This window comes from Heterocephalus glaber, unplaced genomic scaffold, assembly GCF_053883595.1.
Source record: "Heterocephalus glaber isolate CG9 unplaced genomic scaffold, H.glaber_assembly_v1.0 deba00001690, whole genome shotgun sequence".
Classification (NCBI taxonomy): domain Eukaryota; kingdom Metazoa; phylum Chordata; class Mammalia; order Rodentia; family Bathyergidae; genus Heterocephalus; species Heterocephalus glaber.
The window spans coordinates 1955872-2027960 of record NW_028258415.1 but is presented as its reverse complement, the minus strand read 5'-3'; the positions used below and the strand labels follow the sequence as shown (position 1 = coordinate 2027960).

The window sequence follows — 72089 nt, the reverse complement described above, 5'->3', positions numbered from 1 at the left end:
AAGGCCTTCCTTCAGACAGTCCTCTACTCTGCCATCCCTCCTGTGGTCAACTCCAACAGCACTGGGGCCTGTCACTGATGCCATTGGACTTCCTTCATTTTCTGAGTACTGTTTTGTTTGTTCTCATAGCAATAAAACTCCCTTTTCTAAGAATGGTAACGAAATTTGCTTCCTTCATCCTCCCTCTTTATCTTACTCATGGTCTCCTTGACTGTGCATAGGCTCCCTCTTGTAAGCACCTCCCCTGTACTGCACACTCCTTCCTGTCTGGGCAGAATGCATGCCCTCCTTGCCTCAGAAGACTCTCAGTTCCTCACCTTCCGCAGATCAGGCCAGGCCCTCCTCAATGAGATCCTGGGCCCCTTCCCATTCATACACTGACCTCCCCACACATAATGGAGGCCCAGATTCTTGTTCCAGACCATATAAAATCTGAAATATTGAAAAGAAGACACACACAACCACATATAAAACAACCAGTGGAAAAAATGAAAACAAAATGGAGAATCTGCATACATAGAAAACAGAAGATTTAAAGTAGCTAGAAATAAAATATGTAATTATATGGTTAAGGAGGAATGGTTTCCACTGGGAAGGAAGAAAAAATGCCTATTTTTGAAGTATATGGAAATAGGTTTTAAGCCTCATACTTCCATTTATTTTCTTTTACAAACTTATTTAGATATCATTATAAAGACCAAAAAATTATATATACAGATTACCTATACACACATTATTTGTGTGTTCTTATGTGTATATACATAGGTGCATATGTATATTTTAACTAAATAAATGTGCAAAAAAGACTAGAAAATTTAGAGGAATGGTACCATTGTGGAGCAAATGAAAGAGATTAGAAAAGTGACCCAGAAAAGTGGTCAAAGGTATATTATAGAGTCTTAAAGTAGATATCCAAATATATAAGAATATATACAAGGCATGATAAAAAATACAGTGAATGTTTAATTTTTTTATCATAATAAAAGACAGATGCCCATTAATTCCTCTCCATGTATTCCCCCTCACTTTGAACAGACTTGAAATTCTTGCTATTTTAAGAAGCAGCGAAAGTGTCTTTAGTTGTGATGTTGTGGGTGCTTCCATGTGCTGAATGGATTCAAAAATATTTCTGTTTCTTGTTGCTAGATTCAGTGAACAAGGTGGATAAAGACACACCATAATGCTTTTATAAGTCTGCCTTTCTACTGGATAGCACCCATCAGTAGCATTTATTGTATTTTTATTCACCATATACTTTTATATACCTTATACCACACCTCTCAAATAGCCTCATATATCACACAGATATATGTCTGAATACACACACATATATACACACATCCATACACATACATCTATATGTGTTTCTGGGTGGCATTTTGATTTAATAATAAATATATTCTTCCTCTCTTGGATGACTCTTACTCTACTAAGATTTACTTTCAGTACTCAGCACAGGTATACCTTGAACAGTTCCCTAAAAGGTAAGAGGGAGAAAAACCATGATATAAACCCTTGGAGAGAATGTTAGGATAAGATCCTCTCAATGTAACTGCCAGTTGGTTACTATGGACAAAATGCTTGTGTTTATCCAAATCTGTATCTTGAAATCTTCCCCCCCAAGGTGACACTGGAGAGAGGATGGCCTCTGAGGGATGATGAGATCAAGTAGAGTGAGAATCTATGAATGGTATTATTAGTACTAAAAATGGGGCTGAACAGGCCAGAGTTCTCCAGTGTGTGATGACTCAGCTACAAAATGCAATCTGTGAAGTAGAAAGTGAGTCTTACTGCATAGGAGTCTTTCAGTCCTTTGGTCACAGACCTCCTAGGGTCCAGCAGTGACTTCTGTTGGCAAGTCGCTCAATTCATGGTATGTGTTTCAACAGCCCCAAAGAACTAAGACAATGCCAAAGGAAAAGAGTATTATGTTAGAAAGCATATGGTATTTTTTTCCTCTTGGTATGGTTAATTTAAGTTTTAATATTCTTACAAAGAAGAACAGTCTATGACTTTCTCAGGAACTAGGGAATGATATCTGTTTGCTGTCCACAAGTACTATTTTTAGATAGAATGTCAGTATTCTTTAGCTTCTGTAAAAATATCATAAATGTAGAGCTAAATAATATGAGATAATGACTTTTTATTTCTGATGTTAGAAGTTTGACGCTTGTGCCACCACATTAAAATCAAGGTCCAGCAAGTCTGTTGTTTTCTAGAGTTCTGGAGAAGAATGAACTTCCTTACAGTTTCGAGCTCCTAGAGCCTTCCTACATTCTTTGGTATTTGTATCCCTTTCTCTATTTGTAAAGCCAAAAACATAGCATTTCTCTATCAGCATAACATCTGTGATCATGATTTCTCTGTATCTATGAATACACTTGGGAAAGTTCCCCACATTAAAAGACCTGTATGTTTAGATTGGGCTCACTTCTGTAATCGAATATGAATTCTCCATTTATAAGTTCTTAAGTCAATCAAATTTGAAGTCTCATTTATCATATATGATAACACATTTTCATGTCCCAGGGAATGAGATGTAATTAGATTTCTATTTCTGGGAGTTTGTTATTTGATATCTTCCATTAGGTAAAATTGTTTAATCTCAAACAAGTATATATATGTGTATTATACTTAGAATTTAACATACCAGCAATTCATATAGAATTTCCCTCTGTACATCACACAATTCTAGATTATATATATATAAAGTAATAAATATGTTATTATACCTATGTTCAATACTGTTTAAAATATTCACATATAAATTTTAAGTTATTTGCAATTATTGTATATTGTGTATTATCCCATTTAGTATTTATTTTCACAATAATTTCAGTTAAAAGTAAAAAGAAAATATATGTGTGTAAAGCACATGCTCTGTGTAAGCCATACACATTATTTAAATTTTAAATAGAATTTGTATGTCCTGGTGCTTTCTACATCCTAAAGAGGAATATACACAGACTTATTTCTTCAGGCTCAGGAGTCAAAGCATGGAATCAAATCTAAACAAAGGTGGATGAAAAATATACCTTCTTCCCAGAATATGACCAAAATATTGTGAAACTTGGTATTATATTTGTTAAATCAAATGTTCTTGGTCATTTTCATATAATTTTTTAACACTGGAGATTCCAGCAGGATACCAAAATAGATGGATGACTCAATAGATATGACTCAATAGATATCTTAAGTGACTATTTATTTTTCAGTCTAGGGACAGATTTATTTGCCATTCCCCAACTTGCTGAGGTGGCAAACTGATTACCCAGTAGCTGTTGAATTGATGAATGGAGCAAAAATCGTCTTTGTGGTATACATTTAACCAATGTAAGTGATCAGTGTAAGACTTTTACAACACAGTCTCTGGGTGTAAGTGACATGATGATTTGATTTTTTCCTTCTTGCTGATATATATTTCAATTGCTGTTCCTCAGATTATTTTTTCTTGGTAGAACCAGGTATTGTAAAATCTCTACCCCACAATGGGCTTTGTGGAAATTTCCTCCTCTAATCTTTTTCTGGAATATTTATGGTTAATTTCTAGAGTATTTTGAATGGGAAAGACAACAAGGGGTGTAAGAATATCAGTGCAGGGAAGAGGACAAAGCAAAATATTACACATACACATGAATTAGTAACAGAGATGATAAAAAATAAAGTGAGAAATTAAGAGCAATTTCCAGACTCATCTTTATAAATAGCCTGTAAGAGTTGACCATGTGGAAGCAGATATGGATACCCAGAGCTGGAAATACTGGCAGGTCTGCCCGTTTTGGGAATAAATCCTGGCAGTCACTATTTTTACATAGAAACTTCTTCCCAATGAGGCCTATCAGAGTTGTCTTAGAGATGACTTCATAAGCCATTTTTGGAATGATGAAATAATGAGTAGAAAGTCATTCGTACTGCTTCTGTGGTTCAGCATCCATAGGACAAAGGGAAGCAGCAGTTTCTATTCAAATGCTGAGATAGGAAACAAACTTTGGGAATGAGGTTATGGTATTTTGTTCATTAACTACATAGATTTTAAATACTGTCTAACTTTCCCCCTCAATCCACTTTGGAGGCTACTTGGCATACAAAAAAACTGTGACTTGGCTGCTGACAGGCAGATATGTGTACGCCCTACCCGAGGTTGTGAGTAATGCAGAACATGCCGAATCAGCCCGTGCCCTGTCAACAATACATGGGACCCCCCCCCCTCCGCTCCTCTGTACAGCCACCTAGTTCCACACTAAAAAGACACAGAGGACACTCAACCACCAGACCATAGTACTGAGTCCTGCTGCTATCAGCCCAGAGTTAGGGGCTTCTGAGCTACCATACCACTGCTCCTGGTCCAGAGGAAGGGGCTTCCGGGCCACCATCCCTCCCAGCACTCCTGACCCAGTGGTAGGGGCTTCTAAGCTACCATCCCACTGCTCCTAGAGTAGAGTAAGGGGCTTCCAGGCCACCATCCTTCCCTCTTATCCCAGCTTACAGGAAAGGACTTTTGGTCCACCAGCCCTACCGCTGCCCCAGGCCCCTGTCTCACCTCACCCAGCTCAGAGGAGGTAACCCATGCAGGTGCCAACAGCCCCACCAACCCAGGTGAAATGAGAAAACACGTAAATAAGTCTAAAAACTAGACTTCCAGATCACCTACAGCAACCCCAAAGGGAAATGAGATGGAACACTCTGATACTTAACCACCAGGACCCACTGAACTGGCAATGAAAGGGGATCTGAAAAAATGAAATCAGAAATAATTTCTCAGATAACAGAAGAAATTGTGCCCCTAGTGCAAGACATGATTAATAAATCTAGACAGGAGCTGAGGAACATGATGGAATCCCAACATAAGAAACACATGGAATCCATAAAACAGATGAAAATAGATTTCCAGGATATGAAAAACTCCATTGAAAGTCTACAGAGCAGAATGAGCCAATGTGAGGACAGAATTTCAGATATAGAAGATAAGAATGCCATTAGTGACCAGGAAAAGAAAAATTGCTTCAAAATTATAAGGGAACAGGAGAAATCAATCCAGCAGCTGTTAGATGATCCAAAGAAAAATAACATAAGACTGATTGGAGTCAATGAAAAAACAGGAGAGAGTGGAGGTGACATAAAAAAATCTTCTCACAGAAATACTGGCAGAAAACTTCCCAAGCAGGGGAAAAGTGCTTGACAAACAGATAAGTGAGGCATACAGGACTCCAAATAGCCTTAATCAAAAAAAAATCTACACACAGGCATATAATTGCTAAGATTCCAGAAACTGAACAGAAGAACAAAGTTCTACAAGCAGTTAGAGAAAAGAAACAAATCACATACAAAGGAAAACCCATCAGAATCACAGCAGACTTCTCAACACAAACCACCAAGGCAAGAAGACCTTGGAGGGACATATTTCAAGCCCTAAAAGAAAACAGCCTCCAATACATATTGATTTAACCTGCAAAACTATGTTTCAAAATGGATGGAGAAATAAGATACTTTCATGACAAAGAGCACCTTTGGAACTTCAGGAATATCAAACCAGCACTCCAAAAAATTTTACACAGTATCCTAGGAACAGACATTGAGGATCACAACCCCAGGAAGCAAAGCAGAATGCACCCATCTGGCATGACAAGAAATTAAATGTAAAAGGGGAGAACCCAACAAAAAGAAAAAGTCATGGCAATGACAAGTCAATATGTTTCAGTTATAACCATCAATGTTAATGTTCTCAAGTCACAATCAGAAGATATAAACTGGCAGAATAGGTCAAGAAGCAAAATCCAACAATATGCTGCATACAAGAAACACACTTAATTCAAAAGGAAACTCATAGACTGAAAGTTGAAGGGTGGAAAACAATACTCCATGTGACAGGAACCTGAAAAAAAGCCGGCGTAGCTATCTGCTTGAAGATCAAGTAGATTTCAAACCAACACTGATTAAGAGAGATGAAGAAGGACACTACATCCTTGTAAAGGAAAGAATCCAAGAGGAAGAGATGACAATCATAAATAACTATGCATCAAACACTAGTGCACTCAACTATATAAAACAAATACTAACGGACATGAAAAGTCATATATGTACTAATACAATTATAGTAGGGGACCTCAACACCCCCCTGTAACAAATAGATAGATCAACTAGACTAAAAATAAGTAATGAAATACTAGAAATCAATCAAACTCTTGAATAAATGAACTTAACAGTTGTTTACAGAGTCTTCCACCCCACAAAATCAGAATACACATTCTTCTCAGCTGCACATGGGAAATTCTCCAAAATAGACCACATACTCACACATAGAACATGTTTAAGTAAGTGCAAAGGAATTGAAGTTATCCCCTGTATATTATTAGACCATAGTGCAATGAAATTAGAGATCCATAGCAAAAGAAACTCAAAAAATTTCATAAACATGTGGAAATTGAACAACACACTTCTGAAAAACCAAGGGGTCACAGAGGAAATTAAGAAGAAATCAGACTGTTCCTTCAATTAAATGACAATGACAATACAACATATCAGAATCTATGGGATACAATGAAGCAGTCTAACCAGGGAAATTCACAGCAGTGTATACGCATATTAGGAAAACAGAAGAAGCCCAATTAAACAACCTGATGCTGCACCTCAAGCTTCAAGAAAAAGAAGAGCAGGACAACCCCAAAGCTCATACAAGGGAGGAAATTATGAAGATCAGAGGAGAAATCAATGCAATGGAGACTAAGAGGATGATACAAAAAAATCAATGAAGCCAAGAGTTGGTTCTTTGAAAGAATCAAAAAAATTGACAAACCTTTAGCCAACCTTGTCAGAAAAAGGAAAGAAAAGGCCCAAATCCATGCAATTAGGAATGAAAAGGGTGAAATTACAACAGACCCAGCAGAAATCCAGAGGATCATCAATACCTACTTCCAGAATCTATATGCCAGTAAGATGGACAACACAGAAGAAATGGACAGATTCCTAGATACATATGAATTACCAAAGTTGAACAAAGAAGACCTAAAAATTCTGAGCTCAGTATCAACCAATGAAATTGAAAATGTAATTAAAAACTTATCAATTAAGAAAAGCCTGGGCCCTGATGGCTTCACTGCTGAATTCTACAAGACATTTAGGAGCAACTGCTGCCACTACTGTTTAAAATCTTCAGTGAAATTGAAGGGAAGCAATACTCCCAAATTCATTCCTGGAGGGAAGCATCACCTTGATCCCCAAAGCAGAGAAAGACCCAACCGAAAAGGAGAACTATAGGCCAATCTCACTAATGAACATAGATGCAAAAATCCTAAATAAGATAATGGCAAACAGAATGCAGATCATCAAGAAGATCATACACCCTGATCAAGTGGGATTCATCCCAGGGATGAAGGGATGGTTCAAAATATGCAAATCAATCAATGTAATACACTATATCAATAGAGCCAAGGATAAAAAACATATGATTATCTCCATGAACGCAGAAAAAGCATTTGACAAAATCCAACATGCATTTATGATAAAAACCCTACAAAAAATTGGAATAGATGGTCTCTACATCAAACTGATAGAAGCCATCCATGAAAAAACAAAGGCAATATCATCCTAAATGGTCACAAACTGAAATCCTTCACCCTAAAATCAGGAACAAGACAAGGATGTCCACTATCACCTCTCTTGTTCAATATAGTCCTGGAAACATTAGCCATGGCAATTAGACAAGAGAAAGAAATAAAAGGAATAAAGATAGGAAATGAAGAAGTCAAATTGTCATTATTTGCAGATGACATGATACTCTATATAGAAGACCCCAAAATGTCCACCAAAAGTCTTCTACACTTAATAACCAAATTCAGTCAAGTAGCTGCTTGCAATGTCAGCACACAAAAATCAGTAGTTTTCCTCCACAAGAATGGCAGACTCTCTGAGAGAGAACTAGGGCAAATAATTCCTTTCACAATAGCATCCAAAAAACTGAAATACCTGGGAATCAACCTAATGAAAGAAATCAAAGGCCTCTTCTCGAAAACTATGGCACTCTGAAAAGAGAGATTGAAGATGATATCAGAAAATGGAAAGACATCCCCTGCTCCTGGGTAGGAAGGATTAATATAGTGAAAATGGCCATACTTCCAAAACTGCTATATAGATTTAATGCAATTCCAATTGAGATCCCAGCAGCATACTTCATGGACCTTGAGAAAACAATCCAAAAATTCATTTGGAAAAAGAAAAGACCCAGAATAGCAAAAGCAATTCTAGTTAACAGAGACATGGCAGGAGGCAGCACAATCCCCAACCTGCAACTATATTGCAAAGCTACTGTGATAAAAACAGCACTGTACTGGCAAAGAAACAGACCTCAGGACCAGTGGAACAGATTAGAAGATGCAGAAACAACACCAGACACACTCAGCCATCTCATCTTTGACATAGGAGCCGAACATCCTCACTGGAGGAAAGATAGCCTCTTTAATAAATGGTGCTGGAAAAATTGGGCTTCAACTTGCCAAAGATTAAAACTAGACCTGTATCTCTCACCATGCACTAAACTAAATTCAAAATGGATAAAAAAATCTAAATATTAAAATAGAAACTCTGAACCAGTTGGAACCGAGTTTAGGTGGAACACTTGAGGACATTGGTGCAGGAAAATATTTTATGAACAAAACCTCAGTTACCCGTGAACTAGCACAAACAACCAACAAGTGGGATCTCTTCTTATTAAAAGGCTTCTGCACAGCAAGAGACCACCAGCAGTGTGAAGAGACAACCCACAATGTGGGAAAAAGTATTCACCTGCTCTTCCTCAGACAAAGGTCTACTATTTCGAATCTATAATGAACTTAAAAAGATCACAACTCCCAAATTTAAAGACTCAATTCACAATGGGCATCTGAAATGAACAGACATTTCTCAGACAAAGAAGTAGAAATGGCAAATAAATACATTAAAAAATGTTCAACATCACTGGTCATTTGAGAGATGCAAGTGAAAACAACACTGAGATTCCACCGCACTCCAGAAAGAATAGCTGCTATCATGAAATCCAGCAATAACAAGTGCTGGCAGGGCTGTGGAGAAACAGGAACCCTGCTCTACTGCTGGTTGGGGTGTAGACTGGTGCAAGCACTGTGGAAATCAGTACAGAGATGCCTCAAAAACTAGGACTGGAAGTCCCATTTGACCCTGCTATTCCCCTGCTGTGGATCTTCCCCAAAGAATTAAAAGAATCATACCACAATGATATATGTGTGCCCATGTTCATAGCAGCACAGTTTGTGATAGCTAAAACTTGGAAACAGCCCAAATGCCCATCAACTGGAGACTGGATAAAGAAAATGTGGTTTTTTTCATGAAATGGAGTACTACTCAGCCATAAAAAATGAGAAATTAGAGGGATTTACAGCTAAGTGGGTGCACATTGAGGCGATACTCTTTGGTGAAATAAATAGGACACACATGTATAAATACCGAATAATTTCTCTTGTGTGAGAAACTGAAAGTGTAAATAAGGACTAAAATGTGTATTAGGTAATGTGAAATAGGAAGAAAAGGGGCAAAGGGGAAGGAAGTGGTAGGGCTAGGAGAAAGGATAGAAGGGAATGGCATTAATATGAGAAAATGGAAAAATAGGAACAAAATCTTTGTAAATAGTGAGGAATGAAGGGGTTGAAGGGAGGTCTGGGCAAGGATGAAATATAAGAATCAAGTGAGACTATGTAAAGGTGCAAATTTACAATTATGAATGTCATTATATTATATACCTAAAATGTACCAATGATTAGAATGAATAATCAATAATGCAAAATAGGAAGAAAAGGTCCAAAGTGGTAGGAGTAGTGGGAGGTGCAGGGGAAAGGAAAGAAGGTAAAACAAAAATGATGAGAAATGGAAAAAGCGGAAATGAATTCTTTGTAATCAGGAAGGGTGGAGGGAGTGAAGGGAGGGCTAGGAATGGGGAAAAAATAAGAACCAAGATGCATTATGTAAAGGTACAATTCCCAATGAGAAATGTAATTGTGTTGTATACATAGAATGTACCAATAACGAATTTAATAAAATGCAAAAAAACCCCTGTGACTTAAAAGCTTAATAGATTTAATATACAGATACCATGAACTTTGTTTTTTCTTTAAATATGGTGAAAAAACATAAAACAATCAGAGAAACAAATTCTACCACAGAAGTTAGAAGGTAGAGTATATAAATGAAAAATCATGAGTTTATAAAGGCAGAGAGGTATGTATCAGTCTGTACTCAGTTACTTACAGGATATATGGTGTAAAACAAATTACTTTCTGTCTCATTTTCCTAATATAGAAAGTAGAATAGTAATATCTGCTTATTATACTTATTATTTGAATCAATTGAGATTATGTACCAATTCATAATAAGACATTTTGTAACTATGCAACTATTATTATTTTACAATGAAAAAATTACTTCTATAAACATTACTTGAATGTTCAAAATTTTATGAAATTCCACTCCTCTAGAAACAATATAATATCATTATAATTATCTTGACACATCTGAAATTTAAACAACAAATTTTCCAATACTGAGAAAACTTTCTCTAATTTGACCTCAGTGACCATCTTGATCTCTTGTGTCATATTCTCACAGCATGACAGGCATTAGAACACACCATTCACCAATTAACTTAATGAAGAAAGAAAATAGTATACTACTGTTGAATAACTATTGCAATGAATTAGAAGTTGCCAGACTGTATAGGATTGGATATAGATCCTGAAGACTTTATATTGGTTGTGTATCTGTAAAGCAAAATATTTTAATGGTGTTTATTTAAGGCTTAACTGTTTTTGATAGTATAATCCAAATGAACATCTGCTTCCCCCAGCAATAAGCTTCTGACTCAGAGCTTAAATTAACTTTGGAGAACTGTTTTATTTTCTGTTTTCCTCACTTGACTGCAATTTTCTTCCCACCACAAGTCATTTTGTCCTGATGTACAGGTACAATATGCTCTATAGATAATATAAGATAGGGATGAAATACACAGAACTGAAGCAAATGGTGTATGAAGATCATGTGTTGTCTGTAGGCAGTGAGTTGGCAGCAGTTCTGTGTGCTGTACTGTGGTCTTGACAGGCATCGTAGTCCCCGGTGGCAAAGCCAACATCCTTTGGCAGGAGCTGCAAGAGTAGCTCTGGGTGATTAAATCTCAGTCTTTCTGTCAGGAAATTATCTATGATACCTTTTATGACAATTAGGTTAGTTCTCATTACAAATCTCTTTACTTTTCTATAGATAGGCATTATCAATTAACAGTGCTTTTAGAACATATTTTACTGTCAAACCTTTTGCCTTTTTACTGTAAATGACAGTGAGGATCATATGCTCATTAAGAGGAAGATAAGGCACAAAAAATATTTCACTGGGAACTCTGACCATTTTAAGGGTCTTTTAAGTCTAAATTGATATGCTCATTTTGTTTATAATCAAGAGAATGAATTTTTCTCTTCCTTTGTTTGATGTTATTTTATTGGTACATTTTAGGTATACAATATAATGACATTCATCATTGGAAATTTGCACCTTTACATAATCTCTCTTGGTTCTTATTTTCCCCCCTTCCCCTGCCCTCCCTTCAACCCCTCAATCCCTCCCTATTTACAAAGATTTGTTTCCATTTTTTCATTTTCTCATATTAATCCCATTCCCTTCTTTCCTTTCCCATACTCCTCTCACTTTTCCTTCCCCTTTGCCCCTTTTCTCCCTATTTCACATTATCTATTATACCTTTTAGTCCTTATTTACACTTTCAGTTTCTCACACTAGAGAAACTATTCAGTATTTACATGTGTATCCTAGTTATTTCACTTAAGAGTATCACCTCAATGTCCATCCATTTAGCAATAAATGTCTAATTTCTCATTTTTATGGCTGAGTAGTACTCCATTTTATTAAAAACCCACATTTTTTTTTATCCAGTCTCCAGTTGATGGGCATTTGGGCTGCTTCAAAGTTTTAGCTATTACAGACTGTGCTGCTATGAACATGGGTGCACATATATCACTGTGGTATGATTCTTTTAATTCTTTGGGAAAGATCCCCAGCAGGGGAACAACTAGGTCGAATGGGAATTCCAGTCCTAGTTCTCTGAGGTATCTTCATAGTGATTTCCACAGTGGTTGCACCAGTCTACACCCCCACCAGCAGTAGATCAGGGTTCCTCTTTCCCCACAGCCCCACCAGCATTTGTTATTGGTTGATTTCTTGACAGCAGCTATTCTTTCTGGGGTGAGATAGAATCTCAGCATTGCTTTCCTTTTCATCTCTCAAATGACCAGTAATGTTGAACATTTTTTCATATGTTTATTTGCCATTTCTACTTCTTTGTTTGAGAAATATCTGTTCATTTCAGATGCCCATTTTTGGATTGGGTCTTTAAATTTGGGAATTCTGATCTTTTAAAATTCTTTATAGATCCAAGTTAGTAGACCTTTGTCTGAGGAACAGCAGGTGAAAAATTTTTTCCCACATTGTGAGCTGTCTCTTCACACTGCTGGTTGTTTCTCTTGCTGTGCAGAAGCTTTTTAATAAGAAGAGATTTCACTTGTTGATTGTTTGTGCTAGCTCACGGGCAACTGAGGTTTTGTTCATAAAATCTTTTCCTACACCAATATCTTCAAGAGTTCTACCTAACCTCTGTTCCAGCCAGTTCAATGTTTCTAGTTTAATATTTAGACCTTTAATCCATTTCGATTTTAGTTTAATGCATGGTGAGAGATATAGGTCCAGTTTTAGTCTTTGGGAAGTTGAAACCCAATTTCTCCAGCACCCTTTATTAAAGATGCTATCTTTCCTTCAGTGAGGATGTTTGGCTCCTTTGTCAAAGATGAGATGGCTGAGTGTGTCCGGCGTTGTTTCTTCATCTTCTAAACTGTTCCACTGGTCTTCAGGTCTGTTTGTTGGCCAGTATCATGCTGCTTTTATCATAGTAGCTTTGTAGTATAGTTTCAAGTTGGGGATTGTGCTGCCTCCTGCCATGTCTCTGTTAACTAGAATTGCTTTTGCTATTCTGGGTCTCTTCTTGTTCCAAATGAATTTTTGGATTGTTTTCTCAAGGTCCATGAAGTATGCTACCTTAATTTCAATTGGGATTGTTTTGAATCAATATAGCAGTTTTGGAAGTATGGCCATTTTCACTATGTTGATCCTTCCTACCCAGTAGCAAGGGATGTCTGTCCATTTTCTGATATCATCTTCAATCTCTCTTTTCAGAGTGCCATAGTTTTCAGAGAAGAGGACTTTGATTCCTTTCATTAGGTTGATTCCTATGTATTTCTGTTTTTTGGATGCTATTATGAAAGGAATTGTTTGCCCTATTTCTCTCTCAGTAAGTCTGTTCTTCGTGTAGAGGAAAGATATTGATTTTTTGTGTGTGTTGACCTTGTATCCAGCTGTTCTGCTGAATTTGGTTATTAAGTGTAGAAGACTTTTGGTGGACATTTTGGGGTCTTCTATATAGAGTATCATGTCATCTGCAAATAATGACAATTTTACTTCTTCATTTCTTATCTTTATTCCTTTTATTTCTTTCTCTTGTCTAATTGCCATGGCTAATGTTTCCAAAACTATATTGAACAGGAGTGGTGATAGTGGACATCCTTGTCTTGTTCCTGATTTGAGTGTGAAGGGTTTCACTTTTTAACCATTTAGTATGATATTTGCTGTTGGTTTTTCTTTGATAGCTTTCATCAGATTGAGGTAGAGAACTTCTCTTCCAATTTTTTGTAGGGTTTTATCGTAAATGGGTGCTGGATTTTGTCAAATGCTTTTTCTGCATCAATGGAGATAATCATATGTTTTTTATCCTTGGCTCTATTGATATAGTGTATTACATTGATTGATTTTCGTATATTGAACCATCCCTGCATCTCTGGGATGAATCCCACTTGATCAGGGTGTATGATCTTGATGATCTTCTGCATTCTGTTTCCCATTATTGTATAAATGATTTTTGCATCTATGTTCATTAGTGAGATTGGCCTATAAGTCTCTTTCTCAGTTAGGTCTTTCTCTGCTTTGGGGATCAAGATGATGCTTGCTTCCAGGAATAAATTCAGGAGTATTGCTTCCATTTCTATTTCCTTGAAGAGTTTAAACAGCAGTGGCAGTAGTTCCTCTCTAAATGTCTTCTAGAATTCAGCAGTGAAGCCACCAGGACCTGGGCTTTTCTTAGTTGGTAATTTTTTTTTTACATTTTCAATTTCATTGGTTGATATTGGGTTGTTTAGAACTTTTAGGTCTTCTTTGTTCAACTTTGGCAATTCATATGTATCGAGGAATCTGTCCATTTCTTCTGTGTTTTGCATCTTATTGGCATATAGGTTCTTGAAGTAGGCATTGATGATCCTATGGATTTCTGCTAGGTCCATTGTAATTTCATTCTTTTCATTCCTAATTGCATAGATTTGGGCCATTTTGTTCCTTTTTCACTTAAGGATGGCTAAGGGTTTGTTGATTCTTTTGAAGAACCAACTCTTTGCTTCATTGATTTTTTGCATTGTTCTCTTAGCCTCCATTGCACTGATTTCTGCTCTGAAGTTTATATTTTCCTCTCTTGTATGAGCTTTGGGTTTGTTCTGCTTTTCTTTTCCTAGAACCTTGAGGTACAGCATCAGTTTATTTATTTTGGCTTGCTCTGTTTTCCTAATAGGTGTATTCACTGCTATGAATTTCTCTCATAAGACTATTTCCATTGTTTCCATAGATTCCAATACATTATAATGTCACTATCATTTAATTGAAGGAACTGTCTGATTTCTTCTTTAATTTCCTCTGTATCATATTGGTTACTCAGAAGTGTGTTGTTCAATTTCCATGTGTTTATGAAATTTTTGAAGTGCCTTTTGCTATTGATCTCCAATTTCATCACACTATGGTCTGATAATATACAGGGGATAACATCAGTTCCTTTGCACTTACCAAAATATGTTCTTTGAGTGAGTACATTGTCTATTTTGGAGAATGACCCTTGTACAGCTGAAAAGAATGGGTATTCTGATTTTAGGGGATGAAACAGTCTGTAAACATCTGTTAAGTTCATTTTTTCAAGAGTTTGATTCATTTCTAGTATTTTATTCCTTGTTTTTTGTCTAGTTGATCTATTTATTTGTGACAGTGGAGTATTGAGGACCCCACTACTATTTTATTAGTGCTTATCTGATTTTTAATGTCTGTTAGTATTTGTTTTATATAGTTGGGTGCACTAGTGTTTGGTGCATAGATATTTATGACTGTCATCTCTTCCTCTTGGATTGTTCCCTTTACAAGGATGTTGTGTCCTTCTTTGCCTCTTTTAATCAGTTTTGGTTTGAAATCCACTTGGTCTGCAAAGAGGATAGGTACTCCTGCTTTTTGGGGGTTCCTGTCACATGGAGTATTGTTTTCCACCCTTTAACTTTTAGTCTATGAGTTTCTCTTTCTTACATACAGCACATTGTTGGATCTTGCTTCTTGACCCATTCTGCCAGTCTATTTCTTCTGATTGGTGAATTGAGACCATTGACATTGATGGTTATAATTGATACATATTGACATATCATTGTCATTAGTTTTTTTTTGGTTGGATTGTCCCCCTTTGCTTTTAATTTCTTTTCATTCCTGGTAGATTCATTTTGCTGGGCTTTCTGGGGTTGTGAGCCTCATTGTCCTTTCCTAGGATTTTGTCTAAAATTTTTTGGAGTGCTTGTTTGGTATTCATGAAGTTCCTAAGGTGCTCTTTGTCATGAAAATATCTTATTTTTCCATCACTTTCAAAAGATAATTTTTCAGGGTACATCATTCTGGGCTGGAGGCTGTTTTCCTTTAGGGCTTGCAATACTTCACTCCAAGGTCTTCTTGCTTTGAGTGTCTGTACTAAGAAGTCTGCTTTGATTCTCATGGGCTTTCCTTTGTATGTGATTTGTTTCTTTTCTCTAACTGCTTGTAGAACTTTGTTCTTCTGTTACGTTTCTCAAATCTTAACAATTATATGCTTATGTGGACAATTTTTTTTTTTGGATCAAAGCTAGTTGGAGTCCTATATGCCTCATTTATTCATATGTCAAGTTCTTTTCCCCTGCTTGGGATGTTTTCTGCCATCACTTCTGGGAATGTTTTTTTTTATGTAATCTGCATGCTCTCCTGTTTCTTCAATGACTCTGATCAGCCTTATGTTATTCTTCTTTGCATCGTCTCACAGCTGCTGTATTGATTTCTCATGGTCCCTTACAATTTTAAGGCAATTTTTCTTTTCCTGATCACTAATTGGAATCTTATCTTCCATATCTGAAAGTCATTCTTTGCATTAGCTCATTCTGCTGACTAGACTTTCAGTGGAGTTTTAATCTCCTGGAAATCTCTTTGCATCGGTTTTGTGGATTCCATTTGTTTCCTGTGTTGGGATTCCATCATGTTCCTCAGCTCCTCTGCTTTTTTTTTTAATGTGTGTCCTCTCTGGATTTATTAGTCATGTTTTGCACTATGGAAACAATCTCTGCTGTTATGTGAAAAATTATTTCCGATTTTATTTTTTCCAGATCCAATTTTGTTGCTAATTCGGGAGTACAGATGGTTGCATATCAGAGTGTTCCATTTCATTTTTCTTTGGGGTAGCTGTAGGTGATCTGGAAGTCTGGTTCTGAGGCTTGTTTACATGTCTTCTCATTTGCACGGGGTGGGGGAGGAGGGGAAGGGAAATGGCGCTGCTGGCACCCATGCAGCTCACCTCCTCTGTGTTGGGAGAGCTGGTAGGTTGGTCCAGAAGCCTCCCACTCTGCACTGGGAGCTGTAGCACATTGACCCGGAAGCCTCAAGATAATGAATTTTTGTTTCTCCATTGGATATAAGTTTGTTTTGAGCACTTAGAACATGTTATACCCTTACCTTCTGGATGCCACTTTTTTCTGAAAAGTCAGTTGGAAATATTATTGGGTTCTCTTGTACAATTGAGACTTTCATCTCTTTTTGTTTTAAAAACTTTACATTTCTCTTTGAACATTTAAAAAAATGTATACCTGGAGTGTAGGTTTCTTTTCTTTTTTTTAATTAAATTCTTTTATTGGTACCTTGTAGCTATACAACACAATTACATTTCTCATTGGGAATTGTACCTTTACATAATGCATCTTGGTTCTTATTGTTTCCCCATTCCTAGCCCTCCCTTCACACCCTCCACCCTTCCCTATTTACAAAGACTTTACTTCCATTTTTTCCATTTCTCGTCATTTTTCCTTTCCCTTCTTTCCTTTGGTCTGCCCCTCCTACTACCCTTACCACTTTGGACATTTTCTTCTTATTTTGCATTATCAATTATTCATTCTAATCATTGGTACATTTTAAGTATACAATATAATGACATTCATCATTGGAAATTTGCACCTTTACATAGTCTCTCTTGGTTCTTATTTATCACCCTTGCCCAGCCCTCCCTTCAACCCCTCCATTCCTCCCTATTGACAAAGATTTTGTTCCTATTTTTCCATTTTCTCATATTAATCCCATTGCCTTCTATCCTTTCCTCTAGGCCTCACACTTCCTTCCCCTTTGCCCCTTTTCTTCCTATTTCACATTATCTATTATATATTTTAGTTCATATTTACACTTTCAGTTTCTCACACCAGAGAAACTATTTGGAATTTATTCATGTGTGTCCTATTTATTTCACTTGAGTATTGCCACAATGTGCATCGACTTAGCTATAAATGTCTCTAATTTCTCATTTTTTATGGCTGAGTAGTACTCCATTTTATAAAAAAAAATTTTTCATTATCCAGTCTCCAGTTGATGCCCATTTAGGCTGTTTCCAAGTTTTAGGTCTCACAAACTGTGCTACTATGAACATGGGTGCACATATATCATTGTGGTATGATACTTTTAATTCTTTGGGGAAGATCCCCAGCAGTGGAATAGCGGGGTCAAATGAGACTTGCAGTCTTAGTTCTTTGAGGTATCTCCATACTGATTTCTACAGTGCTTGCACCAGTCTACTCTCCCACCAGCAGTGGAGCAGGGTTCCTCTTTCCCCACAGCCCCGCCAGCATTTGTTAATGTATGATTTCATGACAGCAGCCATTCTTCCTGGAGTGAAGTGGAATCTCAGCATTGTTTTCATTTGCATCTCTCAAATGACCAGTGATGTTGAACATTTTTTCATGTATTTATTTGCTATTTCTAATTCTTTGTCTGAGAAATGTCTGTTCATTTCAGATGCCCATTTTTGGATTGGGTCTTTAACTTTGGGAGGTCTGATCTTTTTAAGTTCTTTATAGATTCGAGATAGTAGACCTTTGTCTGAGGAAGAGCAGGTGAAGATTTTTCCCACATTGTGGGTTGTCTCTTCACACTGCTGGTGGTTTCTCTTGCTATGCAGAAGCCTTTCAATAAGAGGAGATCCCACTTGTTGGTTGTTTGTGCTAGTCCACGGGCAACTGAAGTTTTGTTCATAAAATCTTTTCCTACACTGATATCTTCAAGGGTTCTACCTAACCACTGTTCCAACTGGTTCAGAGGGTATTTTTTTAATATTTAGATCTTTAATCCATTTTGATTTTAGTTTAGTGCATGGTGAGAGACACAGGTCTAGTTTTAATCTTTGGCAAGTTGAAGCCCAATTTTTCCAGCACCATTTATTAAAGAGGCTATCTTTCCTCCAGTGAGGGTGTTTGGCTCCTTTATCAAAAATAAGAAGGCTGAGTGTGTCTGGTGTTGCTTCTGCATCTTCTAATCTGTTCTACTGGTCCTCAAGTCTGTTTCATTGCCAGTACCATGCTGTTTTTATCACAGTAGCTTTGTAGTATAGTTGCAGGTTGGTGATTGTGATACCCGCTGCCATGTCTCTGTTACCTAGAATTGCTTTTGCTATTCTGGGTCTCTTGTTGTTCCAAATGAATGTTTGGATTGTTTTCTCAAGGTCTATGAAGTATACTGCTGGGATCTCAATTGGAATTGCATTAAATCTATATCACAGTTTTGGAAATATTGCCATTTTCACTATATTAATCCTTCCTACCCAGGAGCAGGGGATGTCTGCCCATTTTCTGTTATCATCTTCAATCTCCCTCTTCAGAGTGCTATAGTTTTCAGAGAAGGGGTCTTTGATTTCTTTCATTAGGTTGATTCCTAGGTATTTCAGTTTTTTGGATGTTATTGTGAAAGGAATTATTTGCCCTATTTCTCTCTCAGTGAGTCTGTCATTCATGTAGAGGAAAGGTATTGATTTTTGTGTGTTACCCTTGTAACCAGCTAATTGACTGAATTTGGTTATTAAGTCTAGAAGACTTTTGTGGAGTTCTTGAAGTCTTCTATATAGAGTATCATGTCATCTGTAAATAATGACAATTTGACTTCTTCATTACCTATCTTTATTCCTTTTATTTCTTTCTCTTGTATAATTGCTGTGGCTAATGTTTCCAGAACTATATTGAACAAGAGTGGTGTTAGTGGACATCTTTGTCTTGTTCCTGATTTGAGTGTGAAGGATTTCAGTTTTTGACCATTTAGGATGATATTGCCTTTGGTTTTCCATGGATGGCTTCTATCAGTATGAGGTAGAGTCCATCTATTCCAATTTTGTAGGGTTTTTATCTTAAATGCATGTTTGATTTTGTCAAATGCTTTTTCTACATCTATGGAGACAATCATACAGTTTTTGTCTTTGGCTCTATTGATATAGTGTATTACATTGATTGATTTTCATATATTGAACCATCCCTGCCTCCCTGGGATGAATCCCACTTGATCAGGGTGTATGATCTTCTTGATTCTCTTCTGCATTCTATTTGCCAGTATCTTATTAAGGATTTTTGCATCTATGTTCATTAGAGAGATTGGCCTATACTTCTCTTTTTGGTTGGGTCTTTCTCTGCTTTGGGGATCAAGGTCATGTTTGCTTTCAGGTATGAATTTGGGAGTATTGCTTCCCTTTCAATTTCACTGTAGAGTTTAAACAGTAGTGGCAGCAGTTCCTCTCTAAATATCTTGCAGAATTCAGCAGTGAAGCCATGAGGTCCTGGGCTTTTCTTAGTTGATAAGTTTTTAATTACATTTTCAATTTCATTGGCTGATATTGGGTTGTTCAGAATTTTTAGGTCTTCTTCTTTCAACTTTGGTAATTCATATGTATCTAGGAATCTGTCCATTTCTTCTGTGTTGTCCATCTTATTGGTGCATAGGTTCTGGAAGTAGGTATTGATGATTCTCTGGATTTCTGCTGGGTCTGTTGTAATTTCACCCTTTTCATTCCTAATTGCATGGATTTGGGCCTTTTCTTTCCTTTTTCTGACAAGATTGGCTAAAGGTTTGTTAATTTTGTTGATTCTTTCAAAGAACCAACTCTTGGCTTCACTGATTTTTTTGTATCATTCTCTTAGTCTCCATTGCATTGATTTCTCCTCTGATCTTTATAATTTCCTCCCTTGTATGAGCTTTGGGGTTGTCTTGCCCTTCTTTTTCTAGAAGCTAGAGGTTCAGCCTCAGGTTGTTTAATTAGGCTCATTCTGCTTTCCTAATATGTGTATTCACTGCTATGAATTTCCCTGGTAATACTGCTTTCATTGTGTCCCATAAATTCCGATAGGTTGTATTGTCATTGTCATTTAATTGAAGGAACTGTATGATTTCTTCTTTAATTTCTTCTGTGACCCACTGGTTATTCAGAAGTGTGTTGTTCAATTTCCACATGTTTATGAAATTTTTTGAGTTTCTTTTGCTATGGATCTCCAATTTCATCACACTATGGTCTGATAATATACAGGGGATAACTTCAATTCCTTTGCACTTACTTAAACATGTTCTATGTGTGAGTATGCAGTCTATTTTGGAGAATTTCCCATGTGCAGCTGAGAAGAATGTGTATTCTGATTTTGTGGGGTGGAAGACTCTGTAAACATCTGTTAAGTTCATTTGTTCAAGAGTTTGATTAAGTTCTAGCATTTCTTTACTTATTTTTAGTCTAGTTGATCTATTTGTGACAGTAGGATGTTGAGGTCCCCCACTAAAATTGTATTAGTGCATATATGACTTTTCATGTCCATTAGTATTTGCTTTTATAGTTGGGTGCACTAGTGTTTGGTGCATAGTTATTTATGACTGTCATCTCTTCCTCTTGGATTGTTCCCTTTACAAGGATGTAGTGTCCTTCTTCATCTCTCTTAATCAGTGTTGGTTTGAAATCTACTTGATCTGCAAAGAGCATAGCTACCCCGGCTTTTTTTCAGGTTCCTGTCACATGGAGTATTGTTTTCCACCCTTCAACTTTCAGTCTATGAGTTTCCTTTTGAATTATGTGTGTTTCTTGTATGCAGCATATTGTTGGATTTTGCTTCTTGACCTATTCTGCCAGTTTATATCTTCTGATTGTGACTTGAGAACATTAACATTGATGGTTATAACTGAAATGTATTGACTTGTCATTGCTATGACTTTTTGATTTGTTGGGTTCTCTCCCTTTACCTTTAATTTCTTGTCATGCCAGATGGGTTCATTCTGCTTTGCTTCCTGGGTTTGTGATCCTCAATGTCTGTTCCTAGGATATTGTGTAAACTTCTTTGGAGTGCTGGTTTGGTATTCACAGAGTTCCTAAGGTGCTCTTTGTCATGAAAGTATCTTATTTCTCTATCCATTTTGAAAGATAGTTTTGCAGAGTACATCAATCTGTGTTGGAGGCTGTTTTCTTTTAGGGCTTGGAATATGTCACTCCAAGCTCTTCTTGCCTTGATGGTTTGTGTTGAGAAGTCTGCTGTGATTCTGATGGGCTTTCCTTTGTATGTGATTTGTTCCTTTTCTCTGATTGCTTGGAGAATTTTGTTTTTCTGTTGTGTTTCTGTAATCTTAACAATTATATGCCTATGTGTAGATTTTTTTGATCAAGGCTATTTGAAGTCCTATATGCCTCACGTATCTGTATGTCAAGCTCTTTTCCCATGCTTGGGAAATTTTCTCCCATTATTTCTGTGAAGAGATTTTTTATGTCATCCCCACTCTCTCCTGTTTCTTCATTGACTCCAATCAGTCTTATGTTATTCTTCTTTGCATCATCTAGCAGCTGCTGGATTGATTTCTCATGTTTCCTGATAATTTTGAAGCAATTTTTCTTTTCCTGGTCACTAATTGCAATCTTATCTTCTATATTTAAAATTCTGTCCTCACATTGGCTCATTCTGCTTTGTAGACTTTCAGTGGAGTTTTTCATGTCCTGGAAATCTATTTGCATCTGTTTTATGGATTCCATGTGTTTTTATGTTGGGATTCCATCATGTTCCTGAGCTCCTCTCTAGATTTGTTAATCATGTCTTGCACTAGGGGCACAATTTCTTCTGTTATCTGAGAAATTATTTCTGATTTCATTTTTTCAGATTCCCTTTTGTTGCCAGTTCAGTGGGTCCAGGTGGTTGAGTATCAGAGTGTTCCATCTCATTTCCCTTTGGAGTTGCTGTAGGTGATCTGGAAGTCTAGTTTTGAGACTTATTTATTCTCATTTCGACTGGGGTGGGTTGCTGTTATCACCTGCATGGATTACCTCCTCTGAGCTGGGAGAGGTGAGACAGGGGCCGGGAGCAGTGGTAGGAATTGTGACCCAAAAGCCCTTTCCTGTGGGCTGGGAGCAGTGGGAGGGATGGTGACTCCTAAGCCCCTTCCTCTGGACCAGGAGCAGTGGGATGGTGGCTCAGAAGCCCCTACCTCTGGCCTGGGAGCAGAGGGACTCAGTGCCTTGTCCTGGTGTTCTGGTGTCCTCTGAGTCTTTGTAGTGTGGAACCAGGTGGCTGCCTGTCTGCAGTGGGGTGATTCAGCATCTTTTGCATGAGTTGGGACCTTGGTAGGGCATGCACAGACCTACCTGTCTGCAGTGGGCTGATTCGGCTTGTTCTGTGTGACCGAAGTGTAGATTTCTTGGTTGTGCTGTCATTTGTTTCATATTCAAATTCTTTTTTTTTAGTACAATTATTTTTTTTGAGACATTTATTAGACTTAGACATTTACTTTCAATTGCCTTAAGCAGTTATTCTTTTTTTATCCTTAATTTTTTTTATTAGTACATTTTAGGTATACAATATATTTACATTTATCATTGGGTGCTTGTACCTGTACATGATGCATCTTGGTTCTTATTTTTTCCCCAGTACCTGTGCACCCTTCTCCTCCTCCACCCTCCCATATTCACATAGACTTCATTTCCTTTATTTTCTTTTCTCATAATATTTCCTTTACCTTCTTTCCTTTCCCCTTCCTCTCCTGCCACCCCTACTACTTTGGACCTTTTCTTGCTATTGAAAATTATCAGTTATTCATTTTAAACCTTAATTACACTTTGTTTCTCACACTAGAGAAACTATTTGGTATTTACACATGTGTATCCTATTTATTTCACTTAAATTATGTCCTCAATATGGATCCATGTAGCTATAAATGTCTCTAGTTTTGTGTTCTTTATGGCTAAGTAGTACTGCATTTTATTAAAAAAGAAGAAAAACAAAAAACCCAGATCTTTTTTATCCAGTTTCCAGTTGAGAGGTACTTGGGCTGTTTCCAACTTTTAGCTATTACAAACTGTGCCTCTATAAACATGGGTGTACATATATCGCTGTTGTATGATTCTTTTAATTGTTTTGGGATGGTACCCAGCAGGGGAATACTTGGGTCAAAGGGGACTTCTAGCCCGAGTTCTTTGAGGTATGTCCATACTGATTTCCACAGTGGTTGCACCAGTTTGCACTCCCACCAACAATGGAGAAGGGTTCCTTTCTTCTCACATACCCACCAGCACTTGTTATTGGATGCTTTCATGATAGCAGCCATTCTTTCTGGGGTGAGGTGGAATCTCAGTGTTGTTTTCATCTGCATCTCTTGAATGATCAGTGATGTTGAACATTTTTTCATATATTTATTTGCTGCTTTTACTTCTTTGTCTGAGAAATGTCTGTTCATTTCAACTGCCCATTTTTGAATTGGGTCTTTGAATTTGGGTGTGTGTGATTTTTTTCAGTTCTTTATATATTCTAATTAGTAAGTAGTCCTTTGTGTAAGGTACAGTTGCTAAAAATTTTTCCCCACATTGTAGGTTGTCTCAGCTCTATTCGTGAAAATTCTTAATATGTATTTTGATGTTTTCCATCAAATTTATGACTATTCATCAATTAATTCTTAGAATAATTTTTTATTTTTCCCTTTTCTTTCTCCTCACCTTATGTGCTTGGTAGTCTCATTATGTGTATGATTATCCATGTAAAGGGATCCCACATTCTTTTTATTGGCTACTTTCTATTGATCTATATTGAAATTCATTGATTCTTCTACTGCTTCAAATCTACTATTGGACTGCATGTAAGGAAATTTTCATTTCAATTATTTTACATTCCAAATACTGAAATTTTATCTTATTTTTGCAACTCATACCTCCTTACATATCTTCTCTATTTGATGAGACATCATCATCTTTTCCCTTTTTAAAACTAGGTTTCCTTGATTTCAGAGAACAGATTTAATAATGGCACCATAAAATTTTTCCTATTAGTTCTGTTCTCTAGACCCTCTCATATGCAGTTCTTTTACCAGCCTTGTTTCCTGTTTCTAGCCACTTTTTCTTGATTTTTTGAATGCTTCATAACACTTTCTGGAAAACTGGAATTTTGAGATAATATATTACAGCAACTGAATATTGGCCAATGTTTTGATTTTATTTGTTATTGTTGTTTATTGGAATGTTTTTATGCCATAGATGGAAAACTTTTTTCAAGTCTATTTCTGATAAAGTGTGATGTCTATGATGCCAGTGGGGCTTGCACAAGATCACCTGGAGAGGACAGGGTCTGCATCTGGGCTCTCTCCTTGATATTTCTACTTTTATCAGTATAATCTCCATCTTTTAGATGCCACCAACAGACTTCTTGCTCTTATATTTGAGACAAGTTTCTGGGAGCATAAATTGATCAATAATGTGATTCCACTAAATTCAGGCTGTTTCTCAGAGGTTCTCTGATACATGTTCTCACACCAGGAAGATACTTTTCAACTGTAGATTCTCCTGATTCTCTCTGGTAAACTAGTGAGCCTAATGCTTGGCTTCTGTTCTCCTGGAGTTAGAAAATTGCTTGTCATTGTCACTAAAGTGGATATTTTAAGAGGATCTTCTAGGATTGAACTTTGTCTGGTTTTGTTTTGAATGGTCTTTTCCTGTGGGGAGAACTCAAAGTTCTTGACTCTAATACCACATATATTCTTCTGGAAAATTCTCTGCACTATTCCTCTTGAGCTGTTGTCAGAACACTTGTCTCCTTTTCTGAGTAAAATCTTCCCTTTATGAATAGGGAGGGAGATGGGGGTGATGACCTCTGTCCTTTTGGTTTGACTCTTCTAGAATAGAATGTCTGCTGCATGAGCACCCTGGAATCCCAGCAGTCCTATCCATTAACCCTGAGTTAAGCCCCAGCCTGATGAGAGAGGTAATGGTGAACAGGGTCTTCTTGATAGCCCCCAGCACACTGGACTTTAATATCTGCACATTAGCCTGGATAAATCTGGAAAATGCTGGTGACTCTTTCACTCTAAGAGAGATAAGATAGTCTTTGACTGGTAGCTGGAAGAGAGGGAGCCCCATTTCCCTGGCTACTCCCAGAAATGGAGTTTCTGTCACACTTAGGGCTTTAAAGAACAAATCTGCCAAAATGTCACAGACTCTTGTTGTTTGTCCAGAAATTTAGTATATTTTATTGAATAAATGAGTATTCATTTTCTGTATACTCCCAGGCTAATCTTGAGGGGTTTACATGTTTATGTATTGCTTTATGTTTTTTTAACATTTTCAATCATTATTATTTTGCTGGTGAATGTGTTCTGAGGGCTTCTCACATTACCATTCCAGAATCCCATGGTTTGTCTTCAAATAAATTAATTCAGAAAGGTTTGTGACATCAAGTAGAAAAAGACTTGTGATTTAAGATACTGTAATCTATATTTGACCTACTGTACACACATTATTATTCTTTTGTGTAATATTCTCAACATCTTTGCTTGACTGCTTTTAAATATTATTCAACTTTAAGAAAAGAAAACCACTTATGATAAAATATGCTAGAAATCTTATTAGAATTTATTATAAAAGAAACAGTCATTAACACACTGTGTCAAAAACAGTACCAATTTTAATCCGAAGAATTTGAGCTACTCTTTCATATTTGGAACAGGAAGGACAACAGATATTTAAACATCTTGGTTCCAACAAATATATATTAATTGCTAGAAACAAAATTATAAAATCATTTCCAGGTAATGTATTTGCATGGTAGAAAACAAGTATACATATAAACATAAAATATGCACTTCTCAGTGAGGTAAAATTTTCAAAGTCTAGAATGTAGTCAAAAATTATCAGGCAAGCAACGACATTGGAAAATAAGACACTATGACAAGAAAAAGCAATACAACTGATCAATCCAAATAAATCCAGGATTGATACATCATTAAATTAATAGGCAATAATTTTAAAATTAATACTACTGTGTGCAATAAGGTCCATAGTATAAGTAGAAATGCAGAGGATGTTTAAGGGGTTACAATAAAGCTTTTGGAGATAACATCTGCAGTCCTTGAGATTTAAAAAAATGTACTTGGTGGGATAAGTGATAAATAAGAAATGTAGAAAAAAAGCTAATAAACATGAAGATAGAACTGTAAAAACTATCCAAAAATATAAAGAGAAAAGAAATTAAAATAATAAAAAATCATGTGAATGGACTTTGGATAAACTTCAGACATTCTAATATACATGTAAAAAGCTGTGAGAAGAGGAAAATATTTTACGAGATAAAATATTTAAAAATTTTTCAAAATATATCAACCCACAGATCTAAACTCTACATAGATCAAGAAAACAATAACAATACAGATCATAATATTGTAATAAAGTTGTTCAAAACAAGTGATAAAAAAGTCAGAAAAGAAGATGTAATGCACCAAAGAATAAAAATAAGAATGACAGCACATTTATTGTTATAAGCAACTTGAATCAGAAGATAGCAGGAAAATATTCTTAAAGTGAGAAAAATTAAATAACAAATTAAACCTAAAGTTCCCTACCTTGAAAATTGTATTTTAGCGATTCAGGAAAAATACTTTTCTAGGCATGCAAAATGTGAAACAGTTGATCACTAGCAGATATGCACAAAGGATATTAAGGAAAGACCTTCACGAGGAAAAATTCTCATATGAGTTGGAAACATAGAGATTGAAATAAGATACACCAAAACTATCAAATACATGGGTAAATATGAGAGGCTTTGCTTATTATACAGATATCTTTGAAAGATAATTGACTTTTTAAGCAAAAATAATGACAATGTATTATAGAATACTTAGAAAAATAAATGTTTAATTTTAAAAGTGCTTCAAAATATTCATGTTCATTTAAGGATATAAACTAGAAAGCCTCATAGTCCCTAAAATAAATGGGCACAAAAATTTATTTAAAAAAAAAAAAGAAAAAGAAAAAGAAAAGAGAGAAAATTGAAATTTTTGAAATCCTCAACTGCAAAGGAGGCAGAATAAGCAAGAAAGATAACAAAAAGAAAACTAATAGTAAAAGAATGGAGTAAAATATAACTATATCAATAATCACATTTAATGTAAATTGTGTCAAGATACAACCATTAATGGCAGAGGATTTCAAAGCAGATTTCATAAAAAAGAGAAATTTAGCTCTGTCTTACCTATAAGAAATATACAGGAGATGAGGTCAAAAGAAAATTAATGTGCAAATAAACTTGATTAGGAGGAGAAGTATATCAATTTCTCAACCTAAATTACTTGAGAGAAACAAAATTAGAATTTTTTTTAAATTAAATTCTTTTATTGGTATATTGTAGGTATACAACACAATTACATTTCTCATTGAGAATTGTACCTTTACATAATGCATCTTGGTTCTTATTTTTTCCCCTTTCTAGACCTCCCTTCACCTCCTCCACCCTTCCCTATTTACAAAGACTTTATTTCCATTTTTTCCATTTCTCAGCATTTTTCCTTTCCCTTCTTTCCTTTTCCCTGCCCTTCCCACTATCCCTACCCCTTTGGACCTTTTCTTCCTATTTTACATTATCGATTATTCATTCGAATCATTGGTATATTTTAGATATACAATATAATGACATTTTTCATTGGAAATTTGCACCTTTACATAGTCTCTCTTGGTTCTTATTTTTCACCCTTGCACAGCCCTCCCTTCGAACCCTCCATTCCTCCCAATTTACAAAGATTTTGTTCCGCTTTTTCCATTTTCTTATATTAATCCCATTCCCTTCTATCCTTTCCCCTAGCCCTCCAACTTCCTTCCCCTTTGCCCCTTTTCTTCCTATTTCACAATACCTATTATACATTTTAGTCCTTATTTACACTTTCAGTTTCTCACACCAGAGAAACTATTCAGTATTTATACATGTGTGTCTTATTTATTTCACTTGAGTATTGCCTCAATGTGCATCCACTTAGCTATAAAGGTCCCTAATTTTTCATTTTTAATGGCTGAGTAGTACTCCATTTTATTTAAAAAACCCACATTTTCTTTATCCAGTCTCCAGTTGATGGGCATTTGGGCTGTTTCCAAGTTTTAGGTCTCACAAACTGTGCTGTTATGAATGTGGGGGCACATATATCACTGTAGTATGATTCTTTTAATTCTTTGGGGAAGATCACCAGCAGTGGAATAGCAGGGTCAAATGATACTTCCAGTCCTAGTTCTTTGAGGTGTCTCCATATGAATTTCCACAGTGGTTGCACCAGTCTACACTCCCACCAGCAATGGAGAAGTGTTCTTCTTTCTCCACAGCCCCGCCAGCATTTGTTATTGGTTGATTTCATGATAGCAGCCATTCTTTCTGGAGTGAAGTGGAAACAAAATTAGAATTAGTCATTGAAATTGATGAAAGATAACTCAAAAGATGAAGAATAATAAAGATTCAGGTGAAGATAGAAGACATGAAAAGAGCAGCATTGTCCTATGTGTTTATATTTGTCTCTAGGAGCCTTTAGATTCTCTCATCATAGGAGTGAAAAAGTCAGTAGCATTTATTCAACCTCAAAATATATCAAAGATGCTTGTTTTTCTTTCATTTTTCCTTAACCCAATTTTTCTTTCTTTGTCAGCTTCCCTTTCCTGTTATTCATTGATTTTAGCTGCTTTCTACTATATTTTTTCTTCCATTTTAATTCCCTCATGTCTTATCATATTTTCCTATTCTCACTTTTTTCATTAGCTTGTTTCTTGGGCCTTTTAAATACTTTCACTGTTCCTTCTCTATTTTTTCCCTCTTTTGGGCCTTAGTTTTGTTCTCTATTTTGCATTGAGTATATTTATGTGCTAAATATTGGAATAAATGCATCATAATTTTATAGGTATTTTATAGTATTAAAAAATTGTTAACTATGGCTTACTGGCTGAGATATGCCTAAATGTTTTACAATACTAAATGATACAAGGCTGAGCATGGTGGTGCATGCCTGTAATCCCAGCATGCAAGAGACTGAGGCAGGAGGATTGCCTTGAGTTTGAGGCTAGCGTTGGGTACATAATGAGTTCAAGGCCAACCTGGAGTATATAGCAAGATGTTGTCTCAGAGAATAACAAAAGAAAATGATGTAACAAGAAGGGACTTTTTAAAAGATTTAGAGTACAAAGAATATGTTCAGATCATATTCTCAGCAAATATTCTTTTTTTTGGCCTAAATTCTTTTATTGGTACATTTTAGGTATACAGTATGTTTACATTTATCATTGGGTGCTTGTACCTGTACATGATGTATTTTGGCTCTTATTTTTTCCCCTACCTGTGCACCCTTCATCCCTCCATTCTCTCCTATTTACGTAGACTTCGTTTCCATTTTTTTTTCTTTTCTCGTAATTTTTCTTTTCCATTGTTTCCTTTCCCCATCTCCTCCCACCACCCCTACCCCTTTGGACCTTTTCCTATTTCAAAGTATCAATTATTAGTTATTAATCATTTTGATCCTTATTTACACTCTCAGTTTCTCACACTAGAGAAACTATTTGGTGTTTACACATGTGTGTCCTATTTATTTCACTGAAGAATATGGCCTCAATATGCATCCATTTAGCTATAAATGACTTGAGTTTCTCGGTCTCTATGGCTGAGTAGTACTTCATTTTATTAAAAAACCACATCTTCTTTATCCAGTTTCCAGTTGATGGGCACTTGGGCTGTTTCCAAGTTTCAGCTATTACAAACTGTGCCACTATAAACATGTGTGCACATATATCTCTGTGTTATGATTCTTTTAATTCTTTTAGGAAAATAGCCAGAAGAGGAATAGCTGGGTCAATGGGACTTCCAGCCCCAGTTCTTTGAGGAATATTCACAGTGATTTCCATAGTGGTCACACCAGTCTGCACTCCCATCAACAATGGAGAAGGGTTCCTTTCTCTCCACACCCCCACCAGCATTTGTTATTGGTTGATTTCTTGATAGCAGCCATTCTTTGTGGGGTGAGGCAGAATCTCATTGTTGTTTTCATCTGTGTCTCTCAAAAGACCAGTGAGGTTGGACATTTTTTCATATGTTTATTTGCTGATTTTACTTCTTTGTTTGAGAAATATCTACTCATTTCAGATGCCCATTTTTGAATTTGGTCTTTGAATTTGGGGGAGGGGGTCTGAATTTTTTCAGTTCTTTATGTAGTCTAGATAGTAGCCCTTTGTCTGAGTTACAGCTGCTAAATTTTTTTTTTCCCACATTATAGGTTGTCTATTAGTTCTGTTGGTGGTTTCTCTTGAAGTGCAGAAGCTTTTTAATATGATGAGATCCCAGTTGTTGATTCTTTCTGCTAGTTCCCATGCTATTGAGGTTTTGTTCATAAAGTCTTTTCCTATGCTATATCTTCAAGAGTTCTACCTAACTTATCGTCCTGCAATTTTAGTGATTCTGTCTTAATATTTAGATCTTGAATCCACTTTGATCTTAGTTTAGTGCATGGTGATAGATATGGGTCTAGTTTTAATCTCTGGCAGGTTGAAATCCAGTTTTTCCAGAGCCATTTATTAAATAGGCTATCTTTCCTCCAACGAGGGTGTTTGGCTCCTTTGTCAAAGATGAGGTGGCTGAGTATGTCTGAAGTTGTTTCTGCATCTTCTATCAGCAAATATTCTGATGAAGCTACTAAATTAATTTTTTCACTATGACCTTCCTTAACCTATCTACTTGAATTAATAATAAAATTGTTAACTTTAACAGAAGGCCCTAATCAATGTGGTATGTCTTTAAGATTATTAATTCATTATTCAAAATAGAAACTGAATTATTCATCTATAGTCTGAAATATTTAACTCATTTGACAATGAAGGGATAAATTTGTGTCTTAATGTATGCTGTGTTAACAATTTTAATACTCTCATTTAATATGTGAGGTGACCCGGTTTCATTTTTATTTTTGGGTTCTGTCCTAGTCTGAATTTTAAAATGGCCCTTCTTAGATTCCTGACCCAAAACTCAGGTCTGAACCTGAGGAGAACTGAGGAGATAACAAGAGCCTGCAATGTTAGATTACAAGAAAATTTTTCTTTGATTTTTGGGTTAAGCAAAGAATTATTACCTCAGTCTGTGTAAGCCAAATGAGCCATTTAAAAGCAAACAGTTTTCTCTGGCTGATATTAAAAGGACAAGGCAGAAGTTATCTAAATATGATCAGGATTTGATGAGCTGTTCCTAGATCTAGAGATGGAGAGGGCCCAGTAGAAAGGATCTGGGAGCAGCTAGTAGTGGATGAAAGCAACCCTTGACTGACAGCCAGCAAGAAAAATATAGATCTCTCTTCTACAGCTTCAAGGAACTGGAATCTGCCAATAATCTTAATAAGATTGGAAGAAAACTCTTCCCCCAAGCTCGAGATACAGGCAAACTTGGCCAACATCTTGATTTTAGTCTTGTGGGATCCTAAACAGAAAACCCAGTTAAGCCTGCTTATAATTCTGACTCACAAACTTGAGATGATAAATAGATGTTATTTTAAATTGCTTAGTTTATGGTAATTTGTTTTGGTACCAATGGAAAAACAGTAGGGTTTCTTTAGAATTTTTAGATATTTCTATATACCTACATATATTTTCAAAGATGCAAAAGAACAAGCAAATAGCAATATAAATTCATCTGAAAATGTTTTATTTTATAAATAAAATTGTCATAAGGGTCAGTATTTCTTGGTCTCTAATACCCTAATTTTATTAGAAAAGGATTATAGAGCAACAACAGATAGTGTTTCTGCTTGACAAGTAACAAATTTAATAAATCATACATATTTTCAATTTAGTAAAAAAAATCAACATCTATGCAACTTCTATGAATAGAACAAAATGAGATATCAATGAGATGTTAAATCTTGTAGTTTTTTAAATTGCTTATTGGGAATGGGATAGGTAAAACATTTTTCTCAAAGAAAATCATTCCTTACCTTTACTTATGGAAGCTGGTTGGTTTTTCAAAATTGGACTTTCTTGATAAAACCTCATTAATAATTTCACATTGGATTAAGGATGGCATCTAAATTCTTGAAAATAGAAAATATAAAAAGAACTTTTCCAGATTTAAGTTTCCAATATTCTCTTTCTGATTTTCTTCATACAATCTATGCCCCAGGCAGATTAAATTATTTTTTGTTCTTACACAAAATTATTTTACTGACATCTGAGTACCTATGTGTGCTATTTGCTGTGCTCACACATTCTTAATCCATTTGTCTATGTAATTCTATAAATATCAGTCGCTCATAAGTTGGCCTTCCATATCCCCAAAGGGTAAGTAAGAAGTTGCCATATCTGATGTATTTAGGACATGTTTTCTCCTTTTCAGAACTACCCTATTTGTGTGCAATAAAGTAATAATTACAATTCATTTAAGTAACTATATTTATACAAAGATTCTAAATCTCTTGAATTTTTAAAAATGTTATTGTTACATTTTAAGTATACAATATGATGACATTCATCATTGGAGGTCTGTACCTTTACATAATATATCTTGATTCTTATTTTTTCCCCATTTCCCTCCCCTCCCTTCAATCCTTCCATCCCTCCCTATTTACAAAGATTTTGTTTCCATTTTTGCATTTTCTCATATTAATTCCATTCCCTTCTTTCCATTCCCCTACCCTTCCCACTTCTCCTTCAACTTTGCACCTTTTCTTCCTATTTCACATTATCTATTATACATTTTGATCCTTAGACTTTCAGTTTCTCACACCAGAGAAACTATTCAGCATTTACATGTGTCATAGTTATTTCACTTAAGAGTATAACCTCAATGTGCATCCATTTATCAATAAATGTCTCTAATTTCTCATTCTTTATGACTGAGTAGTACTCCATTTAAAAAAACACATTTTCTTTATCGAGTCTCAAGTTGATGGGCAATTAGCCTGCTTCCAAGTTTTAGCTATCACAAACTGTGCTGCTATGAACATGGGTGCACATATATCACTGTGGTATGGTTCTTTTAATTCTTTGGGAAAGATACCCAGCAGGGGAATAGCTGGGTCAAATGGAACTTTCAGTCCTAGTTCTTTGAGGAATCTCCATACTGATTTCCACAGTGATGGCACCAGTCTACACTTATACCAGCAGTGGAGCAGTGTTCCTCTTTCCCCATGGCCCTGCCAGCATTTGTTATTGGCTGATTTCATGATAGCAGCCATTCTTTCTGGAGTGAGGTGGAATCTCAGTGTTGTTTTCATTTGCATCTCTCAAATGACCAGTGATCTTGAACATTTTTTCATATATTTATTTGATATTTCTACTTCTTTGTCTGAGAAATGTCTGTTCATTTCAGATGTCCATTTTGGTTTTATTCATGATATCTTTTCCTACGGCAATGTCTTCAAGAGATCTACCTAAATTCTCTTCCGGCCAGTTTAGTGTTTCTATTTTAATATAGAGATCTTTGATCCATTTATATTTTAGTTTAGTACATGTTGAGAGGTACAGATCTAGTTTTAATCTTTGGCAAATTGAAACCCAATTTTCCATTACAATTTATTATAGAGGTATCTTTCATCAGTGAGGATGTTTGGCTCCTTTGTGAAAATGAAGTAGCTGAGTGTGCCTGGAGTTGTTTCTGAATCATCTAATCTGTTCCACTGGTCCTCAGGTCTGTTTCTTTGCCAGTATAATGTTGTTGTTGTTTTTGTTTTGGTACCAGGGATCGAACTTGTGTCCTTGTGCTTGCGCAGCAGGCGGTGAAACCACTGAGCTAAATCCCCAGCCCCAGTACAATGTTGTTTTTGTCACAGTAGCTTTATAGTATAGATTCAAGTTGGGGATTGTGGTACCACCTATCTTGTCTTTGTTGCATAGAATTGCTTTTGCTATTCTAGGTCTCTTCTGGTTCCCAATGAATTTTCGGATTCTTTTCTCAAGAGCCATGATTGCATTAAAACTACATAGTAGTTTTTTAAGTATGGCTATTTTCACTATATTGGTTCTTTCTACAAAAGCAAGGGATGGCTTTCCATTTTCTGATCTGTTCTTCAATCTCTTTTTCCAGAATGCTATAGCTTTCAGAGTAGAAGTCTTTGATTTCTTTTATTAGGTTGATTACAAGGTATTTCATTTTTTTTAATGCCATCTGTGAAGTGAGTTGTTTCTCCAGTTCTTTTTTCAGTGAGTTTGTAGTTTATTAATAGGAAAGCTATTGATTTTTGTGTGTTGATGTTGTAGCCAGCTACTCTACTGAATTTGGTTATGTCTGGAAGACTTTTGGGAGAATTCTTGGGGTCTTCTATATAAAGTATCATGTCATCTGCAATTGGTGATAATTTGACTTCTTTCTTTCCTATCTTTATTCCTTTTATTTCTTTCTCTTGTCTAATTGCTGTTGATCATGTTTCCAAAACTATATTAAACAGTAGTGGTGATAGTGCACATCCTTGTCTTGTTCCTGATTTTAGTGTGAAGGATTTCGGTTTTTGACCATTTAGTATGATATTGGTTTTCGTTTTTTCATAGATGTCTTTTATCAGGTTGAGGTAGAGACCATCTATTTCAATTTTTTGTAGGGTTTTTATTATGAATGCATATTGGATTTAGTTGAACACCTTTTCTGCATCTATTGAGATAATCATATGGATTTTGTCCTTGGCTCTATTAATATAGTATATTACATTTATTTATTTGAGTATGTTGAACCAACCCCCTATCCCTGGGATGAATCCCACTTGGTCAGGGTTTATAACCTTCTTGATGACCTTCTGTATTTGCCAGTATTAAGGATTCTTGCATCTATGTTCATTAGGGAGATTGGCCTATAGTTCTCTTTTTCAGTTGGATCTTTCTCTGCTTTGGGGATCATGGTGATGCCTGCTTCCAGCAATGAATTTGTAGTATTGCTGCCTTTTCGATTTCATTGAAGAGTTCAAACAGTAGTGACATTCTCTAAATGTCTTCTAGAATTCAGCAGTGAAGCCATCAAGATCCAGGCTTTTCTTGGTTGTTAAGTTTTTAATTTTGTTTTCAATTTCGTTTACTGATGTTTAGAATTTTTAGGTCTTCATTTAACTTTGGTTCTTCAAAAGTATCCAGAAATTTGTTTATTTCTTCTGTTTTCCATCTTATTGGAATACAGGTTCTCAAAGTAGATATTGATGATCCTCTGATTTCTGCTGGGCTCATTTTAATTTCACCATTTTATTTCCTAATTGTATGGATTTGGGTCTTTTCTTTTTTTGACAAGGAGGGCTAAGAGTTTGTCAATTTTTTTTTATTCTTTCAAAGAACCAACTATTTGCTTCATTAATTTTTTTGTATCATTTTCTTAGTCTCCATTGCATTAATTTCTGCTTTGATCTTTATAATTTCCTCCCTTGTATGAGCTTTGTGTTTGTCCTGATCTTCTTTTTCTAGACACCTGAGGTTCAGTTTTAGGTTGTTTATTTGATCTTGCTCTGTTTTCCTAATATGAGTATTCACTGCTATGAATTTCCCTTGCAAGACTACTTTCATTGTGTCCAACAGATTCCAATATGTTCTATTGACATTGTCATTTAATTTTAGAAACTGTCTGATTTCTTCTTTAATTTCCTCAGTGATCCATTGGTTATTCAGTGGTGTGTTGTTCAATTTCCATGTATTTATGAAATTCCAGCAGTTTCTTTTGCTATAGATCTCCAATTTCATTACACTATGTTATGACAATATACAGGGGATAACTTTAATTCCTTTGGACATACTTAGTCATGTTCTATGAGCAAGTATGTGGTCTATTTTGGAGAATGACCCATGTGCGGCTGAGAATAACATGTTTCTGATTTTGTGCATTTGAACACTGCAAACATCTGGTAAGTTCACTTGTTCAAGAGTTTAAGTTCTTGTATTTCATTGTTTATTTTCTGTTACTGGGTCTATTTGTGACAGTGGGGTATTTATGTCCCCTACTACTATTATATTAGTGCTTATTTGAGTTTTCATGTCCATTAATACTGATTTTATATAGTTGGGCACACTAGTATTTGGTGCATATATATTTATGCTTGTCATTTCTTCCTCTTTGATTTTTCCCTTTATAAGGATGTAGTTTCTTCTTTGTCACTCTTAATCAGTGTTGGTTTGAAATCCACATGACCTGCAAAGAGGATAGATACTCCTGCTTTTTTGATAGATTCTTGTCACATGGAGTATTGTTTTCCACCCTTTAACTTTCAGATTATGAGTTTCTTTTTAATTATGTGTGTTTCTTGTATGCAACATATTGTTGGATCTTGCTTCTTGACCCATTTTGCCAGTCTATTTCTTTTGATTGGTGAATTGAGACCATTAACATTGATGGTTATAACTGATATGTATCAACTTATCCTTGTCATGATTTTTTCTTTTTGCTGGATTCTCCCCCTTTGCATTTAATTTCTTGTCATGTCTGATGGATTCATTCTGCTGAACCTCCTGGGGTTGTGACACTCATTGTCTTTTCCTAAGATATTGTTTAAAAGTTTTTTTTGGAGTACTGGTTTGGTATTCATGCAGTTCCTCTGGTGCACTTCCTCATGAACATCTTATTTCTCCATGAATTCTGAAAGATAGTTTTGTTGGCAACATCAGTGTGGGTTGGAGGATTTTTTTTTCATTCAGGGCTTGAAATATTTTATTCCAGGCTATTTTTTTCTTGAGAGTTTGTGTTGAGAAGCCTGTTTTTTTTTGTTGTTGTTGTTGTTTTTTGAATTTCCAGGTGTATTTTTATTGCTTTACTTCATGTTGGTTTCTAATTACATTGCACTGGGTAAGGGACTGTGGAGTATATGGCATCAATCTTTGTGCCCTGAGACTTGGTGGCCTTCATGCATGGGTGTGTTTGGTACATGGTCTAGAGAGTTTGAAAAGGTACAGAACCATACACATCTACTGGTCAGGCTTGTTAATGACAGCAGATACATCTTCCAGGAGTTGAATTTCTTCACTGAATTGATCTGACCCCTCACTGAGTAGATGAATTTTATTACTCTCTGTGGTTCTCTCAATCTTTGCTTTGATACTTTGAAACTACAGCAGGTGAGCTCTGCTGCAGTTCAGGAAAGATGTCAATAAGAGCAGTGCAGTGGCGTCCCTTCGGCCTGCAGCAGAAGCTCCTCATCCCCTGGCTGCTCTCGAGTGCTGTGCTGATCTATCTTAGTGGCTGGAGGTCATAGCTCCTCCTCAGGGCCTTCCTATCCCCACTCCTCTGTGGAAGCACTGCCTGTGGAGGATCCACTCAGGCAGTAAGTATTAAGAAAGTATTTACTTCATATCCCATACTGTGGACACAGTAGTATAAATACAGCATTTACCATAATTTATAATTACACAAAGAAAATGCCGTGCTATTGCAGGTTTATACTTGGTAGTGGTAGGTCAAGAGTCTAAGACCACCACCCTGGGGTGCAGCTCTGTGGCAGATGGCTTGTTTAGTGTGCATGTGGCCCTGGGTTCTATCCTAAGCACCACAGGGGAAAAAAAAAAAAAAGACCACCTTTGGGTTATAATCCAAAGTCTTGAGCAGCAGAGCCCAAGGCCCCCAAAGAGAAAGTAAGGAGGTGAGAACGTGGCCTGTAGGATGGGAGCAGGTAAGAGGGCCCTGTGGACCCCAATGGGGCTGCATGAGAGTTGGGGGGCAGAGTACTGGGCAGGGGCAGAGGTGTCGCTCTTGAGAGAGAGACTGAGCTACAAGAGGTTCCAGGCTGGGGCGCATCAGGGACAGAGGTTAAGTTCCGGGTCATGACACTCAAAACCACAGGAGACAGAACAGAGGTTCCCAGGAGAGAGAATGGAGAAAGAGGAAATCAGCCACAACAAACTCCAGGTTGTCACAGGTGGCCAGAGCAGGGCCCAGCAGAGGAGGAAAGTGAAGGATGCTCTGGAGTATGCACCCCCCCATCCCACTGCCGTCTTCCCTCAGACGTTTACCACCCACTGCGAGCTCCTGTGTAGTTTTAAAATTTATAAAATTTGTCCGCCCCAATTTTCTCTCAAATGAGGTGATGATGCTTAAATACTGTCATGGGGAAAAGCCAATGCAAGGTCATAGTTGGAACCAGCCACAGTATTGCAGGAGGAACAAAAGATGGGCAGAGGGCTCTGGAAGGGCAGCTGGTCCACTGCAAACTCATAGGCATGGATCAGCCCCCGGTGTCTCCGGTGGGTGGTGAAGTTGTCCAGATCACTGTTGTGCACCACCCTCTCGTAGGGCACTTTGGCTGTGATGAAGCTGTGGCTGTTGAAGGAGATGTGCCACACAGGGTGTCTAGAATGGACCTCCCACAGCTTCTGGTTCATCCGATAATCCCACACAGACACCAGCCCTTCCTTGCTGCCACTGACAATTTTCCAGTCATCCGTCTGGACGGCAGAGACCCCAAGCTGGTGAGTGGTGATCGACAAGGGGATTTTATCAGGGCGGAGGTCATGGATCCTCACCCTTCTGTCCATGTTGCTGCTGACCGTGATGTTGGGAGGGCTGTCCCTGAGGTTGACACAAATGAAGTCATCAAGTGCATTACCCAGCTTCGAGAGGCAGTGTTCTGCTTCCAGGCTGTACACCAGGATCTTGTTTCCTTCATACACCCATCCCAGACTCTTCACACCAAAAACAACATGGTTGGCTGAGACATCTAGACAGGTGACTGGATGGTCGTAGACATAATGGAGGGTTCTGGCTGAGTCTTTGGCTTTTAGCAGGTATACCAGATCTCCAGCGGTGGCTATTGCCACAGGGTACCTTCCAGTATCTGGGACTATTTCAAGGTAATCAACCAGTTTCTGAACTTCAAATTCTGCAGCTATCTGCCAGTACCCCTCCTCATTGGGGGACAACATCACAACGTCAAAAGCAGAAGCAGTGGCAACGGTGGCACCTTCCCAGCTGAGAGCCAGTGCCTGTATTCGTGCATCATGCTCAAAGCGATGAATAGGACACTTTCCAGTCCTCAGGTCCCAAATATGAAGAAATCTATCCTCATAAGTTGCTACCACCAGCGAGCTGTTTATCCTCACAAAGGAGATGTATGGCTGCATTCCAGGCTCATCCTCCTCAAACTCGGATTCCAGGAAGGGCGCCACGTAGTCCCAGGTGCGGGTGTCCCACACCCGCATGTCCCCCGATGTATATCCAGCAATGACCACGCCATCATGAGAATGCACATCACATAAAACTGCGTCAGGAATGTGTTCCAGCTCACTCACGGCACCTTTGCGATTCTTCCAGTTGGCTCTTAACATGTGCTCCCTGGCTCGGCACTCTTGGAAGATGAGCTTCCAGCAGGAATAATCCGAGATGCTGCTCTCCTGAAGGTGCCCTTCCTGCTGGCACAGCCTGTACCGCAGCACCTCATCTTCGGCAATCACCTTCCACATCCTGCTCACCTGCTCACACCTTCCTAGATCTTTCCTATCCAGATACTGAAATATATTGACTGCCAATTCATAAGGCAGTTGGACATCAAAGAAGGCCACATCATCCATTTCATTCAGGTCGCGGATGAGCTGGTCCACCAGCTGCTCCCCGCCCCCCGCGCCTTCCCGGGCCAGAGGGGAGCGGGAGCGGCTCGCAGCTTCCGGTCTCTCTTCCTGAGTCGCCTGGGCCACGGGGGGCCGCCCCGCACCCTCCAGGAGGCCCTGGGCCAGCGCCAGGTACCCTGAGGCCTGCTCACTGCGCTGGACAGCCACCTCAGGTCGTCGCGGCTTCCGCCGCTGCCTCAGCGCTTGGGCTTGCGTCAGCTCCTCCTGCCAGCGCCTACTCAGCTCTTCCAGGCCGTGGTGGTCCATTGTCTTGTCGCTGCTCCAGAAGTCTGTTTTTTATTCTGGTGGGCTTTCTGTTGCATGTGTGTTGTTTCTTTTCTCTAAGTGCTTGTAGAATGTAGTTCTTCAGTTGGGTTTCTAGAATCTTAACTATTATATGTCTAGGCGTAGATTTTTTTATCATGGCTAGTTGGTTTCCTATATTCCTCACTTATTTGTATGTCATGTTCTTTTCCCCTGTGGAAAGTTTTCTGCCATTATTGCTGTGAACAGTTGTTTGTTTGTTTTATTTTTAATGTCATTTGCACTCTCTCCTGTTTCTTCATCGACTCCAGTCTGTCTTATGTCATTTACTCTGATCTGTTATTCTTCTTTGCATCATCTAGCAGGGCTAGATTTATTTCTCATAGTCCCTTACTTTTTGAATAGCTTTTTTCTTTTCCTTGTCACTAATTGCAATCCTGTATTCTATATCTGAAATTCTCTCCACACTTTGGCTCATTCTGCTGTGTAAACTTTCAATGGAGTTTTTAATCTCCTGGAATTCTGTTTGTATCCATTTTATGGATTTCATTTGTTTCCTATATTGGGATTCCATCATTTTCCTCAGCTCCTTTATTTTTTAAAATCTGTATCTGCTCTAGATTTATCAATCATGTCTTGCACTATGGGCACGATCTCTGCTGTTATCTGAGAAATTATTTCTGATTTCATTTTTTCCAGATCCTCTTTCTTTGCCAGTTCAGAGACTCCGAGTGGTTGAATATGACATTGTTCCATCTTATTGCCCTTTGGGGTTACCTTTGGTGATCTTGGAGTCCGTTTTTGAGACTTGTTTACATGTCTTCTCCTTTCCACATATGCAGGTTGCTGCACCTTTTTTGAGAAGACTTTTTGCTTACCCACTGGTCTTCAATTCTCAGGAAGCAACCGAGAGGCATTTTCTCTCCTGCTCACCCCTGCACCACTTACTAGGTTCAGAACAGTGGCTTTCTAGATCCCTTTGCTACCCTGTTGTCCAAGCCTGTTTCTGACTGGAGCGTGTGCATACTTGGGATTGTTTCTGAGTGTGCCTTTGGCTGGTGCCTGACTCCCTACATAGCTGTTGTCTGGGAGGGGCTTTGGCTGGGGGCTATGCACTCCAGTCTCTGGTGTCTGAGTGGCTTCTGGCTGGGGTCTTCATGCACTTTTCAATGGTATTGGTGTGGACCTCTGGCTGTTGCTTGTGCACTTGTACAGCTCTTTTCCAGGTAGGCCTTTGGCTGGTACTGTTGGTCTGAGCTGCTGGGGTTGGGGTGGGACCCTGGTTAGGACTTGCCCACAACTGCTCCACTCTGGTCCCTGCCGGCTTCTCACTGGGATCTGAGCACACTTACAAATGATATCAGGGCAGGCCTCTGGCTGTTGCTTGTGAACCCTTGCAGCTCTTTTCCTGGTGGGCCTTTGCCTGGGACTGTGGGTTTGAGCTGCTGGGGTAGGGGTGGGGTCCTGGCTAGGACCTCAATCTCATGAAATGTTAAATTTAATCTATTTTCCTATTGTCTAATTCTTAGAGATGATAATATATTTTTATTTTTCAATTTTAGCTTATTAATAAATATGTGTAGTATATAACGTTACATCCCTTGTGGGAAGTTGGTACATGGACATAACACATTGTAATTTCTTTTTATCCCTTTTCTTTCTCCACTCCATCCATCCTTTTAACAGCTATTAGATATTTGTGGAATAAATGAGCTGAAGAATAAATCAGCAGTTATCTAAGTGAAGAGCAAGAGGGAGGGCTGTTCAAGGTACAAGGACACAACAAACAAAACTGTAGAAGTAAAAAACTGTGTTATGTACTGTAGTCACAAATGGAAAGGCAGAAAACAGTACAACTAGTTACATAAAGTATTTATAGCAAATAAATTTCAATGACAAATATGTGGATTGTCCTGTATGACTCTTGCAAATTTTCTGCTAATATGAAATCATTGAAAAATAAAATGAAGTGAATCATGAAAATGGATCTAAGTAGCAGAAAATGAAGAGTGACTCCTAGACATTTGATGCTTTTATAAGTTAACTACATGATATAGACTTTTAAAAAAATTATACTTAAAGTTCTTTATTGAAAGTTTATCAATAGTGTTTATTTTCTTATGTTTCTCAAATTTTAGAAATCTATATTTTTCAAAATGTATTTTGTATGGATGCTAACATTAAAGGTGTTTAGTAAAGGGCTTGTGATTAATTATTATATATGAAACCATGCACCAATACAAAAACAGATGGCATATCTATCTTATACTTTAGCTTCCTAATCTGTTTTTATTAGTGTTGGGAACTGAACCCAGGGACCTAGGCATGCTAGGTAAGAGCTCTGCCCTAGAACTACATTTCCAGCCCTATTCCAACTTATTAAACAAGTATTTCATACTAATATTATCAACTTTCTCAACAAAATAAAAATTCTAATTAAACAATTCCTTTAATAAGTACTAGACCTAAAAAAAGAGATGCATTCTCTGAAATCCAGGGTTTCTTATGGAAATAGATTTTCCTATTATACATCAAACTCGAAAAGTACAATTTAAAAATGTATAGTTGAGTGAGCAGGAGATTTGATGAGTATTTTTATAGGTTTTGTTTTCACTCTTGACAACAAATGAAAAGAGTCTATGCAGAAAATCTTGCACACGTGAAATTAACAGATGCTCCAGACCCAGAATTTTGCATTTAACAACAGAAAATCAGAACTATAAGTCAATGGGTCTATTTCTTAAATTTCTGATATACCGGTGAATAAATTAATATGCCCTTGATAAAATAACAGCACAGTGTAACTACAATGAACTGATTTTAAATATATTTTAATTTCTCATTTCAATTTCTTTACAACTTTGGAGAGTATAAAATGCACCTGTTTCACTTGTGTAATAAAATGTTCTTTTTCTAGAAAACTAGATTTAATTAATCCGGCATACTGGCACTGTGGTGTTGTTTTGATATTTAGCAGATTGTGTTGCTTCCTAGAAATATTATTTTATTTGGAGGCAAGAGAAAGATATGTTAAAAATTCTAAGACCATGATTTGATTCCTTTCTCTTTCCAAGCAAGATACTTTTTTTTTTTTTTTTTTTTTTTTTGGTACTGCAGATCGAACTTAGGACTTTGTGCTTGTGAAGCAGGCGTGGCGCCACTGCTAAATCCCTGGTCCTGCAAGATATTTTTAAATAAGTAATTCTCCATAGAGAAATTTTTCAAAGCTTTATCTTTTCATACCTATATACAGGAGTTGGTTTGCGTACTATATTAAAACCATCCTGAAAAAGTTTTGCAGATGTTTTATATTACTAGGACATGTGAAAATTTGACATTCTTTTCTCCTAAGGGTTCTATATACTTTGTATTTATCAAGATTATTCTTTTATGTATCAACAGTCTAGTATCTATATTTCTAATTTTAATTTTTTTCAGGACAAAATGAAAATTAGTGTAAAGTCTATCCAGTGATCTATTTAGTACCTATTTCAATTTTAGTACATTTGATTTTTAGTTACTGAATTTAGTCCTTACAAAGTGCAACAATGTCTTTTTGGTTTTATCAAAGTAGTGGTGAAAGAGATATAAATATTTCCCTATAAAAATGATGTAAATACTGTCCGAGATGTCACAAAAAAACAATAACAGGGTTATTGAGTTAGAAAGAATACGTTATGCTGATTCATTGATTTAAAAAAATTGATACATTTCCTATCTTCAAAGTGGTTTGAGAAATGATACAACCTTTGAAAAATGCAGAATACATACAAGCTTATATATAGAGAGAAGCTCACTATGTACATTTTCTTAGACACTTTTGAAGATACTGCCAAAGATACTCAGTATATTATTTTAAAACTATGTTTTATTTGATTATAGAAAAAAGTGTTTAGATGTATTTGCAAGTATAACAGAAATGGTATAGTCTTTGATTCTCACTGCCTTACAATAAATGTATATGTGAGTGGAAAATGTAGTCTTCTTTTAAACATTTAAACATTTAAAAGATAGTTATATATGCTTGCTCTCCCAGAAGATGTATATATATGTGTATATATATATATACGTATATATATATATACATATATATATATACATATATATATATACACATACTTGTGTGCACTCCACTATTATTTCTTTTTGTGAGATTTGGGTCAATTTACTTTGACTGCAACTCTTACTAATGACTTGTAAATTTTTTCCCAATGATTAAATCATATATTTACATAACTTACTGAAGCTTAGTACTTGAAAGTGATGTACCAATTCAATATGTATCCCTTTTCTGTGTGACTTTATTTGATCATCATTATATTTGTAAAATTTGATAATTTGGGTTACATCTACATTTTTGACGTTTTATTCACTATGAAGTATTAGATTCACCTCTATGTTTATTTTCTTTATTAATTTTTTGAAGTTGTATTCTAGTTTTTATTATATTCTTAATACATAACCTTTCAAAACTAAAATATACATCTTCAAGGTTCACAAGAATTCATTTCTTTTGGATCAGATCCCAGAGATTAGAATAGATGGCCATACTTTTTAAGAAGATGCAGCTTATTTGATGTCACTCACACACTTTTCTGAAGTGGTTATGCCTGTTTATGTTCTCAGAAGAAACTTGTGAGAGTTCCAGATGCCTTACAACCACATGTAGAACTGTAATTCTTTTAAAAATATTTTAGTATCCCACTGACTAAGATTGCCCTTCAATTTTTGGATTTATATAAAATTGATATTTTTGTATCAATTGTTGTGGGCATTGGCCTTAGGATTCCTGAGCAGAAATCAAGGGTCCAAATGACATAAAACTTTCAAATAAGAGGAAGAATGAGCCCAATGGAATTTATAGACATGTTTTTATAGATGTGTGCAAGGGAGAGTAAGTCCCTAAATCACTCGGTGAAGGGATTAGTTGACCCCCACCTTACCAGCTGACTGGGAAATGGAAGTAGTCTGCTGAGTTCCTATTATTTTCCTGCACCTTAGATTTGTTCATTCCAAATAAAAATTAAGTCTAATCTTTGCCTCAGAGTGTTGTCCTCAGAGACACTGACAAAAGCTATTCTTGTTTAACTGACTCACTGAAGTGAACACCAGCAGACATATTTATAATAAGCAAATTTGCTCCACTGGTGAGAGACCTGTCCTAGAAATATAAACTTGGACTGATGACATACTGACCTAACTATCTTTTTTTTAATACTTCAGGAAATTATTGTATTTCCAGTTATCATTAATCTGTCTTGTGGCCTAATACTATATATTATACATGTTATATAATCAATAATGTACTTTAGAAAGATTGAGTGAATGGTGCCTCAGTGTTGTTTACCTGTATGCCGCTGGAAACCTACTTTGTCAGCTAGGATGTATAATTCATTTACTCATCACCTTCCATTTAGTTATAGATTCCCCCTTTTTTCACAATGATTATTTTTCCACTTCCACAGATAAACTACAAGATCTTTTTTGGATACTCACTGTGATAACAAGCAGGGGTTCCTGCAAGTAATGATCATGAAGATGTGAATCAATCACTATGGTCCCCAGGTCTGTTGATTCTTACATAAATCTATAATAATTCCCCAGAAATAATTTAACATTTCTAAGTTTTCCTACTAATACTTCCAGTGTATTCTCCTTCAAGTAACAATATATCATAGTAATTCCCCAAATATTCCAGTCTCTCGATTTCAGCATGGTTGTTTATGCTACAACTCATATTCCTAATTGGTTTTCCAATTTTTCCACCTTTGAATGTTTTAAGAGAAGAGTATTGACTTCTAAGCTCGGCATATCAAAGCTAAAACAAGAACTGTGTATATTTTCTGTTTCGATAAAAGTCAACTGAAGAAGAAATCATTACTTTCTCATACTACTGAAAGATTAAAGCAACATAAATAGTTGTGGTTATGATATAGAACCCTTATATACCATGCCAAATTTGATTACAGTTGAATACTCCTAGGTTTATTGGTTTGATTATTAACCATTCTAGGACCTTTCCATATTAAATAACAATACATTGTACTTTTGGAAATTCTGAGAGAGTAGTATTTACAACCATGAAAATGATAACTATATTAAGAAATACGCATTAATAACTCAATTTAGTAATTCCAGTAAATATATATGTATATTTCTTTAAAAACATCATATTGTATGTTATATAAAATATAAAATTCCTCATTTTAAAATGTAAAGTAAAAAAATAAAGTTAGGAATACAGCTGAATGATAGAGCCCATGATAACCACATGTAAGGCCTTGGATTAGAGTCCCAGCACCACCAGAATTAATAATAAGAAGAAGACATTTTACTCTTCCTGAGAAAGGGTGCATTTTATTTTTACATTTACACAGATATTTACACTGCAGGTGTGACATCATAACTGAATTTAGTCTGATATCTTTATTTGCTTAGCAGACTATGTGATGTATTCAACCATTGTGATTTTTCTACAGCTTCCTTGTGACTGTCCTTTGAAGATACAGGTGGTAAACAAAACTTCTTACTTTTAAAATCGCTCCTCTTCACAGATAGTAACTATTTGTCTTTACCGGCAACAGTTCCACTGCAAGTGACAGGTTTTTCCCTCCCTCATTATTTCTGCCATTTCAAATTCCTAGGAAATATTACTTCGGAAAAATGGCCAATGACTAGGTTACTCCTGTTCTTAATACAAAAACTGCATCAAAAAAAGCTGAGATGCAGTCTTATCTGAATTCTAGGATATCTCTTCATTTGGGTTGATTCAAAAACCTTTAGTGGCCAAGGAATTTAGATCGGTGGTGCTGCTGCCTACCTCACAAGTGCAAGGTCCTAAGTTTGATCTCTGGTACCAAAAGACAAACAAACAAAAACAAATAAACAAACAAAGCCTTTAGTAAATGCACTTATGTGCCCTGTTTTGTTTCAGATACTGATCATCAAGACATGGGCCACACCAGGTAAATTTTAAGATCACATCATTGTGTTCAGCATGTAATCTATACATTGGAGCTTGACAAGTCTGGACAGCACTGCAAGCATTTGCATAATGACTGAACAGTACTCTGTAGGTATACTAGAAAACATATATTTTACTTGATGAAAATAATTTTGATGATGATACTAAAATATCTAGAGAAAGAAACTGATTTCACCAACTATTCAAAATATCTCAGGCTTTGTTGGTTATAGCTAGTTATAAAATTCCATAAGAAATTTAACGTTGGAGACTTGATTTTTCTTCATTTGATTTTAATGTACCTAAGATAAATTAAAAAGTTTTAAAAGGTATAAGCACCAAATACTGACTTTTAATTAAACAATATTTGGTATGTCAAAAAATACACCCAGGTGGCTAAGAACAGGATAAAAGAAAGAGCTAAAAAGTAGAAAACAACGCTAAGTAAGTGAGCTCTTTATATTCCATTAATTCACATCAATTCACAGTAAATAATCCTTATTCTCTCAAGCTGAAAAGCTATGCATTGTTCACAGGTTCTCATTTTCTTTCAGCTTATTTGAAATGTACTTTACATAAGTATAGTGATAAATGAATATGATTATTCCTTCAGAATATTTTCCAATGGAATTTCATGTATCAGACAGTAAACATCAAACACTGAGCTTCCTATTTCTACTTATCATCTATTCTCATATCTTTCTTCTCTACTACGTGCTTCTAAGTTATAACAACAGAAATTTCAAAGTACATGAGATTGTGCATGATCATTCCTGATCACAATTCTGTCCTCCAAATCTATATATGTTTTTCCTTACTGGGCCATCTCTACTAAATGTTATAATCTCTTAATATTTACTTCTTTGTGTGGTTAAAAGGATGAAGATAAATTTTGCTACTTTTTCAGCATAATAAGCTTAAATGTTGCAAGTTCTTACATTTATTAACTTAGAATTAACTTTTCAGGCAGTTTTTCTAAACTGGTAATAAGAAAAATAATAGTGAATCAGTGTGAAATACTTGTTTTAAATAATGTGTACAAAATAGCTTTACAAACTGAAATACATTAGGAAAGTTGAAGATATAATTGAAGATGTAAAGAGCAAAAGATATGCTATAAATTCTCTAAATACTACTAGTTTCCATCTCCTAAAAAGGGTATTTAATTCTTTCATTATTGATTGTAACATTAACTTACCTAATTTATCTGTCAAAATATCTTAAATGTGAAATTAAAATTCCATTTCAAGATGGCTTCTCTCTCTCTCTCTCTCTCTCTCTCTCTCTCTCTCTCTCTCTTTTTTGGTGCTGAGAATTGAACCCAGGACCTCTCACATAGTAAGAAAGAGCTTACCACTCACTGAGTTGCATTCTGAGGTCTGGGTGTAATTATTGTTTTTGTTTCTTCTCCTAAATGTATTTAAAATATACTATTTATGAGTAGAAAACTGAAATTTGGGGATACCATTGGATTGCATTTTTTAATGTCCTTTGTATTCTTAGACAAGTCTGTTTAAATCGCTGACAAATGTTTACAATTTTCAGTCATGAATCTTAGCTGAGAAAACTTTAATCTGGTTCATTTAATGACCCAAAAATCTAAGTCAGTTAAATTTTTTTTTTTTTTTTTGGTACCGGGGCTCAAACTCAGAACCTTGTGTTTGGGAGGCAGGCATGGTGCCACTGGGCTAAATTCCCAGCTCCTAAGTCAATTAAATTTTGATTAATGATTAGTTGCTTTTCTTCACAAATGTTGAGAATATAAGTTGAGTTTAAAATACAGATATAGGAAATCAATTAAAATGAATGAGACATCACGTATATGATGTAACAGCATTATATTGTGTGGTAGAATAGACATGTACTAAATTTTTGTACATGTAGTGACTTTTGGAAAAAAGATGGATATAAATTGTCATTTAAGTACTATATTAAAAATGAGGAATAGATTATGAGTCCTTAGAATTTTAAATTTCTTCATTTCAAAAAGTTCCTCAGATAAAGCTGGACCTAAGTTGGAGAAAGTTGAATAGAATATGCAAACATTCAAACAGTGCTAACAGAAGAAAACACTTCTATAAATATGATATTTTTACATCCTTGCAAATACTTATCTCATTGAATGTAATAATTCCATTATCTTTCTCATCCAATTGAGATAATATTGAATAAATCAATCAAAACTAAGTAAGAAGGGACACAGTTCTCGCACTTCTGTGCTTAACATTCAAACTTACGTAATGGTTAAAGAATTCCATTTGTTTTCCTGGCACTCTGTGTTTTTCCAAAAGGAAACTACCATGGATGTATTTATGTCTGGGGTTTTTTCATGGCTTAAACTAGAATCACCACTGGAGACACTCTGTGGGTGCATGTGAGAATGAGGTCACCCAAGAGGTCATGACAATGATGTTTGTATCACTCACCTGATATGAAAATAGGAAATATTTGACCAAATGTGTTTTTCACACTTGCCTCACTATAGCCAATCAAGAACAGGAATAGGGTTCTTTTTCTTAAAATAAGATTCTTTATTTTTTACATCTTTCTGTATAAAAATTCCCATTTCTTGGTAATCCTAATGCTTGCTAAATGATAAATTACTTGGAAAAGATATATTAAGATAAAAGAGATAGTAAGAGAAAATCTGTTTATACACTTTGTGACAGGTATTTCCAACAGTTTTCTTTCTTTAAAAAAATAAAGTATTTACCTACTCTGATCATGATCAGCAAACAAAATATAAAATGAGTGGTTACTGTGACAAAAAATTGCTTTCCAAAATGAATGTAGTTCTTTTCGTGAATTTTCAAAGCCCTTAAAAATAAAGACAGTGGGCTGGGAGTTTAGCTCAGTGGTTCCAGCGCCTGCCTCACAAGCTCAAGGTCCTGAGTTCCATCCCTGGTACCAAAAAAAAAAAAAAGAGAGACAGTGAATGAAAATGTCCAAGCACAGGCATACTCAGAAATGTGGAAGTCATTCACATTATGAATAACTAAGACATTTGACCTTTACACCAATATAAACCTATGAAATTACTTATATGGTAAATCATTTCAGGCAAGCAAAAATAAGTGAATGTAATACATCTGGATGAGTGAATGGAACGTATCTGACAGCACCCCCCACCATTTTTGCAAGAGTGTGAAGGGAAAGGAGTAATGTTCCATTTTTAAGGTGGGACACTGCTACAGCTGCTGATTGTGTTAACTTCACCTCTGTTTTATGAGAAACACGGTGATGTGTTCATTCAAAATTCCTACAAGTAGAAGAAAACCTCATTAGTACCCAAGAACAAATATGATTGAACCAATTGGTGCACAATCCCAAACCAAGAGTTACTAACCAGATCTTCAGTAGCAGCCAGGACTTGGACTCCTAAAAGAACCCAATTTAATATTCCTGAATATCCTAGGTACAAATCTATAGTGACACTGATCATGGTAAAACAAAGAAACTACAGTCAGTTTTAAAAAGTACAAGTGACACTGTAGTTTGTAATTTAATTGAGCTGACAAGGCACTTGGAAAGAATTGTTCATAAATATTTAAAAGGACTCGGGGCAATAATTAAAATTCTATTACATTAATGTGACTAATTTAGTTTGTTTTTCCCCAATTAAAAAAATAATCATTTACTGAACAAGTTTTTCCCTTTGCCAGCTTTAACTTTTGCAGCCTCATAGTTTTCATTTAGCTTCTTCTGTCTATGCATGCATTTGTAAATGCTGCTAATTCATCAATAGTAAGTCCAATTTACATAGTAAATAAGTTAAAGTTGAAGCAGCTGATTGCAGACATCAAGTAGCATATTAGTAATTCTGTTCATTGCTTTTTCCCTAATGGGATTTGTAAGTTCATTCTTTATTACATTGATCAATTGATCATTGAGAAAGAAAGGAGAGTTGAAAGGCAGTTACACAAACATATTGAAATTAGAAATACTAGCAATGGTATACTATTTCAGCAGTGCTGAATAAGGTATGTCAGATGAATGGCACATGACTGAAATACTGTACATGCTTTCATTTCACCTAATTGCAATCATAGGCACAAAAGTGTGTTGTCAAACAAGTTTGCATTTATTTTTTTTCTGTTCCAAATTTTCTTTCTGTTTAAGAAAATGCAGCTCACTACATTACCTGATTTTTCCTATTCACAATTCAAATAAGCTACAGTGAATATTCAAATATCAAAGTTTCATTTGGTTCTTGATAACTACCTTTCAGAAGTGGAAAGCACTGAATATAAGCCAAAGAAATTTTAACCAGCATTGATTGTGTGTGTGTGTGTGTGTGTGTGTGTGTGTTTGTGTGTGTGGGCAGATCATGGAAGCATTGCGTATTTTGATACCCCTTTAAAAATGCATTGGCACATAGCAAGAATGATTTACTAGTGATTGGGTTATTTAATATTACATATTGTATTGTATATATTTTAAAGATATGCACAGATATATACATGTCTATAGTAATCATTTTCTTTGTTTTAAATATACACAGTATTTAGATAAGAGGTTAAGCTAATTTTTGGAATTATATTTTCTCAGATATTAGTTGGATATATATAGAATTTGTAGTGTTCTTTGGCAAATACATGAAGACCATTTTTACTTTAGCAAACCATAAATATTTTTATATGTAATAAACATAAGTGCTTTTCTTTACTTTTGTGTTTTTTGTGCAATAATTTTCTTGATTGCTGTATAATTTTAAAGTACTTTGTTGTATTGACAGTGATTTATTATCCTTCAAAAATGTAAAGAGAAATCAGTTTAACTAAATAATATTCAAAGCTTGAAATTGTGGCACACCTGCTTTCCCATCATTCTGGGAGACTGATGCAAGAGGATCTTGAGTTTGAGACCAGGTTGAAAAACTTAAGGACTTAACATGACCCTCACGCAAATAAAAAAATTAAAAGGGCTGGAGAATTTAATCAGTGTGAAGGCCCTGAATTCCAACCCTGGTATCATAGGAGAGAAAAAAAAGATTTTTTCACGGATGATTTCCTCTTTTTCAACCATCTTAGCATTTTTCTTTGACCATTAATACTATAATAGTAATGCTAATGACAGCCAACAGGATTTGTACTACTGGTCTATTGCAGCTCTATGCTCTTTATTTACACTTTTTCATTTTGGAAATAACCAAATAAAGAAGATACTGTGATTTTCCTAATTGTACATGTGAAGAAGCAGAGGCTGAGTTCACACTCTTACAAGCTTTGCACTAAGACTGTGTTCAAATCTGTGCTCTTCCATTTGCCAGCTGTTTTCATGGGTTCTCACTATTAACCTCATTAAATTCTGAGTGACTCTAAAATAGAAATTATGATGCCTTGAGGCAAGAAGGGTATTGTGATACTAAAATGAGATAATGTGTAATTGATAAAACATGAGTAGATATTTAACCATTATAAGCCGTAAGCACTTTATTCTTGATTTTTATTTAATTCATTCCCATATAATCTAGAAATTTGTTGATCATTTTTCTTTTTCTTTTGTGCCCTTTTATTTATGTCATTAATTTCTCCTTATTCACCAGAATTTACCTTCATACAACAAACACAGTCATTTCATGGATTCTTATACAAGCCAATGTTAATATCTGTATATATAATCTACACAATTAAAAATATTTAGTGTTCCTGTATGCTACAATTTGTTCCTTTGTTACCTCATAAACTTACCAAATTAACTGACAATAATAGAAATCTTATTAGAAATCTCTATCTACTACCATAAAAAATATAATGGGAGGAGTTTAATATTTGAAATAAGGATGAGAAGGAAGAGGATGAAAGAAGAAAGAATGAAAAAGAGGGAAAAAAAGGGAAATAATTATAATAAATTCATTATCCTATCCTTCAGTCTACTGAATTCTGAGACCCAAAGGCAATTTCTTGCAAGTTGCTTATTCACTATTATACTTACTTTTATTTTGCTAATATACTAATAGTACCGCTTCTTGAATTTATTTTTTTAGCATTGTGAGTTATTTATTTTACATGAGGGAAGATGTAAATTGTTTTATTTTTTCACATATTTTCCCCCTCATCCAACAGCATCTTTCTTTGGGCACCGTTGGACTTCTGTCTTGTGTCTTTACCTTCTGTCCTTTGTATAATCTCGAATTCTCAGGTCTTGTGTCTTCCTTCCCTTGTCTATATTCTTTTGGAGGTCACTCATCCACAAACATTATTGGGAATCAAAAGATAACTTTATTAAAGCCCTTATATATCTGAAACTAAGTTGATTATGGCCTCAACCTTAATTAATATTTGGCTATGGAATTTTGGATTTAAATCAATTTTTGCCAGTCTTTTGAATCTATGTATTATTAAACTGAGTTTCTCAGGATTATGATCCAACAGTCTGATGGTGTTTTAATATATATTCTATTGTATGTGACTGGCTTTCTTTAATGCCCTTAAAAATATTTTTAATATCCTTGTGTTCTGAATTAATCTGTATTACCTGGAAAGATAACATTTCCAAGTAGAGTGATAACAAATTATTGTGACATTTTGATATAGAATCAAATGATATTCATGTGATTTCTTTAAAATATTTATTTGATAATTATCTCACATTTTTGTTGGTTCAATATTTGTTTTTTGTTGCTGTTGTTTGGTCTTTTGAGAGAGTCTTATTATGAGGCCCAGGCTGGTCTTGAAATCGTGATCCTCCTACCTCACCAATCCAAGGGAAAGGATTATAGGTATGTGCCAATAAGTTTGGTCCTCAATCTTTCACTCTTAGAAGTTGCATATTGTATGTTTTCTATAATATTCTTTTTCATTTTCTATCCTTTCTTCTGTGTGTTTTGGGAGATTTCCTCAATTATCATTTTATAAGATTTCATCAAATATTGACTGACTATGACTATTACTAAAATTTTAAAGAGAACTAAAAGGTTGATATGTGCCACAACATAGCTGAACATTCATAGCATTATACTAAGTGAAAGAGGCCAAACACAAAGACTACATATTATTTTACTGAGTATGGAACATCCAGAATCAGTAAATCTACATAGACAGATACTAGGTCAGTGGTAGTCTAAAACTACACATTATGCAGACAGAGAGTATGAATAATAATAGAAACAGCATTTATTTAAGAGTGAAGAAATGTTCTAAATTAAATATGTTGTATGTACAACTCTGTGAATACAATAAGAACCATCAAATTTTATACAAGTCAGCAAATTGTATGACATGTGAATTATTTCTCAATAAAGCTTATGTGTGCATATAATGTTTAAAACATTTTAATGAGCCTTGAAAATATACTAAATCAAAGAAGTTAGCAAAAACACATCAAAATATATGATTCTAATTTTATTTTATTATTATTATTTTTTTTGGTACCGGGGGTTGAACTAGGGTCCTTGCTCTTGTGAGGCAGAAGGTATATGATTCTATTTTTAAGATGTGGTCACAGCATGCAAATTTATACAGACAAAAAACAGATTAGAGGCTGTCTATGGCTGGGAGATTAGGAAAAATGGGTATAGGCTGCTGGTAGTTGTGGAGTTTTCTTTAGGGTTAATGAAGACATAAAATTTGACTCTGATAACAATTACACAGTTCTGAACACACTAAAAATATTGAGTTTAATAATTTAAATGTGTAAATTTTAGTATATGTAAATTATAATTCAATATTTATAAAAAATACAGTCTGCTAGGATTCTGTGTGCCTGTCTATGGAGGGTGGTAATTTAAGAATGTCTTCACTTCATAATGAAGTTCTGTTTGGATCCACATATTGTCCATATTGTCAAGATCCATATATTGTCCAACAATATATTTTGTTTCCTCTCTTTGGCTTAGTTAATTTTTCTCATTGCTGAGACAAAATACCCGACATGTAAAGCATCGAGGAAAGGTTTATTTTAGCTCATAATTTGTAGAGGTTTCAGTTCAGAGTCAGCTGATTCCAAAGCAAGGCAGAATGGTAGAGAGGCATTGCAGAGTAGAAATAGTCCATAGTATGACAAACAGGAAGGTAGCAAACAGCCAAAACAACAAGGAGCAGCAAGTCTGCCTTTCTCCTCTCCTTTTATAGTCCACACAGGCTATAAGGCTATTAATTGGTGCCAACCACTACAAGGGTGGAACTTCCATTATCCACCCACTTAATCACAGCACCCTATCCTTAATCCCAGTATGAGACACTAATCCAACTACCTTTAAAACTTCCAACCTATGACTACATGAGCCTTTGGGGGGAACATCTAGATATAAGCCATAACACCCTTCTGGCTGGCCAAATTCTTGAGAGATAAACTAGATAATTGGAGAATAGGATAGAAAACACAAGTATAATTTTTATAAACTCACTTAAATTCTTTCCTTTTAGGAAAAGTATTTCACTCTTGCCCCAAGCTATCCTTGGCATTCCTAAATCTTGATATACTCTCAGTCATTCTTACCAAAGAATAAATGACACATCTTGTTTCTTATCTCAGAGACATAGTCACCTTTCTAAGTGAGCAAGAGTGAGGGCAAATCAGGGCCTTTGTCTGGTTAACTCCATCCATCTCTAGCCTGCCTGCAGTGCCTTCTTACCTGGGTTCTTTCTGAAACATGAGCACCTTTTCTACAGGCTCTTAGCTTCAGCTATTCTGTATTATGTCATTTACATTTTATCCATTTACTCCTCATATTTTACCTCTCCTCTGTTATGTCCTCTGTCTCCAGTATTCCTTGTCTTCATGCACATGTATATCTCTATCAGTACATATGTATATTAATTTATTGCTATCATCTTATAGTCTAAGAAAAAGAAGACTAAAAATATGTGTTGTCTTTAGTGGAATTTCCTTTTTCTGTTATTCTCTCACAAGGGATTATCAATGGCAAAATTTTTATAATCAAACAAACCTAATAAACAGCTCAGCTCTCTTCCTTTTTATTTGCAACTGACTTGTTGACTTTATTCTTTACTGACATTTTACCCTATGTATTCTGTAAATCTATTATGAAAATTATCTTCAAAGTTTTATTATCATTATTCTTACTCCAAATATATTATAGCTATTTTCTCCAATGGCTTCTTAATTTTGTTTTGACAGAGCAAGAAAGGAGAGATTTCAGATTTTTTTTTCCTCCTAATGCTTCTATGACTTTCTGCAATTTAAAATTGTTTTTCAACTGATTTAAAATCACAAGTTTTGTACATATTTATGTGATATGTGAGATTTTAATACATCTATATTGAATAATGCTTAAATATGGTTAAATACATCTCTTTAAACATGTATCATTTTTAAACTTTTGTCTCTTATTTGAAATACATAGTTCATTATCATTTCCTCTATTTACCTTGCTGTGTGATAGCAGCTGAGAATTTGTTTCTCATGTGTGACTCTAACTTGGTATCCACTCCTTGCCTCCCTCATCTTACTCTTCCAGGCCCTCTGATCAAAAATTTTAGTATCAACTTCTTTGAGATCATTTCTCTATATTTCTCACGTGAGTAAGTTCATCTGTCACTTATCTTCTGAGGTCTGGCTAATTTCACTTAGCACACTGATCATCAGTATTATCCATATTGTCGAAAGGACAGATCATAATTATTTTTAAGTAGTAAGTAGTACTCTATCATTTATAAGTATCCCATCTGTTAACTCATTTGTAAATTAATAGACATTTAGTTTGTTTACATTTCCTGGCTCTTTGGAAGAGTGCTGTAATAAATATGAGAGTACAGATGTCTCTTCAACATCTGATTTCATTCCTTTATATATTTGGCTAGTAGTGTGATTGCTGGATCATGTGATATTTCTACTTTTATTTATTTTCCATATGGGTGTACTAATTTAAGTATATTCTCACTAATAGTGTGTAGGTGTCCTTTTTCTTCAGATCCCTGCCATTATTTTTTGATTTTCTAATAAAAGTTATTTGTACTGAAGGGATATGTTATGTATTTGATTATTAGTGAAGTTAAGAATATTTTTCATACGTGTGTTGGTCATTTGCATAGCTCTGAGAAAAGTGAAAATCATAAAGATTGTCTTTTCTCCACTTCATGTTTGTATAAGTCAGTGATCCAGCTGGTAGAACAAAATACACGTTACTCACAAGATAAAGGAGGAGAAGTTTATTTTTGGTTCAAAATTTCAGTAGTTCAGTCCATGAGTGGCTGACTCCAATGCAGAAACATGGTAGAGAGTTTCATAAAAACAAAGTTACTCAACTCCTAGTGTTCATAAAACAGATCAGAGAAAGAGACCAAGACGAAGGGTTCAAAAATTGTATGTAATTCTCAAGGTCACTCCTTCGATTCACGTCTTTCAATTGGCAATCACCTCTAATTTTTGTTTGTTTGTTTGTTTGTTTGTTTGGTATCAGGGATCCAACTTGGGACCTGGCACTTGCAAGGCAGGTGGCGGCACCATTGAGCTACATCCTTGGCCCAATCACCTTCTAATTATCTATTTAACACCTATGGACTAGTCAATGGCTTATTGACCTCACAGTCCAATCACCTGTCCAAGAAGAGTCTAAGTCCAGTCAAGTTGACAGGTAGAATTAATCAACTCAATGTTCTTTACACCTTTTTCAAAACCTAGTTCGCTGTCGATGTATGAGTTTACTTCTAGATTTCTCTCTCTCTCTTATTCTCTCCCTTCCTCCCCGAAAGTGCTGTCTTTCCCTCCCTTTTTCTCTCTCTTGCCAATGTTGCATTGTGTTGATAAGAATACCTTTTGGTATATTTTGAAATCAGATAATATAAGGTCTCTTCGTTTGTTCCTTTTGCTCATATGTCCTAACTATACTTCTTAAGTTAATAAATATAAAAAAGGTAGTTTTGAGTTAATAAATAACCAAGAAGAATAAAATTATTTCCCAGTAAATGAATAGAATCTATATCTCAAGAGTGTGGTGCCAACAGTTTTATGTCTCAGTTATCAAGTTATATCAAAAGTTGCAGTTTTAAAATTCATCATATCTTGAGTAATTATCCCTGACTTATGGTTATTACAAAACAGTTTGGAGAGTTAAGACACCTACTACCTACTTCATGTATCTCTGTTCTCATATAGTACAAAGAATTGATCATAAGAAAATTGTTATTGAAAATATGCAAAGATTAAGCTACACTGTATTATTAGTGAAAAGTACAGGAATTTTTGCAATGACGTTTATTTGAATATCAAACAAATAATTTAAATAAATAAAAAGAATATAAAACATATTTTATGCTTACATAATTTTAAGTTAATGAAAAATAATGCTTAAGCTATTGTTATTTAAATAACAATGCTGTATTTTAAATGTATGGAATATGTCTTAAAATTCAGAGTAAAAAATTCAGATTTCTTGACAGTTACAGAAGTAGTGCATAACTAATATATAGCTAAAGTTTTGTGTGATGCACATATGCTTATAACATAAATTTAGTATGATCACACTTTTTAACTTTAGCTTTAGTGGTATATCTTATTTTTTCTCTGTTGTTATAATTAACATTTTCCTTATGCTTTATATTTTTGAATATCTTTGTATGTGTTCATTTACCATTCATGTATTACCTTTTATTGAAATATCTGTTCAAATTTTTGAGCATATTTGTATTGAATTATTTTGTCTTTTTCTTGAGCTATAATGGTACTTATTTATTTTGAAGAACAATCATTTTCAGGTAAGTATATTGTACAGTATTTCTCTTAGTATCTAGTCTTCATATGTTTATTTACATATATTATTTCTTTATGTATTATTTGTTTACTAGCCATGATTTCTTTTCTAGCATGTCTTATATACAAAATATTTGGCTATAGGTACTTTTTCTCCTACAGTTTCATGTAGGTTGGCATTAATTTTAATTTTTTTCACTGAGTGTCCTACCTTTTCAAATTTTTGCTTCCATCAGTTTCAAAATATATTTTCATTGACTTGTAACCACTTATGCTGATGAATTACATATCAATTTTTCTGTTATTCCTGTCAGAAAAGGTATTTTTTTAATGCCTTCTCTTATGAATATTTCCAAAGTTTTTACGGCAATTATTATATGATTGTCAGGCTTCCTATATAGTGTTTGTTTTCTACTGACTTATCTTCTAATTCATTAGTCTTGTCTTTGCTTATAAATTTTTTCCTCATTTGCTAATTTTAATTATTTTGTATCTCTTTTCTAATTCAATTTGATATTTTATAGTTAATAGGTCTTTCCTTATTTTTTTATAATTTGGAGGCCTATAAATACTTTATAAATTTTGTGCTTAAGAACATTCTTTCTCCTACCTTTCTCTTATCTGTCATTTTTCTGTCTAATTTTTAGTTGCATCCCCAATGCCATTTATACAAATATAGATATTTTAAGATTGTTTAATTTTCTCTCCATAGAATTTAGCTTAGTTTTGATATTCACAGTTTATTGAAGTCAAAGAAGATTGCACTATTTTAGGTACAGTTTGATGAATTAGAAACTCCTATGTGTCACCTTCCTCCTTATGTACAATTTTTAAGTGGTTGGAACACCATTTTCTTCCCCAATAATTAAGTTTCTTTATCCCTTAAATAATAATCCTATCATTATATCAGTGCAAAACTTTCATTCTGTCCCTAAGACAGTTCTAAGAAGCTGTTCATGTCATATTCAACTGAACATACTACCTCTATAATTTTACAAATATATTATATTACAATGGTTTATATGTACATACATCTTCAATCTGGATTCTAAACTCTTTGAGGACAGTGGCTGTGTCTTTTGCATTTCATGTTCACATATTTATGTGAATGTGTAAGCACTTTAAATACAATATGAGTATATATATTTATTATTTATTTCAATAGTTTCTGAGCAGACATATTGTATTTTCTTTTTTAAAAATTCTTTTATTATATATTGTATTTTCTATATCAATTTTCTGGGAAAAATAAATGAATAAACTCTCTTTCAATCCTTCCAGTATTCCATATTGTATTATGCTTACAGAGCAATATAGCTTGACTGTGTAATGCAGTGTGCTGAATATTAATGTAAATTACTTTGGCTCCAGAGTGTGGATCAAAAGTTTAATTTCTTTGAGAGAGAAATGGTATTAGAAATTATACCCCAGAGGAAGAATTATATGAACAAAGGTTAAACGATGAATGTGTTAGCTATTTTTGACAAAACAGAAAAGAAGTTACTCAGAGAGAGAATAGCATATGCAAAAATATGGAAATGTGAAAGCACTAGGTTTCAGAAATTATTCTGCACATAGTAAAGTTGAACATTAAGAAGCTCCATTTTTAGAGAATTTTATGACATGATAAGGAATATCTTCTTAACACTTTTGTCAATGGGACTGCATAAAGGGTGGTATGTCAATGTATTTGTGTTTTAAATAATAATTTTAGTTGTAATGTTGAGAATGATTTGTGGGGGAACAAGAATGACATTGTAGTATCTCTGGTAAAAAAAATAATGAAACTAATGAAATACAGTGGATGAAGAAAAGAAAATAGGATTGAAAAATATTTATGATGACCTTAAATAGATGTTTATTCTGCACATTTTATTGAAGTTTAGTTAGGGATACCTTTACGGTTGGCATCCTGAGTGCAATCAAGTTGTTCATTCATTCACTAAGTCAATATATAACATCTACTGTGTACAGGTCGCTCTAGGCTCATTCCTGGAGATTCAGCAGTGAAAATGTGAATAAAATTATTTCCTTTTGTCATGGGCTTATATTCTGATGGAAGGAAAGGAAATGAATTTTTTAAATATGAGCATCTTGAAGATTCAACATATTAGGCCTGTTTAAAATTATATTACTCCCTATCATATCATACCTAGGTAAAAATGATGAGAGTAATTATATAATAGTTCCTACTATATTTTATAGTCCTTATTTCTTAAGTTCAACAAATTCTTTCTTCTTTGCCTCAGGTAATTAAAGGTGACTCATGAGTAGAGATAGATTTATATATCTAATTAATTTTAGACTATTAAAACAGGCAAATAAGGAGTCCTAATACTGAGAGGAAGATGCTTTTCTTTTTCATTGTTCCTTTTGTCATATTCAGTACCAGATTCTGACAAGTCAGCATGTAAGGAATGACACCAGACACTGCTAGCATATAAAATAAAATTAAATCTTATTCTGAGAAAGATGCTAAAACCATTTAAGCTGGCAGTCAACTGTACCTATACCACCCACTTTCATTAAGAGTAATTTTAACTTTTGTTTTACTGAAATCTTCAGATTTCTTCTATCACAACACAAAATTTAATTTAGTCATAGCAATTAATTTTATTCGGTTTTGATAAACAGATCACACATTTAAGTTGTAAGAATCAACAAAATAAAACTAAACAAAATTTTAGTACTTGGATAAGTATTTTATCAATTTATAATTAACAGAATGATATTGTTATTTTAAAAATGCAAATTTAATAATAGTATGTATGAACTAGGTCTTTAATAAAATGTTTGACTACAAGCCTACTCTTATAAGTTATCTCTTCTTCTTCCTCTGAATGAAATTTACTTTCCATTTAAAAAATAACAATAATTTTTCACATGCAAAGGATTTCAGATTTTTAATTTGCACTTGTAAAGAGGTTGCAAGAATGGTTCTTGGAAAATACTGATATTTTGAAACTAGCCTGTGACTGTATGTAGTGGGATGATGAGTATTTCTTCTAAAAATGTCCTGAGATAAAAAGCCTCTTGTATTGTATTCTGCTTATTGTTTTCATTTTATACACAGTATAAATATGAGCTCTATTTCTCAGTGGCACAATTATTAAAAAGAACTTTTTACAGCTATTCTTTATATACTTTAAAAACAATATTGATTAGCAACAAGAGAACAGTTTATATCCGTTACAACTTCTAATAAAGAGTTTCTATGTTGCTTTGATTTTCAGCAGTAAAAATTAGGGCAATAGTGCCATATTTTGGTGATGTGTTTTGTGGTCTTATGGTAAGTTTAATCTTAATGGTCGAGACTTCAGTTCTCCATGAGTAAAATTAAAACAACAAAAAGTAATTAGAATTAGTAGGCAGGATATGACACATTGGTTGCAAATTATGTGTAAATAATAAGATAATGAAACTTTGTATTTTAATACCATTTCACTACTTCAAAACTTTTACATATGTGATTCATTGCATTTTAGTTTTCAATGGTAATAAAGATGAAAAGTTTAATAATTCATTGATTCCCATGATAATACCATATGATTTAATGGAAAACAAGGGTTGAAGCTTAGAAATACCTACATACATAGCCCCTCTTGTGGCCGTTCTTCGCTTTATCGTACATGTTGATTAGGTTTTCTGTAGTTATGTGCACATTTTGACATACTGTTTCACATAAAAGATAAAAGTAATAGTTAAAACTTTCATGTGAATGTTTACTGTGTTTACTGCTTTTTTTTCCTCCAGGATTCCTTCCTAATATATTTCTAATAAATCATAGAAATGCCTAGATGTGGGCCAGGGATTTAGCTCAGTGGTGCTACCTCCTGCCTCGCAAGCTCAAGGTCCCCAGTTTGATCCCCTGTACCAAAAAAAAAAAAAAAAAAAAAAAAAAAAGAAAAGGAAAGAAAAGAAATGCCTAGATGTATTGCTCAAAACTTCCCTAGTCTCTAGCAGTTGTCAGGTCCTAGTAAAGTCAATACTTTCTGAAGAGATGCTAATAGACAGGATTTGATTTCCCTGATTTGCTGATTGAGCTGAAGCCTTTGCAATGACTACATTCTTGTTTCCTACTGCTTTCACTGAGGTAATAGGAAACTGCATCATTGAGTTAATAGGAAAGTGCATTACTCTCATTGGATTTGCTTTTCGTGGCTAAAGAGTGAAACAAGAAGTCCAGATTTACCACTTATTAGACCTATCACTAATATTATTTATATCAGCATATGAATGCAAATAAAGTACCATATATGCACATTGGAAATTTTAAAATTACAGACCAGTAAATGAACCCAAATAAAATGTGTTCTAGCAAATATGTATTCATAGCAAGCAAATGACTTACAGTACAAATAATAAAGTATTATTTCCAGTCATATAATACTGGCAATGTCATATTAATTTGAATGGAACCATGAACAATAAAAGGGGCTATTGGCACTACTGATAAAGATTGTTTGAGCATGCAATAATTCTTTGCTTCATTGTGATCTAAGAGGAAGAGTTTTCTGTGATAATTTGTCACTCTTCTTTCTTAATCACCTTCATGCTCAAAACCTACTTAAACACATATCACAAGACTCGATCTATTAGTTATACTGGAAGTGGCATAAATCAAATGGCTTTCACCATCCGAACATAGTTACAATTTGTTTTTATTTCAAAGCACAAGAGACGAGGAAAATGAATTCCTTTATTATGGAACATAATGATATTTAAAGCAAGTATTTATAGTTAAAAGTTTTGCTGTGCCAGACTTTGATGCAAGACTCAGAGTTACACAAAGTTCTAGCTTGAAAAGGGAGAGGAGAGGAGAGAGGAGAGGAGAGGAGAGGAGAGGAGGGGAAGGAAGTGAAATAGAGGGTAAAAGAGGGGAAGGGAGAGGGAAGTACCTAACCCTAAATACCTAACCCTAACTCTAAAGCGCATGTTAGAGACTCCTCTTACCATACAGTATCACTGACATAACTTTTCTTTTTCCTTCAAATGTAGTGCTGTGTTCCTTAATATAACTCACTTTCATACATCACACGGAACCAATGTCCCTTTTTGCACTGTACCTCTTTTTATTTTTGGTACCGGGAATGGAATGTACCTCTTTTTTTAGGTTGCCTTTTTTTTTTTGCCACCTAAAACACTTATTCTCTACACAAGATCGTTTCCCAAGGGGCTTATTATTTTGCTTTTCAACACAGCCTTCTTGAGAGTCCCTCAAGGAAAAAATAATATATATATTCATTCCCACTTATTTTCTGGACTCTATGAAATGAAGATAACACCCACACTCACATTTTCATTATACCTGAAGACTTAAGAAGTTTTTAAATTTTTCACATCTGCAGCCTGCTGGGAAGAACTCTAAGGAAACATATTCTGTAATATTTCCAGTTTTATTTTATTTTTGGAACCGGGGATCGAATTCCCATCCTTATGCTTGCGATGTAGGTGGCGGAACCACTGAGCTAAATCCCCGGCCCTCGTATTCTGTAATATTATAAAATATTGCAAATATTCTAACTCTTGAGGGCTGAGAAAACATAGCTACATATGATTTGAGCACTTTCTTTCAGAGAAGTGTAGTGAAACAAGAGCTACATTGTACAAGATGTTTCAAATCACTGCATTGATGTTGCCATCTCATTTGTAGTCATTCTCAAAAAAAATTTTATAAATATTTTCACAGTTATTGAGAAACTTGTATTAATGTGGAATCATCTGCTGGCATTAAAACTTGAAGGCTATGAGTTTGGTTAGTTAAATCTTAAATTTACTAATGCTTTCACTGTAACATCATTTCAGCAAATCAACTCAATTGCTATTTTTTCTGAATAAAATTTGTCCACATTTTTTGTATTTTTGTCTAATACTATCTATAGAAAATTTTCCACCCAGAGAAAAGGAGAATGATCTTAACTGAGCTGATGTTTAACAGAAAAAGAAATTACAAGAAATGCTGATTTATCAAAAGTACTGTGTCTATAGATGGCTATGAGGTAATAAATAAATTGTAGTAGTAGGAAAACACTATGCTGAGACTAGACTAGAAAAGTAGGTATAATTTTAATCAATATTTGGTAGTTATAATGTCAAAATAATTTTCTGAGTCCTGTAACTGCATTTTCTTTATTAGCAGTAATATTTCCATGTTTTGACACCTTCTGGTGTTATAGATGGTGCTTATAAAGATTATTAAAATATTTATTTTAACATTCTAAAGATATAGATAAGGCAAATCCTTCTTCTCTGCCTCTATATTTTTCTGTGTTAATTGGCATGATGCTGCTAATACCTGCTATCTCAATATAACTCTGAACAATTAAGAACCATCTAAATCTGAGAGAGTATGTGATACTGAAAATCAGAGTTTGCTCTCCAACAAAGGGTACAGCTCCTGTGTCAAGTGAGGAAGAAAATGATATTTCATTTAATGTCAAAGTGATATTTCCTCTTCAATCAGACACTTTTCAATTGTAGAATAGATGATGTATGTGGATATTCTACATATACATTGTTTGAATCAGATCATCTCCTTCTTTGGGATAGAAAGACATGCAGAGAAAAGTGAAGACAGTTAAAAGATCTTTTTACATTTTAATAGTAGAATTTTGACCTGTTTTTCATTAAAAACTCAACAATTTCTGTGCATTTCACATTACTGCAACTCAACAGCTATAAATATGCTGTGAAAACTTGCAAATTTTGTATTTCAAAATTATTTCAAAATAAGCTTTATTTAGAAATACCTTACATTGAATATTATCTATTTTCACCACAAAATATTTTAAATAAAATTCAAGAGATACAATTCAAAAAAGAGGAATTTGTATTTCCAGTTTAAAATTATTAAGCTGTATTTTTTATATTTAAATTATTTATAATATGGGTCTGTAAAGTAATGGAAGTAGTTTATTTTTGTTTGTTCAGTCAGCGATGATCATTGCTTCATTCTAAGTGAATCATAATCTATAACACTCAAGCATTTACTTTGCTCTTCTGGACCATTCATATCCCTCTATTGTTGTAAGGGATGACAACTCTTGGCTCACTTCTGACAAGCTATCCCTGATTTCGTCTTTGAATAATAGAGTCTGTTTTTAACAAGCGTACACATGCAAGAGATAGCCTATTCCAAGGAGTGGTCAATTTATGAGTACAAAATCCTGACCTCCCATCTCCCTTAAAAACAATACTGTAGAGACATTCCGATTCATAAGAGTGTCTTAGGTCATCCCTGAGAATGCATTGTAGATCAAATTCTCCAAGTGTAGAATCCTGCTTCCTCACTTCCTAAGTGGTAGTCATAACACACATCCATCCTGCTATACTATGTATCAGAGACTCTTTTTCAGACAATCTAGCCTAAGACATTTTCTTTTTTGTGAAGAGGATAATATCTTTATTAAATTGATAGTTCACTAACATGTAATAAAACTTCCGGCTAGAGACAAGATGGTACAATCAGTACCCTACTCATTTTTTCATGAAAAAAACACACAAAATATATGAAAAAATTGTATCCCTGCAAGGGCCATGAGGAAAGCTTAACTTTATTCTCACTGTGAGAACCTATCTCTCAGATTTTAGAATAATATTTATCCTATGATGGACCCAAGTAAATTCACTGATTCTCAGTTTAACCCAACTTTCTTTTATTATGTTTAGAAAATTTATATCTTCCAAGAATTTTTTGATGTTGGAGCTAGAACCTAAAAGTTCATCAGCATCTTTCTGATACTACTATATCCTATTGAGAAAATTTCAGTTGCTAAATATTTTCTTGAATTAAAAGTTAATATTTCTTCCAACATGAGATATCTCTAAAATGATTAATATGATTAATTCTAAGTAAGTTATATTTTAGTTATGATAAGAATATTTAAGTTATAAGGTATTTTACTTAAATTATCTTTATTGGAAAAGATAAAATAGTTTTGTTCTAAATATTCAGTTTAAAAAAAGACTAAAAAGAGAGAGTGACTGCAGAATGTGCTTATTTCTCCCCTCTCCAGCTGATGAGGGAAGAAATGTGGCGTGATACCTTGGATAAATGTCATTAAACATACAGAGTAGAGCATAGTTTCCACTAAGTGTAAGGACTGTAGTCACAGTGTCTGAGTACTCTCCATCCAACTCTGTCACTCACTAGCTGTGGGATATTGGACATATTAAATTACTTGTTCCCAGGTTGACTGGGATGATCATCATCATAGTATCTATGTTTTTGAACGTATTACCTGCTTGCATTTATATGTTGCAGATATCTCACTGATCTTGCTAACAGCATCTCTTCATTAGTTCATCTACTTGAAGTATTTCACCTTCAGGCTCAGCCACTTGCCCCATTCAGTCATACATATATGCAGATTTTCTGGAGTGCAACTTGCTTTAATTTTGGATCTGCTACATTTTGCAATTTAAATTTTTTTTCAAAATTATTTAGGAGTATATTCATTTTATTTTCTTTACTATTTTACATGTTTTAATTAATTTAAAGAAATTCTTGATTTTACCTAAGGTAAAAGGTCATAATTAAGACTAATTCAGGCTTTGAATTGTTGAACAAGTAGAGAAATGAAAGCAGAGACAAAATATGATTTGGAGTCTTTGAGGAAACTCAGGTTTTCTAGTCCATTAATGAAATTACTGAGCTTAAAGTAAGAAACATCAGACTTGGACTTCCTATGTGAGGCTAAAACCTTTTTTTTTCCCTTAGGTTTCTGAACTGCTTTTCTTAGAGTATAATTAAAAAATCTCCAACACATTTAAAATCCTGCTTTAATTATTTGAATTAAAATCAATTATTTTACATCTAGCAACTAGAACATAACCAAATGTTGGAAACATTAGCAAATGTTTTATTATTTTGTGAGGATGAAAAGGGTAAATGTAATACAAATGCAATTATGTAAATAAAAATTCCAGAATTTTAATAATAAATATCTGTGTTGTTGATCAAATTGGAATATATTTCCCCTGAAAAATCAAAGCACTTAAATCTTAAACTAAAATTGTGTGTGTGTATGTGTAATTTGTAATGAACTATTTTTGGTTGTACATTTATCCTTTTTATATAAATTAGTTGGATATTTAATATAAATTAGAAAAATAAAGCAGAATCTACTTTAAGGTATCTAGTAAATCTGAATTGTGAGTGAAAGTTATATTTTATTTACATTCAGACTTCTATCAGGCTAGAGAGTTGCATGTAATTTGACCAAATGAAGTTGTAGTGGAAAAATTCATACCGAGAGTGGCTGGGCATCCTTATACTATTGATCAAGTTTGTTTTCTTTATTTCTATTTTAGAAGGCAACTTGGTAACTAGTTTATATAAAGTTTAATAAAATATATGACATGAATAGAATTAGCAGGAAGAAATAATAATATTCTTGGCTGCTATATTTGTTAAATATATTATAATTGTATCTATAACATAATCTTAGCCCTGGTTACAAAATTATTCTAAACTGGTAACAAGACAAGAATCAAATTTTAATGTATTTATTTAATGGTTTGTGCTTGTTTCCATTCTTATGTCCTTTCTTAAATTCCTAACAAAATATCTTTGAAAGTAGGAAAAAAAATAGGACCTTATATACATAGATATACATACAAAATAGTTTTAAAAGAGTAATTATCAACATATAATTAGAATGTAAAAGTATTACCCCTCATGTGAGTATAATAAAATTTGATAATGAAATTTTTGGCCCTCATTTGTGATATGATCTCTTCAGGAAAATGAGTAATTAAAAGACTAAGAGAGGGTTATGGAGATACTTTGTAAATGTTTTCTCCTATTATGTAGTGTTGATATTGAGAAATGACCTAATTCTATACCAAACCTCAACATTCAGGTGACTTTTCCCAGGCAGTATTTATTCTTTATTTCTCCATCCACATTCATTTCAATATCAGAAGGGAAATGCTTCCTCCAGAATGTGTTACTGAAAACACAGCATTACAATTATGGTAATCTTATGAGTGAAATAAGGAAATCAACTTAGTAATCACACAAACTAAGGTTTTTAGTTTTCCTGTACTCCATTTGTTTATAGACTAACATGTCATTTTCTCAATGGGACAATTTTGTATAAAAACAATGGCTAGGAAAAGCTAAAGTTTCTTGCATCAGGTTTATATTAGCATAACAATATTAATGTAAACAATAGTGGGCTTTCTTTGGAGCCTTAACTGTTATGTTTTGATCTAAGCGTTTGTTTCTGTCATCTTGTTCATTCTTCAGAAAGTATTAGCAGCAATCTTACTTTACAGTTTAGAAAACTCAGATTTAAGTAACTGGTTAATGATTTAAATTATGGAAGTTGACATCTGAATTCTAATTTTGTTTGAATATAACATCTAATCACCACTGTATAACTCTGTTTTTCTAAATGTACCTATATCTTGCTGAATTTATTTTATATATAATTTTGAAAGAGAAAATAGATTACATAAAAACAAAATTGTAGTTATTTCTGATCTACTTGTTTTTATTTTTCTATTTATCTCACATAAATTTAAAATAGTTTAACAATACTTTATAGTAAGGGTAATTCACTATGTTCCACTGAATAACATAGTAAAACTGATTGGGGTAATTAAATATACCAGTCCTATAAATGATATTACAAGCTTTGTACTTCATTCAGTGAGAATTAATAGTAGTCACGAAGTTACACTTTGCTATGCTTTCAGAGCCTCATTCCTTTAGCAGTCACCTCATACTATATCTTCTGAGAATAGTGGATGCCAAATATACAGCAATTTATTCAGATCAAAAAAGGATAAATTTTAGATTGTTAAAAACTGGGTTTGAAAATTCAAAGAGGAAATTTTAAAAAGTCATATATGATGTTTTAATGAAATAACAGGAAGACTAAGAAAAGTAGTTGTATGAGGTTATTAAAGGAAGAATATCATAGTAAGAAAAAGTATGTCTTGTTTAGTTACAAGCAAACTCTAACAATAATGTTTGAGCAATGAGGGAAATTCAATATTAAACAAAATTATGTTTATTATTTTGAAGAATAGTATAATAGAAATGTGATAATCATAATTATATTTAGTCACATAAAATCAGAAACTATTTGAAGATTACTTTAAAATCATCATGAGACAAGGATGTTAAAATGCTGATAATTTTGCTTACATATATTTATGCCCTACCATAGTAAGTCAGAGAAAACATGAAGGAACAAAAATACATTATTATAATTATAGTGAACTCTTCTGAAAGGAGATAGCTTTACATTAATGGAAATGATCAAGATCTACAATTTCATCACACTATGGTCTGATAATATACAGGGGATAACTTCAGTTCCTTTGCACTTACTTGAACATGTTCCCTGAGCAGCTGTTCCTCAGACAAAGGTCTACTTTCTAGAATATATTGATAACAAAAAAATCAGATCTCCCAATTTTAAAGACCCAAACCAAAAATGGGCATCTGAGAAATGAACAGACATTTCTCAGAAAAAGAAGTAGAAATAGCAAATAAACAATAACAAATGTTCAACATCACTTATCATTCAAGAGATACAAATGAAAACAAAGCTGAGATTTCACAACCTAACAAAAGAACTCAAAGACCTCGACTCTGAAAACTATAGCACTTTGAAAAGAGAGATCAAAGAGAATATCAGAAAATGGAAAGACATCCCCTGCTCCTGGGTAGGAAGAATCAACATAGTGAAAATGGCCATATTTCCAAAACTGCTATATAGATTCAGTTCAATCCCAAATAAAATTCCAGCATCATACTTCATGGACCTTGAGGAAACAATCCAAAAATTCATTTGGAACAAGAAGAGACCTAGAATAGCAAAAGCAATTCTAGGTAACAGAGGTATGGCAGGGGGTATCACAACCCCCAACTTGAAACTATACTACAAAGCTACTGTGATAAAAACAGCATGGTACTGGCAAAGAAACAGACTTGAGGACCAGTGGAACAGGTTAGAAGTGCCAAAAACAATGCCAGAGACACTCAGCCACCTCATCTTTGACAAAGGTGGCAAACACCATCACTGGAGGAAAGACAGCCTCTTTAATATATGGTGCTGGAAATTTTTTTTTCAACTTGCCAAAGATTAAAACTAGACCTATATCTCTCACCATGCAATAAACTAAAATCAAAATGGATTAAAGATCTAAATATTAAAAGAGAAATGCTGAACCGGCTGGAAGAGAGTTTAGGTAGAACTCTTGAAGACTTTGGTGTAGGTAAAGGTTTTATAAACAAAACCTCAGTTGCCTGTGCACTAGCACAAACAATCAACAAATGGGGTCTCTTCTTATTCAAAATCTTCTACACAGCAAGGGAAACCACCAACAGTGGGAAGAGACAACATACAATGTAGGAAAAAATTTTCACCTACTGTTCCTCAGACAAAGATCTACTATCTAGAATGTATAAAGAACTTAAAATAATCAGACCTCTCACATTTAAAGACCCAATTCAAAAATGGACATCTGAAATGAATAGACACTTCTCAAACAAAGAATTAGAAATAGCAAATAAACATATGAAAAAATGTTCAACATCACTGGTCATTGGAGAGATGCAAATGGAAGCAATGCTGAGATTCCACCTAACCCCAGAAAGAATGGCTGCTATCAAGAAATCAACCCATAATAAATGCTAGCAGGGCTTTGGGGAAAGAGGAACCCTGCTCCACTGCTGGTGGGAGTGTAGAATGGTGCAACCACTGTGGAAATCAGTATGGAGATACCTCAGAATACTAGGATTAGAGGTTCCACTTGACCTAGCTATTCCCCAGTAGTTATCTTTCCAAACGAATTAAAAGAATCATACCACAATGATATATGCATACCCATGTTTATAGCATCACAGTTTGTAATAGCTAAAACTTGGAAATGGCCCAATTGTCCATCAAATGGAGACTAGATAAAGAAAATGTATTTTTTAAAATAAAATGGAATACTACTCAGCCACAAAGAATGAGAAACTAGAAACATTTATAGCTAAATGGATGCACATTGAGGCAATACTCTTAAATGAAATAAATAGGACACACCTGTAAATACCAAGTAGTTTCTCTGGTATGAGAAACTGAAAGTATAAAAAAGGATAAAAATGTATAATAGATAATGTGAAATAGAAAGAAAAGTTCCAAATGGGAAAGTGAAGTGGGTGGGGTAGGGGAAAAGAATGAAGGGAAAGGAATAAATATG

At 34.7% G+C, this 72089-nt stretch overlaps 1 pseudogene; it reads right to left on the bottom strand.

Moving 5' to 3' along the window:
- Positions 1 to 38494: 38494 nt before the first annotated feature.
- On the bottom strand, positions 38495 to 40270 carry LOC101707834 (F-box/WD repeat-containing protein 8 pseudogene; annotated as a pseudogene).
- Between the last annotated feature and the right edge of the window lie 31819 nt (positions 40271 to 72089).